General features: G+C 34.8%; 4 protein-coding genes and 2 pseudogenes across 4 annotated transcripts; 2 read left to right on the top strand and 4 right to left on the bottom strand.

Annotated features, from left to right (window-relative positions):
• The first annotated feature begins 11,097 nt into the window (after positions 1-11,097).
• On the top strand, positions 11,098-15,123 carry LOC113741732 (galactinol--sucrose galactosyltransferase-like; annotated as a pseudogene).
• Positions 15,124-18,646: 3,523 nt separating this feature from the next.
• Positions 18,647-21,453, bottom strand: LOC113740750 (F-box/kelch-repeat protein At3g06240-like). The gene is made up of 2 exons (XM_072047623.1): positions 20,079-21,453; positions 18,647-18,944 (listed from the first exon to the last, which is right to left on the bottom strand). Exon 1 carries the CDS (start codon positions 21,319-21,321, stop codon positions 20,101-20,103), a length of 1,221 nt encoding a protein of 406 aa, XP_071903724.1. The 5' UTR covers positions 21,322-21,453; the 3' UTR covers positions 18,647-18,944; positions 20,079-20,100.
• Positions 21,454-21,916: 463 nt separating this feature from the next.
• On the bottom strand, positions 21,917-25,474 carry LOC113740749 (1,4-dihydroxy-2-naphthoyl-CoA thioesterase 1-like). Its single transcript, XM_027268275.2, has 4 exons — positions 25,193-25,474; positions 24,781-24,993; positions 24,366-24,557; positions 21,917-22,291 (listed from the first exon to the last, which is right to left on the bottom strand). The coding sequence occupies exons 2-4, from the start codon at positions 24,952-24,954 to the stop codon at positions 22,148-22,150; spliced, it is 510 nt and encodes a 169-aa protein (XP_027124076.2). The 5' UTR covers positions 24,955-24,993; positions 25,193-25,474; the 3' UTR covers positions 21,917-22,147.
• A 2,632-nt stretch (positions 25,475-28,106) lies between these two features.
• On the bottom strand, positions 28,107-34,299 carry LOC113740748 (1,4-dihydroxy-2-naphthoyl-CoA thioesterase 1-like). Its single transcript, XM_027268274.2, has 4 exons — positions 34,225-34,299; positions 31,425-31,445; positions 31,065-31,256; positions 28,107-28,250 (listed from the first exon to the last, which is right to left on the bottom strand). Exons 1-4 carry the CDS (start codon positions 34,297-34,299, stop codon positions 28,107-28,109), a joined length of 432 nt encoding a protein of 143 aa, XP_027124075.2.
• Positions 34,300-35,298: 999 nt separating this feature from the next.
• Positions 35,299-37,965, top strand: LOC113740751 (disease resistance protein RPP8-like). The gene has a single exon (XM_027268278.2). The coding sequence runs from the start codon at positions 35,299-35,301 to the stop codon at positions 37,963-37,965; it is 2,667 nt and encodes an 888-aa protein (XP_027124079.2).
• A 12,288-nt stretch (positions 37,966-50,253) lies between these two features.
• On the bottom strand, positions 50,254-54,783 carry LOC113740746 (1,4-dihydroxy-2-naphthoyl-CoA thioesterase 1-like; annotated as a pseudogene).
• Between the last annotated feature and the right edge of the window lie 17,306 nt (positions 54,784-72,089).

Raw genomic sequence — 72,089 nt, 5'->3', positions numbered from 1 at the left:
TATTAACACCGATATATCATAATTATCAAAGACATATTGAAAAAACAAAATTTTTTGGCAAAAAAAGAAAAAGAGAAATCAACTTTTAGTAATAATTTAGATAGAGAGAGATAAAAATTTAAAGAAAAAGTTATGGAGTGTAAAGGAGATGTTTGGATTATTTTAATTTATTCCATCTTCCGTAAAGGCGTAACCAGAGGAAAATAAAAAAGAGACTATAAAATGGACATAGAAATTAAAAGGAGTGATTAGAAACATATGATTTCACTTCTCAAGCACCAATTACAGATATCTTGGAAAGAAATTGAAATCAACATCTTCTAAATCAATCACTTTGAAGTATAATTGGAGCGTTCCAATTTGAAGGTTTCCTATATATCTCCCAATTGCGTGGCCACTTACATCTCTAATCAAATCTCTTTGTACTCATAGACATCAAAATAGTATCAGTTGGGACTAGAGGTGTAAACAAATACAATTAAACTAAACACTCTTGCGTTCAAACTTGTTTGATTACTTTAATAAGTTTGAAATTGAGGCTCAGTTGGGCTTGTTTATTTATCAAGACAAACTAAAACAAACTTTTATCGACCTAAATTCGAGTTTGAATAGCTTAAAGTTCGAAAGTTTACCAATATAAAATATTGTTCCAATTTGATTTGGCGAGTTAGTGAAATAAACTCGAACACTAGTTACCTAACTGAACTTAATTCGAGTATCTGGCAACTAGGTTGTCTTTCAGCCATATTTGGGATCGAGATTGCACTGCATAGGACGGAAAACAATGTTGTGCCCCAAAGTTGGATTTAGATTTCCACTTATATGCATAACTAATCTCAAAAGTGTGGTAGCCAAGGTCATCATCCTTAAAATTTCCTTGACAGTCACATGAACTTTGGTATAAGTGCACAATGTTTCCAAAACACAATAGTAGCAGAAGAATCCAATAAAAAGATGCACTAATAGATTTCATCTCTGCGTATAACAATTTATTTTAAGCTGGGGCGAAGGCTTTTTTTTTTAAGTTGGGGAGAAGCCTGTTTACATAGTAGTGCTTAACAAAGAAAAAATATATCCCTTTTTTTTTTGGTTCTCTGATATATGCCAAACGAGTTAATATTCTTGTGACAAGAAAATTTTAATTTTCCTATCTCTTGTTAGGTTGGATTCTTGAAATTCAATAATTTGTAATTTATTAAATTCTCATACTGGTAAACTTAGGGTCATGAACTCCTTACTCTTTTTCTTTTGTGTCTTTCATATATGCCAAAACGGTTAATGCTCATATGACGAAGTAATTAGCATTTGTCAGTTGTCTATTAGTACTTAGTGTGGATTTTTCAAGTTCACATTTTGTATTCAGTATTTGAAATTTTAATGACGGTTAATGAACTCCTTATCGTCAATCTTTTGTGCCTTAATTTCATATGCACTAACACAAAGCAACATCTGAATCCATCTGATCCGATGTGGAAGCCAAGTGTCAATGAACTGGCACACAATATCAGAATAATGTAAAAGAAAAAGGGGTCTGGCCCTCTCCAGTTGAGATTCGTCTAGTTATATCCAGTTGTGTAAATTGATAAAATTTCGGTGTAAATTAATATATTTTTAGTATAATCATGAGTTCTACATTAATTCTTTTTTTTTTAATTTTTTTATAGTATACGTGAGAGGGTTCAAATCTAAAACTTCTCACTTACACTCCTTTCTATCAAACTATCTAATCCATTCGAACCCCCAGTGCTACATCAATTCAGTAAATTGTACAAGTTTAAATTTTTATTAGTTCACATAACTATATAATTGGGAGGCCCTTCTTCCAAAATGAAAAACTAAATTTCGTGGTGTCCCTGCTGAATTAATGAAAAACTAAAAAGGCGTAAATTTTTCTTTTCTCATTTTCCTCCTCAATATCTCAAATAATTAAAGACACCATCCACATCCCTGCAATCATTTTTATGTTCTTATTATTATGCAAATTATAGCAGATGAATTACTTAGAAACATTATAGTTTATTTCTCATGACATGCAAATCAAACTGGCATTGATTACAAGTGTTTTCACACTATAATCGATGAAATCAATTATTTCCTTTATAATAAAGTAGTGCAGTACATGCTAATCTATCAGAATTAGTAATACCATTTGTTGTTAATTATGATTAGGGACATTTAAAAATAATATCTTAGTGTGGTAAGAATCTCATCATCATAACTCTTTGCTAGTTTTCTCTACACGATTAATTATTCTAAGGACTTTTTTATTTAGATTATACAGAACAATATACGTAATCGAAAATGATAAAGATGCCATGATTAAAGTTACATGAATATAGAAGTGTAAATAAAACTCCAAATTCGATTAGATTTAGGACATTCAAAACTAACACCTTTTTGTACCCTACTTAATTACTTTCGTAGTGGCACCATTTCCATGTTTCTTTTTTATTTTTGATGTTCCTATATAGTTCAAAGTGAAAAAATGAACTGATTAGAAGCATATCATTTTTTATTCCCCAAGCACCAATAAAAGATGCCTTGAAATTACATTTTCTACAAAATGTTCTTGAAAGCAATCATTTTGAAGTTAAATTGTAGCATATCAATCCGCCAGTTTGCTCATTTACTTGACGTGGCTGGTGATCTTCAATTACCTGCCACCAACAATAGGCATTACATATATAACGATCTCTTTTCTCGACTATAGGCAACAAAATAGTACCGTTTGGGATCGGAATCAAACAGTATTCTGCAAAAGAACAACATTGTCCCCCAAATATTGGGTCTAAACTCCCAATTGTAGGAAGATCCATTTATAAGATTGTGGTAGCCAAGATCATCCTCCGTTTGAATTAACTGTTTTTTGGGGTGTTTTTGAAAAATTTTGTTGTAGCAAAGTTTTTAGATTATATTTTGGAATATTTTCAGAAAATATTTTGAGATATTTAAGAGTAGAAGAGTTTCTAGAATATATTTTGAGATATTTTTTAAAATTTTAAAAAAATTTAAACAAATTTTTAGATTACCTTTTACAGTATTTTTTAAAAATTTTTATTGTATTTGAAAAACTAGTTTTTGAAAAACACTCCCATCCGTTAGAAGATGTACTAATGTACTTCATCTCTGCAGATAAGGATGTGCTTTATGTTGGGAACAAGAGACTATATACTAATATAGTGAGTGATGAAGGAAAAGATTGTGGCTAGTTGCCTCTCATTAAATGTTTGAGTTAATGTTCATGTGATAAAGAAGTTGGGATTCTTGAAATTTACATTTGTATTTAATGTGCGATGTTGTCAATGTGATAACTATGAACTCCCTTCTTTCATTATTTTGTGTCTTTTATATATCCCAAAAGGTTAATGATCTTATGAGAAAAAAATTAGCATCTGATTTTTTGTTCGCAATTAGTTTGGATTCTTGAAATCCACATATTTTACTTGATATCTAATATTGCATAGTGACAATTATGAGTTTCTTACTTTTATTGATGAGACCTTAGTCTAATAGTTAAAACTGAGACATTTGGGATATTTGAGATTATGGTTCAGGTCTCATTATGTGTAAATTTCTTCTCATACTATTCGTAGATTGCTGTGTGTTCTTGTAGATTTGTAATGTCCACCAAAAAACTTGGGTTAGTTTGAGTGACAATCTGTTCATAGTACTCACACTTTTATAGTTTCTTGTAATCTTATTTAAAAAAAAAAAAAAGCTAAAACAACGTAAAGCTTACTATCAATCTTTCTGTGACTTTCATAGATACCAAAAGGGTTAATGCTCTTATGAGAAAGAAATCTATTATTTCCCGATTGTTCGCTACGTAGTTCGGATTCTTGAATTGACATTTTATAGATAACAATGATAATTATGAGCTCCAAACCACAAGAAATATGCTTAATAGTTGACAAATTTCATGTTGTCCTGGCTGCATTAATGAAAGCTAAAAGGGTATAAATTATTTCTTTTCTTCCCTTTTTTTTTTTTTTTGCTTCCTTACTAGCTCAAATAAAGACCCCATCCATGTTGTTTACAATCCTTATAATTATAATCCTAATTATAATAATCCTAGTTATAATAGAGGAATTAATCAGAGACATTATAATTTCATTTCTTTTATGCAAATCAAGGCTGTCTGGAATACAAATTCATCATACAAACCAAATAGTCTCTAAAGCAATCGATCTGAACGAAAAAAGAAACGCTCCCAATTGCCAGTTTTCTGATTATATCCGATCAAGGAGTGATGTTTGAGTATCGCCCATAAGCACTGTGACTCACATCTATAGCTGTCTCTGCTTTGACGATAGGCGTCAAAATGGTACCATACAGGATCAGGATCCATCAGCACAGCACAATAGAACAATGTTGTGTACCAAATATTGGGATGAAATGACCAACTATATTCAGTTCCATTTTCTATATTGTGGTAGCCAAGATCATCATCCTTGGATCTGCAATGAAGGTTGATGTTTTTTCCTTGCCTGTTCTGGATATGCACATGTACCTTTGCACTGCTTCGTAATATCGCGAATGTTGATAGTAGGAAAACAATGCAATAAAACGATGCGCTGATATACTTCATCACTGCAAGTAACGATGTACTTCAAGTAGGAAAGAAGAGAAAATTTGTGTTCTTCAACAAAAGATATGGATATATATGAGTTCTTTGTGGTCTCATTTTATAGACAAGTTTTTTGGCTTTTATGGAAGGACAGTAATTGCGAAGAACCATGTATGATCCATTGGGAGTAAAACCTATTCGAAAGAGGAAATGCATACAAATTTTGCAATTAATACGAGACTTAATTTTCTTTTGATAGGTGGTGTAGCTAGGAGTTTAGATGAAGATAACATGTGTGCAATACATTGATTGTGAAATATTGTGGCTGGCTGCCTCTGTTTCAATCTTTTTGTCTTCCACACACACACATATAGAGGCCTAATACTTATCACAAATATTAACATTTTCTGATAATTTCTAAGTTTGGATTCTTGAAATCCAGATCTGATTTAACATCTCATATTGTCATGTTGACAGTTTTCTTACGTACTTTCAATCCTTTTGTATTTTGCATATGTGCCAAAAGAGTTAATGTTCTCATGACCAGAAAATTATTCATCTTCTGATTCTTTGTTACGTTGGTTTGGATTCTTGAAATTCACATTTCCTATTAAGAAAATTTCTTATCGGTACCAACTCGTTATTACATCTAAATTATACCCAATTCAATATTTAAATCTGCAGTCACTTTTGTTAACTTTCTTGTACTTAGGACTTGTTTTGAATGCTCTCTGATTTCTAAAAGCTGATTTAATGGAGTTGATTAATGAAATTAGATTTTTCAAAATAACTCATATGTTCTGATTTGCTGTTAAACAAGCTATTTGATCGCGTGCACAGGTGTTCTCAAAAGATTAAGAATTCAAAAATCAATGCTCTTTAAATTTGACGTTTAGGGAATAAAGGAAAATTTGAAGAATTCTAAAATCAATGCTCTTTAAGTTTGATGTTCTGCGTAGATAAGCAAAAATGACGATTTGCATAGTAAAATGTGACAGATGAAGTAATACTTATTAGTCAACTACATCACATGGTTTGATGTTACGAATTCCACAAAATTAATAATTATAAATCTACTAGAGTCTTCATAATTATAAATTTCTGTCACATTAATAGATTCTTACTCTCCACTTTAAACGGTGCATTATCTTTAGCTGAATAGGGTATGTACGTAATCACTTAATAATACATGGAGCTAGCTAGAAACTTGTAGATTAGCATAAAGAAGAAATTTTGTATAATTAAGGAATTAGGCACTAAATAATTACACATGAGAAAAAAAAAATCTAATCTATAGTATATTCATAGTGCCTGATCCTTGTATCAAAAGAAAAACTTGAAATACATTTGTAGTCGGAAACAATATGGACTAAAAATATTATTTTCATATAAAATATGCTAGGAGATAATACTCCTTTTTTAGTTGCTTCCCACTTGTGGGAGGTAGGGTATGTCCGCCTTCATCAAAAAAATTTATATTATTCAGTTAAATTTCTAGAGTGACGTCCCTCCTTCATGTACGGAAATTGTCCATTAAAAAAATAATCCGCAATTACAAGTTTTTTAAACATGTTTAGTTATCTTCTTTGGAGCTCCGAAAAATAGCAAAAATAGGTGGTCACAAGTTGAGATGTAATCGAATTGAGTTACTTGCAAGTAGTTTGGTAAAGAACTGGACTCGCACTTGAAGCCGAGTGTGAGTCTCGAGTGCAAGTCGTGCTCAGGTGTCTCAATAGTATTTCGATTCCAGTCCGAGTATTATCTTTTGGGGTCGAAAGCTCATCGACCCTTGTCAAGCACCAAATAATTAATTAAAAATTATATATTTAATTATTAAAATTTTACTCTTTTAAGCTTGGGAGTTGTATAAATTACCAGAATATTGGCTATGACTTTAAAATATTTATAAGTCATATAATCATTTCACATGGAAAAAAATAATTTGATAAGTAAAAATTAAAATTGTGCATTTCTGGAATTGGACAAGGATCTCAGGTTCAAGTACTTGACTTGAGTTTGAACATACTCGCATGAAAATCAAACATAATCGAGTCGATCTTGGGTTTTCAAACAATTCTTTGAGCTCGAACCCGATTTCCATTTCTACTGCTCACTCGAGTTCAAGCAATGCCTCCTTATCGTCAAGTTGAGCTCGAGTACCATGATACTCAATTTAGTCTCGATTTGATTACATCTCTAGTCACAAGAATGGGGTGGCAGCACTTGATTACATTTCTGGAATTGGACAAAGATTTCGGGTTCGAGTACTTGACTTGAGTTTGATCATACTCGCAAGAAAATCGAGCATAATCGAGTCGATATCAAGTTTTCGAACAATTCTTTGAGCTCGAACTCAATTTCCATTTCTGTTGCAAACTCGAGTTCGAGCAATGCCTCCTTATTATCGAGCTGAGCTCGAGGACCACGATACTCGATTTAGACTCGATTTGATTACATCTCTAATCACAACAATGGAGTGGCAGCACTTGATTACATTTCTGGAATTGGACAAGGATCTCGGGTTCGAGTACTTGACTTGAGTTTGAACATACTCGCAAAAAATCAAAGCATAATCGAGTTGATCTTGAGTTTTTGAACAATTCTTTGAGCTCGAACTCGATTTTCATTTCTGCTGCTCGCTCGAGTTCGAACAGTGCCTCCTTATTATCGAGTTGAGTTCAAGCACCACGATACTTGATTTAGACTCGATTTGTCTCTAGTCACAAGAGTGGATGGCAGCACTTGAGGCAGGAGAATGGGGAAAATTTTGACATTAAATGTCAAATTGTCAATATCACTATTTGACTATTTCAACTTCTCTTCATACGAACCCAAGGAGATGAAATATTGCAATCAAAGAGTTCTTGAACGTGGCATCTTTCCATCAGCTGTGTGTGATTTTGTTCTTGACACCTATATATGAAGTAGGATCCTTGAATCTAAGGGCAAATTAACTGACTAAAGGCCCCAAAGGTAGGGAAAATATATAATGGAAAGCAACTGATGGTGGGATGAGAGCCACTATTGTCTCCCCATATATGCATGTTGTCCTCCTACCAACGTTATTAATCTAAAGGAAAAAAAAATGGAGAAAACCTGTTTCACGTGTAAATGGGGTCAACAATCTTTGAGACCGGCATTAGATACAAACTTTGAGAGTTGCGAGGGTGAAATTTGCCTGTGCTGACTCTTAGGGGGTGAGTTGTAATAAAAAATTACTTTTTATGTGGTAAATTATAATTCTTGTAAGATCCAAATTTAAATTTGTATTCCTTTACATTCACTATTGTGACAGAAAGAATAGGGAAGGGACTCCTGTAATTGCAGTTGGTCCATACAATTAATGGTTTAAATATGGCGAATTTGAAATTGAATGGATGAAGTAATGATGAGGCATATTTTTGAACGAGTGAAAAGATTATTACAATTTCATATGTTGTTGCTTTAGTGTCTAAATGATAGGATATAATTGGTATCTGTAATTGCGAAAACTCGAATTCATAGAAGCGGGGCATAAGGTAAAATTTTTCTACCATGCATGTTTGAATTCCATCTTGCCATGAACCAAATTACTCCGACACCATTTTTTGTTTTGAAGGAATTACTTCTACACTTTTGATTCACAATCTGTCCCATAATTCAAGGAGAACTTTAGTTAAACATAGACCTTTACTCAAGCCTCGAATGTGCCTCTACTTTATATCCTTTTAGGAATTAGTGAGAAGCAAGATTTTCTTGAATGTACCAAGCTTTGTACGGTTGACCATCTCTTGGACGCACTTTTTTCTTTGTTTGGATGATTCCTCATGCCAGGGCCGACAAACAAATCATGAAAGAGGTTGAAAAATACAGTGCTACAAGATAAAGCGATTGTATCTACAGAAAGATTTTCTCTGATGCCACAAAGAGGGCTCCAATAGGGATGAATTTGTAAGAATTGTTTGGCTGATTTTGGTCATGTCGACTTAAAAAAAAAAATTTGTACATTGCATGTGAAGTTAAGGTTTGTGATTTGTTGTGCCATTCGAATTTTTAGAGATCAAAGTGTCTTCTATAACGCACAAAATGAGGTATTAATTGTGAAATTGAATTGTTAAAAAAGCACGACTAAGAGGCACTTGAAATTAGTATTTTGTGAAAAGTGCAATTTTCTAATTTGAAAGGAAAGTAAAATTATGTTAGAGTAGGTACTAGATTAATTTTTCCTTCAATTTTTATTTATTTTTTTATTATTAATAAATTCGGGGTCGACGTCCCTCTCCCCAAAAAAAAAAGCTACTCATTATCTGCATAACCTATTAATTCTATTTATTTTTCGCTTGAAAAACTTTCCCCTATGTTCATTTCCTTGTTTGTGTACTCGTTTTATTTTTATTTTATACTTGTTTGTTTTTTGTTCTTTTAGCTCTATACCATGTTGCTGTTTTAGCTCCTTTTCACTGTCTTCATAGTAGTAAACAGAGAAATATATTGCCAACTTTGAGTCTTTAATCAGGTTGGTGAAGTAGCACGAAACGTCCAGAAGAGGAATGCAAGCTCGAGAAAGAACCACAACGTATGGTTGGAGAAAAAAAAGTAAAGTGTTAGGAGACGTCTGGAGAGGTCCCATTGATAATGAGTTCACTGGTCAAGATAGTCAGCAATTTCTTTTGGAGCCAAGCAATTTTGGCATGGCCAAGAAGTGATAAGACAGAAAGCATTAGGCATTGTTTTTTTGGGAAAATCTTCAATTTGGTCCCTTAACTTTTTCACTTAAACCAATTTCACTCTTTATGATTTTTTTTTACCAATTTAGTTCTCAAACAATTTTATCGGGTTCAATGTAGGACTTATTGGGGGGCGTCACTACATTTTATGTATTTCGCATGGCGGTCCAGGGGTATAATTGGAATGACAAGTTCGATTGTCTAATTATAAGGATTATAACAGAGGCTTTTAAACGATTAAGGAAAAATCCTCTGAAAATTGAAGAGGACAAAAACCTTTGATTTTTGAAGAGGGTCAGCAATAGATAGCACCACAGCCCCCATCTCTGCTAAAGAAGAGCAACTGTCCCAATCAATTGAACATGAAATTGAACCATTCTCGCCGGTTTCTCTAGAATTTGAGAATGATTGTTGTATCGGGGTGTTTGTGGGCTATTGGGTTCCCAAAAACGGTTGTGATTAAGAGGGCTACTTCTCCAGTTGTCAAGGCTGGACCAGTGTACTATTTGTGCTGGCTTTTGTGCAGGGGTTTCTTCTTGTTTGGGATATTTTACAGCAGAAGAAGAAAAAGGCTTTCTTGGATTAAAAGGGTTATGTGTTGGGAAAGTGTTTGACCAAAATGTGCATTTTAATGTAATGGAGAGCATGGTTCTAAGTTTTAGTGGATGCATTTCCTTCAAATAAGGCAGTGAGGACTGAGGAGGATATTGGGATGGAATAATGGGCAATGCTGTTATAGGATGCAATTTGCGGACCATGACGAAGATCAATCGGGCAAGGTGCGTGCAGAATAAGAGGAACAACAATTCAAAGAATTGCGAACAGAATAAGAGGACATTGCAAAAGTGCTATCTACTGCTGATCCCCTTCAATTTTCAGAGGTTTTTGTTCTTAATCGTCTAAAAGTCTTTGTTATAATCCCTATAATTAGACAATCGAACTAATCATTCCAATTATACCCCTAGCCTGTCGAGCAAAATACATAAAATGTGGTGGCGTCGCCCAATAAATCCTACATTGAACCCGATAAAATTGTTTGAGGACTAAATTGGTGAAAAAAATCATGAAGGATGAAATTGATTTAAATGAAAAAATTAAGGGACCAAATTGGAGATTTTCCCTTTTTTTTTTCCTTCCGTTTTTGAGATATTTCCATATTCCAAGAAAGTTAAGATAAAAGTAACCGGAAGCCTCAAGATTATGGCTAGAAAGATAGTAAAATAAAAGTAGCCAGAAGCCTCAAGAAAGTAACCAGCAACCAGTTGAGCCCTCCCAAAATAGGCTAGAGCAGGAATTGGATTACGTGTAGGATAGATAAATAAGTAAAATTTTTCAATAACCAAGAGCATTTTGGTCTTGTATGGTTGAGATTTATTTTCCTTTTCTAGGCCAAACTATCCTCTGAGATCAACTATAGATGTTCTTCTGAAAAGAGGATTAGCCTCAGTGACTTGGTTTATTCAAAAGCATATTAACATATTGTAGTCACATGCTCTCCACTATTTAAATATCTTCTTCTTGTTTTGTTGGTAAAAAAGTAAAAAGAAAAATTAATATACCGTTTGGATTACTATTTTTTAGAGAATTTTTTTTAAAACAAATATACTGTAGTGATTTGATGTATGTAATATAAAAGGTAATTGAAATGGTGTTCAAGGAAAATGTAAAAATGTTTTGAGGAAAAAATGGCAATCCAAAAATGTATTTTCTTGGGTACATAGTATTATACTAATTCAATTGGTCCTACTAACTTTATTCTAACCGCCAAAATGACCGTCAATCTCACACTACGGTGTTGGCTTAGCAACTGGAAGGCCCTATGGCCATGAAAGCAAATCTCACTGTAGCCAACTTGTCGGTTATTCCCACAAATCAATGTACCACAACCATGCCTTCAGAAATTATTTTCTCATACTTGATCACATACCTCTAGATTCGATTTTCCCCCTCAAATGTCTATATAAACCCCTCTCCAGTCCTGCATTGATCACAACATTTCATTTCAAAGAATTTAAATAGCTCCTTTCTTTTCTACTTTCCTACTAGTATACTCAAAACCAGTTCCTTGACTCCTTAACAGTTATGGCTCCTAGCTTGAGCAAAAGTGCCTCTGAAGTAATGGGGGTTGAAGATGATCAAAAACCCTTGTCAATCGCTCTTGAAGGGACACAGTTTCTAGCCAATGGTCATCCAATTCTAACTGAAGTCCCTGCCAACATTGTTGCCACACCATCTCCATTTTTCTCCAAAGACTTAACCAGAAAAATGGTCGGCAGTTTTATTGGCTTTGATGCTATAGAACCAAAAAGCCGCCATGTAGTCCCTCTTGGTAAGCTCAAGAACATAAGATTCATGAGCATATTTAGATTTAAAGTCTGGTGGACCACTCAATGGGTTGGAAATTCTGGTAAGGATGTCGAACATGAGACACTAATGATGATTATTGATAAATCAGACAATGGCCGCCCCTATGTTCTTCTCCTTCCAATTCTTGAAGGACCCTTTAGAGCTTCATTGCAGCCTGGCACGGAGGATTACTTGGATATTTGCTTGGAGAGTGGATCAAGCACAGTTTGCAGATCGCGTTTTTGCAGTTGTCTGTACATGCACGTTGGAGATGATCCATTTCAGCTAGTGAAGGAGGCAATGAAGGTGATCAAGGTCCATCTAGGGACCTTTAAGCTTCTTGAGGAGAAGCGTCCACCAGGTATAGTTGATAAATTTGGTTGGTGCACTTGGGATGCCTTTTATCTTAAGGTAAGCCCAAAAGGGGTTTGGGAAGGGGTAAAAACCCTAGTGGAGGGTGGGTGCCCTCCAGGAATGGTCCTGATAGATGATGGATGGCAATCTATTTGTCATGATGATGATGATGTTAATGACCAAAAAGGCATGAATAGAACCTCAGCTGGTGAGCAAATGCCTTGTAGGTTAGTAAAATTTGAAGAAAATTACAAATTTAGAGACTATACAAGTTCTAGGGTACCCTATGATAAGGGCATGGGTGCATTTATTAGTGATCTTAAGGAGGAGTTTAGGAGTGTAGAGCATGTTTACGTTTGGCATGCATTGTGTGGATACTGGGGTGGGATTAGACCTAATGTCCCAAACATGCCTGAGTCTAGGGTCATTAGTCCTAAACTGTCACAGGGATTGCGGATGACTATGGAAGATTTGGCCGTGGACAAAATTGTCAACAATGGAGTTGGACTGGTCCCACCAGAAAAAGTTCAGGAGATGTATGAAGGCTTGCATTCACATCTTGAATCTGCTGGCATTGATGGGGTCAAGGTGGATGTGATACATGTAAGTTATGAACCCTTTAAGATAATGCCTTTATTCCATTTTTATCCTTTTGGATCATAGTGGTCTACATATATTTGCAGGGATGTTTACAACTAGCTGGCTCATAATCTTCTTGCATGGATTACTATCTTTAGGTCTTCTAATATGACATGTTGTTGATAATGTAGAGGGCACCGACTGTAATTGATAATAAATATTATTAGCTCACCCTGTTATATAGAGTAAACGATTGCTCTTTTCCGGATCAGATTTAATAGGAAAATATGTAAAGACAAAATGGAAGTAGTAGAAAGATCTAGTGAAAAATGGAAGGAGAATACTTCAAAGGAGAAAATTAATTTATTCAATAATGGAAAAAAAAATTGAGTTTTGCTATATATAGACATTGAGTTTTGCTATATATAGACAAATTAAGTGCTAGAATTGTTAGGAGCTTGGAGGACATAGATCCTTTGTATATGTCAACATGGCTTTTAAAACAACGGGCTTAATAGCAAATTAAGATTAATATAGTATTAAAACTGCAGAAACATTCTATTGGTTTTGCAGTTGCTAGAGATGTTATGTGAGGAATTTGGAGGTCGAGTTGAGCTTGCTAAAGCTTACTATAAAGCCTTAACAGCTTCAGTGAGAAAGCATTTTAAAGGCAATGGTGTGATCGCTAGCATGGAGCACTGCAATGATTTCTTTTATCTTGGAACAGAGGCTATAGCTCTTGGACGTGTTGGTAAGCTAGCTAACCTGAATAATATATTATTCTCACATTTATTTATGTTCTTCTATTTAGCCAAATTAATAAATTAGAGAATGTCAATTAAGGACTTTTTTTTTATACTTCATTGCCTAAGTAAGTAGATTTTAACATTTTCGAAGCTAAAGGTTGCTTTTAACTACTATTCTATTTTCTTTTTACCTTTTATTTAGACCATTTTGAAACTTAGGAACTTTTGTTTCTCAAAAATTTTCACGACAACCCTTCTAATGTATCATATTCAAAGAATTGTGGGAATGCTAAATCATACAAGGGAAAAAAGACCTTTATAATAAATTCTTCGTTCAAAATATTAGATGACAGAATTTTTTTGCTGTTCTCCTTCTTGATGGCTAATCTTGCCTTCTATAATTGAGTTCATGACCTTGCTGTCTATTTACCACTAATGCTATATGTAGATTAATTTTGTGCCATTCCTACATTCAGGGGATGACTTCTGGTGTACTGATCCATCTGGAGATCCTAATGGTGCATTTTGGCTTCAAGGGTGTCACATGGTGCATTGTGCTTACAATAGCCTATGGATGGGAAATTTCATACAACCTGATTGGGACATGTTCAATCTACTCATCCATGTGCTGAATTTCATGCTGCCTCCAGAGCCATCTCTGGAGGACCAATCTATGTTAGTGATTCTGTCGGAAAACACAACTTTCAGCTGCTCAAAAGCCTAGTTTTGCCCGATGGCTCCATCCTAAGGTGTCAACACTATGCTCTACCCACCAGAGACTGCCTCTTTGAAGACCCTCTACATGATGGAAAAACTATGCTCAAAATTTGGAATCTTAACAAGGTAAGAATTTTGGATTAATTCTTTCATCCTCCCTTTGAATTATGAACATTTTTGTGCTGTCAATGAGGGTTAACCTTGTCTAAATATACAGTAACAATAATGCTTATCAACTGTGCTTATCAATTATTAACGTTTAGACATGCAGATTCCACATATACGATATATCATTACCCTCTGATTAGGAGTTCAATTCCTGTCATTTTACTGTGGCTCTTGGATGCATTTTTGCAGTTTACAGGAGTTCTTGGAGCATTTAACTGTCAAGGAGGGGGATGGTGCCCTGTAACTAGGAGAAACAAAAGTGCGAGCGAATTTTCAGTTCCTGTTAACTGTTTGGCAAGTCCTGAAGATATTGAATGGAGCAATGGAAGGAATCCAATTTCTCTAAAAGGGGTGGAACTGTTTGCAATCTATATGCAACGGGAGAAAAGGTTGAAGTTATTGAAGTTGTCAGATAATATGGGAATCTCTCTGAAGCCATTTGAATATGAGCTCATGATTGTTTCTCCTGTGACTGTCTTGACCAAAAAATTGGTCCAATTTGCTCCCATTGGACTGGTAAATATGCTCAATTCTGGTGGTGCTGTGGAGTCTCTGATATATGATGATGATGATGACAAAAGTTCAGTGAGTATAGGAGTCAGGGGAAGTGGAGAAATGAGAGTTTTTGCATCAGAGAAACCTATATCTTGCATGATTGATGGAATTGATGTGGAGTTCAGCTATAATGATCAAATGGTCATCATTCAAGTTCCATGGCCTAACTCATCAAAATTATCCATAGTTAAATACATATTCTGAAAACTAGTATGTGAAGTTTCTTGACCGAGATTCTTTTCTTTATATTGTGAATTTTTTAGAAGTCAAGATCTTCAGATCGTGTTTGTCTAAAAAGTCAGCCTGGTGGATTTGTACTGTTTTGAGCTGATCCAGGATGTAAAAAAAGATTTGTGTTAATGCATGGTCAAAAACTTATCTATAATCATGTGTGCATCTACATTTTACTATATAACTCTGGATTGGATTGACCCAAGCTCGAACTGTTGTGCCCAAGAAATAATGGGTTCAACAAGCAACATAAATGAGTTGACATGGATGAAGGCCTAATATGTACGCCTGAAATTATAATGCTGCGAACTTGTAGATAATACAAAGCCATGCCCAATAAAAGCCCAGCCCACATCTCTTCATTTAGTTTTAAAAATTGTACAGTTTTTTTTTTTTTTTTTTATGTTTAGCAAAAATGCCAAACAAGTGACCCATAATAATCACAGTAGTTGGAGCATCATTCCTTGATAGATATTAATATCAAAAGATGCATCAATCATCCATAGATATCTTATTTGTAGTTAGATTTCTTGATTGTTATTTGAACTTCTGATACTTTTTGTACTCCCCCCCCCCCCTGTTTTCTGTTTACTGCAAAGGAAAAATTTAAGTATCATGGTTTCTTTACATGGTTGTGATGTTACTCAATGTTGGCATGTCTTTTGACACTCGACTCAAAATTTGGAGAATCTTGAATTTTGTAAGATTAGTCCTTTCAAGAAATTTGTTGTATCAAAATCATGGCTTATGAGGTGAACAAGGCAGGCTATGTACATGGATTGGATGGTAGAAAATGAAGTTGGAGAGGCAGTGAAAAATGGATGGTAGACTTGTACAGTGTTGTAGATATTTTAGGGATAGGGATAGGTACGATTGATTTTAGTATGGTTGTGTACAATTATTGTACTTCTTCGAAAATTTGGTGTACATTTACAGACAAAAAAGGTTGTATTTATATATTTTAGTATTGTACGGATAGAATTTAGAGGTGCAATAAAATTATGTAAGAAATACAACAGTACCAAAATTCTGAAGAGTTTTTTTTTTCTCAAAATTCTATTTAAGTAATTTTTCCTTCTTTTTATTTTTCTCGTTGATTGTTATGGTTAAGATCTATAATTCTATATGTATGCATGTGCATAAAATTTGAATTATTCAACACCAACTCAACTTCTTAAGTTTAGGTAAACGACAATACACACTTCCACCATTAAATAAACTCTCTCGGCTTGAGTACATGTAGAAACCTCAGGAGAGGTAACTGTGAAACCTCAGCATGAATTCTATACCATAATTACATTTGATATTATTGTTGATTAAAGAGGAAATAGATACCACAATGGCTCATAACTTTGCTTGCTTGAAATTTTCTTCACCATCTTTGGCATTTTATGACATGCTGCATGGAAGTGTAACTCTTGATGATGCTATAGGTGATCTGTTCTGAGAGTTTGAGGAATCAATCTTCCAAAACTGCACTTTCCAAACCTGCAAAAATATAGGGATTTTTTTTCATAGGAAGTACATAATTTTTGTTGGTTTTTTCCCACCTATCATATTTGGTTCATATATGTTGTGATTAATTAAGGTAAATATATAGAAGTAGCCTTGTCCTTTATTGACAAATTTACAGAGATGCACACTGTCTTTATTTTTTTAACAATTTAGCACCCAAAAAAATTGCAAATTTATAAATTACTTTTTTCTGTCAAATTTAATTAAACATAAACTTAGTCCTCAAAGGCAAGATGGGTCTAAATTAAGTGATCTGATCTTCATTAGAACTTTTAATTTCAGGTTGAAAAAGGCATACATAGTACCTGAACAGTAGTTTTGCCTGCATTCACCGGAGTAGGCTCAGCGAGCCGAGTAGCCTCGGCGAGCCCAATACCACCAACTTGGGCATTCTTGAGACGGCTAATGCTGAGTTTTATTGTAGCGATTTCATATATGCGAGATAAAAAGGTGATTGGAAAATGTATTAAGAAAAATTGTTTTCCAAACAAGGCCTTAGTTGTTCAATCATTAATTAAGTACTAAAGTACACACTAATTAATTTTTTTTGCGTGTTTTACTATCCTTAAAAAAGTGTTGTATACCAGGAGTACTGAACTTAACCCTTTTTTTTTAGTAAGAAAAATTTTGAATGGATTCTGCTTCTATCACCATCAGGGATCACGATATTGGTCTGGGACAGATTGCCCACCAACATAACGCTTATATCAATAATAAAATTCAAACATACAACTTTTTATGAAAAAAATGATCTATTTTTGTCAATTGAACCAATTTGTAACTGAACTTAGCTACTATCAATAAAAGTCAACTAGTGTTAATTATTCGAACGATGGCTGCTAAAGTGTTTTTGCTCATTGCTTGTTTTACTATGCTAATTAGAAAAACTTGTATCCGAGGAGATGTATTAGAATCTGTTTATGATGCCAATATTTTATTAAAACCTTGGGCCTGATATATTTGCTGCTTTTTTTTTTTTTGGGCAGAACACGCATAATTCTTTTATGTTGAAGACGCTAATTTCTTTTCGAGAACGGTAAAAAACCGGTTCAGTCCTAATAGTAGTTCCTCCATTAGGACTTCTTTCACTTGTGTTTTTTCTACAATTTTGACAAGAATCAATATGACAGATTTTGGCAAACTCGATGGATTCGCATATTTTCAGTTGTCGAAAATTATGTCCACCGACTCCTTTGACTTGTAGCTATATCATAAAAATCCCCATACTTAAAATATACAATTATACCCAAATGAATATATTCAACTTGTGTGTCGTTCAAATAGTACGTCATTCCAAGGAGGGATGAATCAGGTGATTTGGGAGGCGAGAGTGTAAATAAGAGATTTCAAATTTGAACCCTTCTACTTACACTAAAAAGAAAAGTAGTACATCATTCTAAATTTTAAAAAGAAAAAACATAAAATAGAAGATGACAACATCAAAGAAGACTATGATTTTCTTGTATGATTGTGCATATATGATTTGGACAAGTAGACAATTAGATATTTCATCTTCATCTTTTTCTTTTAGAGTTAATATCACTTCAAAGCCTGAAAAATGGAAATTGTTCCGCTGAAAACTCAAAAAAAAAAAAGCACTTTATAGCCTCAGACCAACAATAATGTTAGTACCTTGTCATATATGGTAAGACAGCCTCACAAATTTTAAGACATAAATGCCCCTGTCAAACACTGCCTTTCAAGCTGGTAGTGGTACTCCAAACCACTTACATTGGTAACTGTTAAATGTAAATAACTACTAAAATTTCAAGCCCAAAAGGGTAAAGTGGCCTTTTCACACCTTTTGCCAACTCACTTATTGAAAATGAGCAGATTATTAGTCTCAGGGTACTTATATGTGTTTTAGGTGGGCAAAGTGGAAAAACCCCCAGAGTTCAGGGAATAAATTGCTATTGACCCTTTCTTTTATTTCTTTTGTCAAATGTTCTCTTATCTAAAATGTTTAACCAAAATGTGTTAAACCAACAACTGAATCCATTCCATGATATGTTAAACCAAAAAGCCGGAATCCAAATAACCAAATGGTATAGACCAAAAACATAAATGAGATGAATAAATATAAATTATGTCAGCAAAGCAAGTTGATATTTTGAATTTCAAGAGCCATCAAAAAATTAAGAAATCCATCATTGTAAGTGTCGTCACTAATAGTTTGTAACTTTTTTATTATTCAAGAAGAGAATCGAAGACTCGTAGTGAGGAAGAGGGAATAGTGAGGGCTTGAAGTCGAATCTGAAACTTCATGATCACCTAGTCAATGTCCCTACTAATTAATGCTCGGTTTAGCAAAAGAAAGTGAAATCAACCTGCCAAACTAGTGAATGACATCTTATTGGTTTGCCCTCCGTTTATTAGGTACTGATTGACTAGTCTCCAACCTAAGTACCAAAATAGTTTGAAGCATATCCTGCAGCATCTTCACCTTGCAAATACTCCAATCTGAAAAGACAAATATTGAAATAAAGGGAAAGGAAATCACCACAAGAACAAGAAGAAAATCGAACAAGAATAACAAATATAAAAGATATCAACACTGATGTGATCAAGTCACTATCTCATTAAAGGCCAAAATCTATTCAGCCAGATGCAAATTTGGGCCGAACGTCATCACCTAAACAAATTCATAGTTCCAAAATTAGAATTAAAACATGCGTCTTGCATGCTGAATCGAAGGATTTTATACCTCACAGTGATTCAACTAAAACACCAAGAGACACTAAGAATAATACTAAATTGTAGAAGTAAATGCAATATTGTAGCAAAAGTTTGGGAAGCTCAAGTATTTTGTGTTCTTTAGAAGTCAAAATAGAAGAAGATCAATCTTGGGACTGCATGCATGAGCAGAAAATATTCAATCAATCTTGAACAGCTTGGTACTTGGTTTAAGCATGCACGCAGTTGCACGTCCTAAAAGACTTATTTAAACTAGTGGCTTAGGTCCACCAAATCCATCAGCTGATCAAGAAAGAAGATTGAAATATATAAAACAGATCCTTTCTGTAATTATAGCAGCAAAAAAAAAAATGATAATGGAGACCAAAAAGAATGCAGAAATACCAAATAAAATGATTGATCCAGAAACTGGAATGGTGAAAGTTAAAATTCAAGACAGAGCTCAAATTATTCAACACTCTCTCTTTGTTTCCCAGCTTTCTTTTTCCATTTTTCTGCAAAGCAGCAAGTGTGAGCATTCGGCGTTACTTACTTGACACTGGCCCAAAAAAAGAAACCAATAACCCCTATTTATGCACCATGCAATTGGCAATAATTGTTTCCCCATTTAGGATACATAATTTCACTTCCTCATCTTTTGACTTCAATCAGGTAATGAGCTTCTTTTGGATTTTTAATTCAATGTTCCCTTTTTCAGAATTCTTTTGTTCAATAAAACCAGAAAGGAGTGCATAAGTTCCAGTACACATACATGTCAATAATTGAAATTTGCACAAAAGCCTACTCCACCAGGAAATCTAATAACCAAATAGCCACCCAGGTAATCACCAAGTTTTATGACAATCTAAATGAAATGTAATTCACATAATTAATAAATTTGTAAGCTTTTAACTTCATTACCATCAATTTTCAACTGAAACCCTCAAAATGATGTTGCTCTCCATTTCTGACTGTAGAAAGTAGGCGAGACAAGGCTCTCGAGAAAGCAGCCAACATCTCTGGAAGTATCTCTATTAATGCCAGCAACCAATATTTCCCTTGTAGTTCCATCTCTCAAATTATGAACAACAAGGTTCTGACCATTCTTGTCCAAAACAACATCATCCTCCCCCAATAGACAAATAGGTTTATAATAATGTTCAACAACTTTTGGTATAATAACTCCAAATTTGGTCCAAGATTCTCCAACACCATAATCCTTCATCATCCAAATATCCATCTGCTGACTAGATTGCTCCACAACCATTGCTAGACATCCACCAAGAACAACAAGCTGCTTAGAAGACGCCAATGAACCCCAATTGCGAGTGCTACAACCAGCACTAGGCCATGGCACTTGCTTAAATTCCTCGGTACTCAAATCCAAAGCGGCTATAACCTGCGATTCATCAACTCTAGACTGAGCAAGCCAATGCACAGAACCGTTCAGAAACACCCCAGAATGAGTAGTAGGAGCGTAAGAACAATTATAAAGTCTCCTGCAAGTCCCATTCCTCAAACTGAAAACAATTACAAAATTTTCAGAACGCCTAATAGTTGTACCCCCATAAGGCCAGATGATTTTATAGTCATCATTAAAACTATCATAACCGAAAGCAACCCCGGCATTCCCAACCACCAAATTAAAAGGGCCCTTTGGTAATCTTAAACGCTCCTTGGTTGTGGGGTTTACCAAATACATGGTATCAAGTGCTAGTAAATGTTTGCTGCTAAACTCACGCCTTCTCAATCCATCATTTGCTACCAACACCAACCCATTGCAAGAACCCACAATTCTGGCGCTGCTCAATGTGTTCTCTAAAAGACGGTTGAGCTTTTGTGAAATCCTGACGTAATTGTTAGGGGAGGGGAAAGTTGTGGTGGAAAAATTGATCGTGAAGTACTGGAAAGCGGGAGTACTGGAGGAGGAAACGATGATGAGTTTTTCCTGGTCATCGAGGTGGAAGGCAAGGTGGGCTTTGATGAATAGTGGGTCGTAGAGTAGAGAGTGCCATGGCTTCGAAACGAGCCTCAATTTGCCGATGGATTTTGTAGGGAGTCGTAACAGGATGTCAATAATGAGTTCTTGGGGAAGGGGAAATGTCGGGGATAGGTCAGCCGTGGCCACCGGCATCTGGGTTTGATCGAACTTTTCTAGGGACATAGATTAACAGCTAGGGCGGGCGGTGGCGGTGGTGGCGGCGGAGTGGCGCTGCTGGCGGTTGTGGCGTTGTTTTGAGAGTTGGCGAACGTGTGGGCTGACAGGCACTAAAATAGGTGCAAAGTGCAAATCCGGTCAACTTCGGAAAAAAAAAAATCCATATTACATTTCTCCAATTGCTTAAAGTATATATAAAAATTAAAATTAAATTCATTAAATTTTACAGCTTTCATTATAGTTTTGATCAATTTTGCACTACCAAAATATTCTATGCAAGTTAAGTGACAAAACATTCATAGATGAGTCCGATTTGAAACGAAATTCTCTTCAATTAACGGGGAGGAGCCTTACAACGTGAGCAATTTAAAATGACTGTGTGATTTTCAAACCATCATGATAGTTTTATGGTCAAATTCGAGTGTCTCTTTTTATGTTGCTCATGACATAGATGAATAATTTTTGTTGGTTACAGGAATATTAATATGTCCTATCTGTCAAGAAAAAAAATAAAAAAAGAACAAGTAAGAATTTCTAATACTGTTTTTACCCCCCACCGAATTTATTTTCCATTTATATTATATACATTATCAGCGTTGAATGAATGACAAAAATATAAAATTTGAATTTAAAATCAAACTTTTACACATATGTCAAGAACCTAACGATAATAGTATATATACTATCAGTATATATAAGATTTACTCTATTATTTATTACAAAACTGAAAAGAAAAAGCTCTTAAGCTTGCAGGAAGACAAGGGATAAGCGTATGTAAAATGTTTGTGCATGAATTATTGATGAAAGGGAAATTTAACAACAAAAGATCTACTCATAACTTTGCATGTTTCAGGTTGTTTCCACCATCTACGGCATTTGCTGACATATTGCATCGAACTGTAACCTTTGATGTTGCTAATAAAGATTTGTTCACAGAATTTGAGGAATCAATCTTCCAGAACCGCACTTCCCATACCTGCCAAACAGTACCAGAATACATTTGAAAAAAAAAAAAAAAAAAGCCTTTTAAGATTTTTCCATGATTATGATTGCTCCCCCTAAATATAATCAATGAGAATGGATGTGTGATTGTAATTAGGATGAATTTGTAGTTATTCTTAGTGGGATATAGTAAAATTCTGGTATTTGTATACTTAGGAAAATAAAAGAACCATGTTCATGTCATTGGCCGGCTCTAATACACTACTAAGAGGTATTGCTAAGTTCTTTGAGAATATAAACAAATAAATGGATAATCGCACCCAAAATAAATAAATAAATGGACAATCACGAGCAGCAATTTGACTATGTGTTGGGAAAATGACAAACAAATAAATTCAAGGCACAATAATAATGAAGGCAAAAATGAGCTAAAAATGATGGCCAATGGTCTTTTTACTAGAAGATTTATTTCAGTTTTATTCCCCGAAAACCTCACACTACAAATAGCATTAGTATCACGTACATGTGCGCGGGCATGTGTGTATATATATATATAGGATTAATCTTTTCTACACTGACAGTGTATACACTATCAGCGTTGGATGATTGACAATTATGCAAAATTTGAATTTGAAATTCAACTTTTGTACACATGTCATGAATCCAATGATGATAGTGTATACACCGTCAGTGTAGGAAAGATTTACCCATATATATATCTATATTATATATATATATATATCTATATTATATATATATATATATATATATATATATATAGAGAGAGAGAGAGAGAGAGAGAGAGAGAGAGAGAGAGGTGATCTATCTCTTAAGTCGGCTACGAGTCTATTTGTATTGCAATTTTTTTGGAGTTTTTATAGATAATTATACTGGAATAATGTAGTGTATGTGAAATAAAAAGATGATTAAAAAATGTGTCAAGAAAATTCACAATCCAAAGAAGGTTAAGTACAAGAAAAAACATGCACCAACTTGCTAGCTAGCTTAATTAGTATTAAAGAAAGCTTACAACCGAGTCACTATTAATCAAGCATGAGTCTCGACGTCTGATGACCAAAAAAAAAACCCAACCAATTACATAATCACAACTAATAGCCAACATTTAACACTACTTGTAAATCGCAAGCTATCATTAAGAAAATAAAACTTGCAACCGACTTCAATTAATCAAATGGCTTGGTTGAATATTTTGCCAACACATTAATTAATGCAAACAAGTTTTACCAAGTATTGTTGTAGTTTACCCCACAAACTCCTAATGCTAACTTTAGTTTCACGCCTCAATTTTCCGGAGTGGCCAAGTATAGATAATGCGTAAAAAAATGTGAAAATGGATTGTCATTTGTTTCTTGGGAAAACATTTTCAGCTAAAAAAAAAAAATCAAATTCTAAAAATTTTAGCTTTAAAAATTTGTCTTATTTTTTTTTTTATAATTTGGAATTTTATATCATATAATATTGCTAGGATTCATGATATGAGCTGGAAGATACTGTAACACTAAATATGTACCTCGAATCATATGTAACGTTAAATTATAATTCCTCATTTTATGACATGAAACTTTTGAATATGTCACGAGACTTTTCGAGTTTTAATTAAAAAATCAAACCACAGAAATGGGAAGAAAAAGAAATGAATTTTTAGTAAAAGATATCCACTTTCTCTACACTGTGAAATGGAGATAAAACAGAGGAAGGTTAAATACCTGGGGAAAAAGTAAAATTAAGTAAAGCCAAAATGAGCCATAGAAAAGCTAAAATCAAACAAAATTATAATCTATTTTTCTGATCTCAAAAGAAAAGAGCAAATTTTCTTTCCTCTAGTTTTCTTCTATTTTTCTTCTATTTTTCTCTCATATCTTATGTTTAACTTATCTATTCTTTTTCAACATAGACAACAAATTTCAAATTGTTAGAGTAAATTTATCCTATATTTAGTTAATTTATCAAATTTTAAGAGTTGACTTTTCAGCAAATAATCTATAACAGGACAAAATGATCAATTATTATCATTGTTAAAATGATTGTTGTGTTTTTAGTTTAAAAAAGAAAAATGCATTTCAAAGGAAAAATAGTATATGCAGCACCTGAATAGTGGTGCCAGCATTGAGAGGAGTGGCCTCAGCATGCACGATATCACCAACTTGTGCACTCTTGAGATGGTTAATGCTGAGTTGTATTCCGGCGGCTCTCCGCCTCCCGGAGGCCAAGTAGGCTCCTCTGCTCCCCAGATCCTCAGCTATGAGTGCTGAAACTCCACCATGCAACACCATGAATGGCTGTTCAATACAATTATTAAATACCATTAGTTGCACAAAATTTTCTTTCGTTTTTTTGTGAACCCATTTATTTAAAAAAAAAAAGAAACTTATTGAATCAAGTGTAGATCACCTATGTTCAATTTTGACTTAAAAAGAAAAAAAACCTAAGTCATATACGTTAAAGATTAATGGTAATGACAATTGTTAGAGCTAATTTATCTACTTTTTAAGAATTAATTACCTGACAACACTTGGGTGTCACTTGAAACCAACCGCTAACTTTTTCCGGCGAGACATGTTCATCTTTAAATCCAAATACTCCAAGTGGACCACCTGAGTTATCATTTTCCGATGCTTTTGATGCCGACGATGGTGGTGGCGGTGGCGGTGGCGGCTGAGGCTTTGGCAAAACCATCGGTGTCTTCCTCCTCTTGTCAGACTAGTAAGATCAACTCTAATGATGCGGGCTTAAGTATTAATATCATACATCAAATGAAGTATTAATAGATGAAGACAAGTAGAATTAATTATTCAAAGTTGAATATTAAACTAAGGTATTATCAATGAAAGTTCAACTGATGTCGATTACTCAAGCGTTAACCGCTAAAGTACTATTGTTTTATGAGAATTACGTTTCAAGTTCAAGTTTCAACCTCTTTTGCCTTGTAGTTATCTCAAGGAAATCCCCCAACCACAAAAATATTGGAACTGAATTTTTTTTCACAAGGGAACCACAGCCGCTACTTGAGAATGTGCATTGAATAAATTCCACTCTGTGCAATAACCAGCCAAACCACACAAAGAAATAAAACGCACTAGGCAAGTCCTTTCTAAGAGAAATTTGAAACTTGAACTCGGATTAACAGGAAGACCAGATACTAACACTACAATTTCGGCCAACTCAAGGGACTTGGAACGAGTTAATATCTAAAACAAACTATTATGCACTCATAAATAAATTAACCCTTCGAATAAGTTCCAATGGTACTTCATTATATTAATGTATACATATACACACCGTAACACACGTACACGCATACAGATAAAAAGACAACATGAAAAATAGCCGATGTTTCCATGTGTGCTTGTGTGTGTGCATGCTTTGCGCCACTAGACAACTAGACATTTTTTTTTGTTTGGTCAAAAGTTCCCTCTTCCATTACGTTTGACCAAAGTGTTTTTTAAGGAACAACTGAATTTATTTACTAATATGGACGAACAAAGGGTCTGAATCTAAAATGTATAGTTGTCTATTGGCACAAAGCATGCACACACACAAAAACATGGACTATTGTTCATATTGTCTTCTTATAGGTATGTGTGTATATATATGTATATGTGTGTATGTGTGTCTATATATATATGTTTGTATGCATATATACAGACATACATACACATAAGAAGACAACGTGAAAAATAGTGGATGCTTTAGTTTGTGCTTGTGGATGTATGCTTTGTGCCAGTAGACAACTAGACAATTTATTATTATTTTTTTTGGCCAAAAGTTCTCTCTTCTTTTACGTTTAACCAAAATGTATTTAAGGAACAGCTAAATTTATTTACTAATATGGACGAGCAGAGGGCGTGAATCTAAAATATCAAATGGTGTTGACCAAAGCATAAATGTGATGAATATATTTCGGCCTTTAAATTGAAGCAATAAAAAAAAAGAGATTATTTTACCAAATTCATTAGTTTATTGGTGGCCCAGTTGGTTTGTCAAAGTTTTTGAAGAGGAATTCGATCATCGTAATTCGTAAGCGTCATAGCCTGTATAGATCTAACTACTATCCTAGAGTTACTTTATTTCGAAGATCAGTTGGAGAAATATCTTCCTGGATCTATGAGAATCTCAAGAAACTTTTGCTTTTTTTGCAGGCATTGGGAGTGAGAATATTTGGATTGCAGTACATGTTATTGAAAATGGGTCTGTCATGACGAGTATTCACTGAGTAATACTCGTTAAGATAGTATTAAGGAGTTGATTTTTAAAAATAAAATAAAATTAAATTAAATGGTGAAACTGTGTAAATATAAGATAAAAAAATAATTATTAGTATATATATATATATATATTCACATGATAGGTTGAGTATAATTTAAGCGTGCTAATGAATGTTGACTAGACATATCAACCAGAAAAAATTCTAGGAAAATTAGGGGCAAATTGTTGTATCATTCCCACGAACATTCAGAAAGATAATGAATGTCAATGGGAAAAAGTGCTAGGATTACCTTCTTCCAAAAAAAACAAAAGCCTTCCAGTAGTTCAGGATAAATCACCAATAATTTCCTTCTGGTTTAGGCGTCGTAATTATAAATCACTTATGGTTTTATAACCTACATTTTATTCCCTTGTGCTTTGGAATTAAAACTTAAGCTCAATAGAAAAACATAATTTTGAGTTTATGGGTGCCAAATTAATGTTGTAATGCATCTTGAAAACCAGTAAAATGGTACTGAAAACATAAATGTGATTTTTCGGCGTTGTTAAATTGATTTCAAGGAGAAAAAATTTTTAATCTCGATCATTAGAAATATTTTTCTTTTTAATAACATGTTTCACATTGCTGACAAGCAGTAATGACCATCTCTGTATTGTGATTTCACAAAAATTCATTTATTTTACCCTTTATCAGTAGTTAGGGAAGGGCCATTAGAGTTTTCCTACTGTCAGGTTTAGGATTTGAATCTTGTGTCTGCCAATTGGGGGTGGGAAAGATGCAGGGAAGTGGAAGGGCAAAAAGGAAAAAAAAAATAAGCCCTTTGATTTACCTTTAGTTTATCTTTTAATCCATAGCGCAAGGAGGTTAGTACTAAGTAGGCATTACAACCATGGTGCAAGTGGTACTCTTTTTCTATCCAAATTGAATTCCAAAATATATACTACTCCCTCTGTCTCATAAAATTTGTCATGTTTGTCACTATTTATTGTTCCAAATTAATTGTCATCTTAGAGAAACCAACATACTTTTTTCAATGAAATTTTATTTTTACCTTTTATATGGCCCGCCACTTATTCTTCACAATTATCAATATATCAAATAAAAGATGGTCCACCACAACAGATATAAAAGGAAAGTAAAAATTCTTTTTTCTACTAAGATCACTATACATAAATTGCACGTCTTACCAAAAATGATAAATTTTGTGGGATGGAGGGAGTAGTAAGTTGGTCTATATTAATTGCTGAAAGAGCTAACTCTGTTTTCACGGCAACTTTGGCTACCAATTTGATCCATGCAACTAAGAATATGGGCTAAAATTATATGTTTTCTCTTCTATGTTATATTTGTTTAAATATCGAGTGTCATATATTGGAAGGATTTTCAAGTAGTTCCTTTGTTGTTTTACCTGCAGTAAATCCGACAAGTGGAAAACTGGTCTAATTGACCAATTAATATTCGAAAATTATGTTCACAATCCAAAACAGGTAGAATGAAACAGAAAGACGTTATTAAATAGCCAAAAAAAAAAAAAAGACAAGAAAGGGATAAGCATTAAAACTGAAATTCTTCTGCATGGGTTGTTGATAAAAGGGAACTATAACCAAAAAAAAAAAAAGCCTTATAGCTTTGCCTGCTTTACATTGTTCTGACCATCTTTGGCATTTCCTGACAGATTGCATAGAACTGTAACATTTGATGATGCTAATAAAGATTTGTTCACAGAATTTGTGGAGTCAATCTTCCAGATCCGCACTTCCCATACCTGCCAAGGAATTAACCTAAAATCTTTCCATAAGTTTGATTGACCCAAAGTATAATTGATGAGAATAGATATGTGATTGTAACTAGGATGAATTTCTGGCTATTCTTAGTGAAAAAAAGTGGAATTTTGCTAATTGCCTTCTTGGAAGTATAAAAGACGTAAATTCGATGTTAAGTTCTTTGCGCAAATAAGGATTTATAGAAAGTGAGTTTGCTCAAAGCATGAAATGAGTAAGGGCAAACGATCCAAACAGTCGTTCAACTTTTTTGCACTGAACTACTTTAATTAAACATAATGTTAGGATTAATCTTTCCTACACTGACAGTGTGTACACTATCAGCGTTGGATGAATGATAATTATGCAAAATTTGAATTTGAAATTCAACTTTTGCACACATGTCATGAATCCAACAATGATAGTGTATACACCGTCAGTATAAGAAAGATTTACTCATGATGTTATCCCTTGAATATTGTCATAAAGCCAATTTCGTCTGTCCACTTAAAATTGGGACAATTATATCCCTTAATTTTTGTCAATTTGGTTTGTTAATTCATTCCATATAAAAAGATAGATAAAAATTTACATAAATTCACATAAATTCACATTAAGAAGGGAAAAATGCATGCAAAAAATTTTGCCCAACTAAATTGCTTACAATACATCTGACTCCTTCGAATTCTCAAGACTAATTCGGGCCCTTTTCTACTGTAGGATAGTATACGATTAAGGTATGAAATGTATGAAAGGTCATTAATTTCTAATGTACCATTCGAAATGTATGAAATGGGCCCTCTTGCTCGATCTGTATTTTTTGCATGTTTTTATGCTCTTTTTTTTTTTTTTTTTTTTGCTTTTTTGCCTATTTAAAGACTTGGATTAGCCTACATGAATTAATGACCTTACTCATGTTTAAAAAGTCGGAGAACAAATTGAGTCAATAATAGAAGTTGATGGTTGACATTATGCCAAACTAAAATGGAGGGACTAAATTGGCTCAATAATAAAAATTAAGCAACAACACTCTTCCAAAATAAAGTCGAAGGACCAACAACAGTGATAATGGATTGCTCATTTGTAATACTTCTAAAAGATTTTCAGCAAAAGGAATCAAATTTAAAAGAATTTGGTTTAAAAAGTCCTCGTTTGTCTTAATTTTTTTTTCTTTTAAAGATTGAAATGTTACGTTATATGACATCATTGCCCTGTATCTACAAGGGAGGGTAAGTATATAAATGTAAGGAAAAATAATTATAATTGTTCGTATATGTATATACATGATAAATTAGGTAAATATTAGGTGTGTTAACCAATATTGTTAAACTCGGATCGGATAGCAACCCGTCTAAATTACTGGGTTGGGCGTCAACTGGTCGAATCGGTAGGATCGTTCTAAAAAACCCTCTGACGTCAACATGATATTATAATTATTTTATATTTTTATAAGTTTCAGAAATATTAAAATAAGTTATTGGTTATATTTGGCCAATCATGAAAAATGTTCCAAAAATATTATACATACAATCAAATATACACTTAATAATTATATATAAAAATGTAAATTCATAGTTAAAATATACCCGTTTTCCAAAACTACTTAAGAAACTAAATTAAAACAAATTAATGCAAGTTGGAATCACCGACGCTAAATTAATGAGGTCATAGACATGAAAACATCTTGATTTAGAGATCATTTAGGAAATCGAGTAATTTTAATATTTATACTAAATGGATGACGTTTTCTTATTCCTATTAATAAATGAAAGTGTTACAATTTAGATAATTCAAATTATATTTGGAGAAAAGAAAAAAGAAAAGTTTGAGAACCGGATCAACCAGTCAAATCGGGTTACTGGTTTAGCTGATCTTTTATGGTTTGATTGGTTTTTTACCAAAGCTTCAAAAAAACAGATCGATTCACGGTCGGACCGATCATACCGGCTGATCCGATCTGAATCTAACAACACTAATGTTAACAAGTGTTCAACAGACACTCGCTAGAAAAACCTTATATATAATTGGGAAACTCTTGTACACCCTCGGGCAATCTCCTCCATGTATCATACTTGTGATTTAAATTGATTGCCTCTACTCGTCGATGTCTAAGATTCACGTATATCCACTTTGTCTCCATTGTGAAATGGAAAGAAAACAAGGGAAGGTTATAGAGAATTTGATATACATGAGGAGAAAAAAGTAAAATTTTAAGCAGTGCCAAATTTTAGCTGACAAAAAGCAAAATAAAGAAAATTGTAATTTGAGGCTGTTCTTGCTTATCTCAAAACCGAAGTGCAAATTTTATTTTCATTACTTTAAATTTTATATTATTTAACTTTCTCATTGCTTATGTTTCCTTATCTTTTCTTTTCTCACATTGACAACTAATTTCATGTCCTTTAAACCTGAATATACTAAGACATTGGCTCCCACATTCAGTTAATTTGTCAAATCGTAAGAGCTAAACTTTTTACTAGTTTTTCAACAATTAAATATTAATTAATATTGGTTTGAGGCAGAAAAATGCATTTCAGAGCAAAGTTTTTTTTTTTTATCTAGAAAAAGTTTCTAGAATAGTACTGTAGTACTCTTTTGAAATTTGATGTATATAACATAAAGGTTATGGATTTTAATACCTCTGTCCCCTCTCTACTTCGTAAATCTCACCTCTTCCTTACTAGAATTTTTTAAAAAATTTTTTTTGATGCATATGAATGAAAATGGTAATTATAAAAAATTAAAAAATGTGTTTATCATACAACCAAAAAAGTTAATTTTTTTTAAAAAATTTTTACTATCCAAACAAACCGACGTACTTGAATGGTGGTGCCAGGATTGAGAGGAGTGGCCTCAGCTTGCACAATGTCACCAACTTGTGCTCTCTTGAGATGGCTAATGCAGACTTCTATTCCGGTTACCTTTCGCCTCCCGGAGGCTAAGTAGGCTCCCATGCTGCCTAAATCCTCAGCTATGAGTGCTGACACCACACCATGCAATGTCCCAAATGGCTGTTCAATCCAATGATCAACCATCATTAATTTCACAATGATTTCCTTTTTCATTTTTTTGATGAATTTATTTGGGAAAAAAAAGAAGAAAACTAAGTCATGTACCTCGATGATTAATGGCAACGATGATTATTAGAATTAATTTATTTAGAGTTAATAACTAATTACCTGACAACACTTAGGTGTCACCTGTAATCAGCCACGCTTAAATCCAAATGGTCCAAGCGGATTACTTGGACCAAGAATGTTTGATGTTCCTGATCCTGGTGCCAGTGAGGTGGCGCGGTCGCGGTTGTGGTCGCGGTGGTGGGGATTTCGGCATAACCATCGGTGTCTTCCTCCTCTTATCAGACTAATAAAACTAACTCTAATCATTTGGGTTTAAGTAGTAATGTATGAGACACTAAACCTAGGAACTATTAGACGAAAGTCAATTGGTATGAATTAGTTAAACATTAACTGCTAATTGGACTACAAATGCTGCCTCCTTTTTAATATAGCCTAAAGAAAATGTCGTAGATGCCCAGATGGATTAAACTCTCGGGTGTTATTAATGAAAGTGAACTAGAATTAATTAGTTATTCAAACGTACTTGACTGCTATTTTTCTGTTTTATCATCCAAAAAAAAAGGGTTGTATCTTGTATATGCATAGATTGATTATTATCTATTTATATGAAATCTTTGAGCATGCAATCAATTGGTGCTTTTTTTGCAGAATATTCTTGATTGTTCTTTTGGGAAATGGAATCAGGAAAACAGATTCATCCTCACATAACTATAAGACATTCTGTTACCATATTATATATTGAGGGTTCCTATGTAGAGTTCAACATTTTGTTACCATATTATATTCTTGATGGTTCATCGATTTGGACTGCTTCTTTCCTAATGATTTTGTACAGGTCCAAAGTTCCAGTCAATGGTCAAGAATCAGTTTGTAGAGTTGATAAACAAGACAGAATTAGGTTTTCTGTTGCCAATTAGATGACTATATTAATCTAATTTGCATTTGTCTCCCACGGAATCTTGCTAAAGCAGCTAGTACTGTTAGATGATGTGAGTTTTTGAGAATTACATTGCATCCTGTTCTAATCGAAATCCTTCTACCATAGTTGAAAAACTTATACTCCCTCCGTCCCACTTTGATAGTCCTGTTTCTTTTTTCACACAGTTTAAGAAAAAATAGTTAATTTTGTTGGAAAAAGTAAATTTAGATTGCTATGTTCCTAAAATACCCTCACCTTAAATATGGTACAACTTTATAGGAACTTGAATTGATGGTAAAAAAAGAATCAACCTCATTAAATGGGGTAGGTTTATAGTAACAACTACTTACATTGAATAAGGGTATTTGAGGAAAATTAAAATACAACTACATTCTTCAATTGAAAAGTGGACTATAATTTGGGACAGATGAAAAAGGAACACAGGGCTGCACTTGAGCTTTAGTTGTTAAGATGTTCCCAATATAGCATTCTTCGAGACTGCACTTGCAGAGATGCATTCTATGGTTTCTCTTACTATTAGAATCAATTTGTTTATTGATTTTCATTTTAAATTTATCTTTAAAGGATTATGATCCTAAAATTTTAAATTTTTATTAATAAAAAATTCAAAAAAATAATTAAGTTAATCATAATGAAGAACTTATTCAAGAAGACTTCCAAATTTTAGTCTTTAAGAAGACGGGATTTGTGAAGTGGTGACTTCTTATTAGAGATATACAATACAATTATTTAGGTAACAAAATAAAAATCGATTAAAGATGTTTATAAATTTATAATATATATTACACCGATCAATATTATAAATTTATTTTTCTTAATGTGTAAAACACAGAAGAATTGAAGGGACAAGTATGAAAATGAAAACAAATAGACAGTTCGACTGAAAGAATCACAAAAAATAATAATAAGATAATAGGATAACATGCACAATGATAAATCATAAAAGCAAGGATAACAAAACCATTTAAAAAAAAAAAAACAATTCTCCACTGCACTTGCTAAGCTAAGAAAAAAAAAAACGAGGTAAACAGGTAAAAGGCTCAATTTGCGCGTGGTGGACCAAATAAAAAATCCTTGAAGTAATATTGCAAACCCATTCTGTGCCGAAGGATCCATAAGCCGACAGCCTGATTTTTTTGGGCTCAATAAAGAAAAGGGTTGGACTTGGTTTCAAAACATTCAATCAAGAGTTAGGTATGTCAACTTTTTAGGGTACAATTATTTGTTAAATGAATAGGATTTAAAACTCGAAACCCAAGTATATAAAGTTCTGTGGTTAAAGTATAACAACTTATTAATTGGGGTATTGTTTAAATAATTTTAAACAATAGGTGATCAAAATGCAAATCATTCAATATGTTTTTTGTTCTCTAAGAGATTGCCCCCTTATAACTTGATTTACACTTTGGTTCCAAAATTTCAAAGTGGAATTCTTTAATCACTTAAGAAAAATTCATCTCACTTTAGTCTCAAGAGTATAAAGTCTATCCCAATTAAGTATAAAATCTATTACACTTTAACGATCAAAATATAGAAGAAGTAAAGAAGAGTTTATGCTTAAGGTTAGGGACTAAAATAGGACAAGTTTTACTTAAAGGGGAATAGATTTTATACTTTAGCTACTAAAATGTTCAGGAATCAAAACGAGAACTTAGGTATATTTTAGTTTATACTTTAGTTTAAGTCTAGCACTTTCTTCAATATATTAGCATTGAAGATTTAGTCATGGACATGCACAAGAAATTGGATGGATTTCAAAGTATTAACGCCAAGAAAACTTTGAATTTCGACCAAATCCGAGCTAAGAGTTAGCTTTGCGCAACCTTGGATAATTTGATAATAAATTGGCGTAGAGAAATCAAAATTGAGTGTGATTAACAGCACTTGACACTAGAAAATATATGCTTCCTATCAATACTTGAAAATCGAAGTTGACTGAAGATCCAACTCACTCTGTACAGCAGTATTGGGAATATCCTGAATGCTGACTTTTTGAGCCAATATGGGCGTACTTATGGTTCGAAATAACAACATTGTGTTCTACAGATTATTATTGTTATTATTATTTTCAGTCTAATTTCGAGCGGCACCATTTTTATAGTTTTTTGACATGTATAACTTTAGTTTATTCAGGCGCTGCTAATGCTGGAAATCATAAACAGGCAGCCCTGTTTTTGAGTTGGCAACTCAATGAGATTGTTATGTTCTGAATCGATTCTTAGTCTGAAAGCGGTATCTCACAAATTGATTTGATTGTTTTAGGTGAAGATTAATTAAAGAAAGTTCTAAGTAACTCCTTTATATCTCCATGGTTTTAACTTTTACGAATGAATTTCTAAAATATTTGTCTACTGAAATGTTAATAACTGGTTCATTAGCTTTACCCTCTACTCCGCTCAGCTTATTATTGGGTATGTTGATTGGCTAAACAAACTTCTTTCAAAATCTGCAAACTTTTAGTACGAATAGCCAAGTTGTTAAGCCAAATATTGACAATATTGTAGGTAGCATGCTAAACATCTTAGTAAGTATAGTAGTAGTGATACCAAAATGCACATCTTTCATTTAATTAGGTTCTATTTATTTTCGTCCGTTCTCAATGAAAGCAGGAAATCAAGTTTAAGAAAGAAAAAGAAATTGACAATCAAGAAAAAGGCAGAGGTAAATGATGGAAAATCAAGTTGAAGACTGAGATAGGAATCTTACACCATCGTTTTTCCCCCCTTCTATAGAGGTAACTTGGTTATGTTCTGTTGAAAATATGCTAAAGGTAACTTGTTATCGTGAAATCCCCTACCCAGTGCTTGAAAAGCAGAGTTAAAGAACATATGCTTGGAATCACCTTTTACGTACAAACTGAATATAGATTTCTTGTAAAGTCATTGATCCCTTACCTACTGACAAGATATACGGTCTTTGCATTAGCCACTTCTGCTTTATAAAAATGTGTAGAAAAACAGATGCAGATAAAAAGCCTCTCCTCCGTTTCTGGTTCTTGCTCTTTTATTGAGAAGCAAAGCTCTCTTAGATTAGATGGCTGACCCTGTTATCTCTTTTGTAATTGAGAGAACTGGCGATCTGCTTATTGAAAAAATTGTTTTCCTGAAAGGTGTTCGACGACAAGTTGAGAGACTCAAAAATGATCTGGTCCGGATGCGGTGTTTCCTGAAAGATGCAGATCAAAGGCAAGATGAAGAAGAGAGGATCCGAAACTGGGTTTCTGAAATCAGAGCTGCGGCCTACGATGCGGAGGATATCATAGAGATCTTTGCCAGCAAAGTTGAGTTCTTCACAAAGGACGAGGGACTTGTCACCAAATTGACGTATTATCCCTTGAAAATTGTGAAACTCTGCAAGATTGGTAAAGAGATTGAGTCCTTACAGATGAGGCTCAATGACATAGCTGCTAGCCGCGAAAAGTTTGGTATCAAAAATCTTGGAGAGGGAACGACTACGCATGGGGAAGAGCTTCAATGGATCCGGCGATCCTCTCCTTTCAGCGAGGAAAAGGATGTAGTGGGCCTCGGGGAGATAACAAAATCGCTGGTGGCAGAACTTTTGAAAGAGGACAGAAACCGCCGCGTCGTTTCAATCATTGGCATGGGAGGTGCTGGTAAGACAACTCTAGCCAAAAAAGTTTATAACCATGCTGATGTTAGGGAGAGATTCAACTGTCGTGCTTGGGTATGTGTCTCTTCAAGCTACGATTACAGAAAGATGCTGAGGGCAATCATAAAGCAACTGAATCCAATAACTAATGAGCTACTTGACATGTTGGAAAAGATGGAAGAGGAAGACTTGGAACGAAGGCTCTATCAAGATCTACAAGACAAATGTTATCTTGTGGTGCTTGATGATGTATGGGAGGAAGCATCGTGGGATTGTCTTGCCAGGAGGGCCTTTCCTGATGTTGGCACAGCAAGTAGAGTGCTACTTACAAGTCGCAATCGGGATGTTGCCCAACACGCTGATGCTTATAGACACCCGTATGAGTTGAAAACTTTGGGGCAGGAAGACAGCTGGCAGTTGTTTCTCAAAAAGGCCTTAGGCCATGGAGCTAATGCTGGGTGTCCTTCGGATTTGGAAGAAGTAGGCAGAGAGATTGCAAGGAGATGTGCCGGTCAACCACTGGCCATAACGGTTATAGGTGGCCTGCTACTAGGCAAGAATAAGTCGAAGACTGAATGGGAGAACGTTCTCAACAACTTTGGCGCATACCTATCAAGGAGCCAGAGTGAAGCAGGGAAAATTAGTGAAGCAGGGGCAATTCTGGAATTAAGTTATGCAGACCTCCCTGCCAATCTGAAATTTTGCTTTTTGTATTTGGGTTTGTTTCCCGAAGACTCCGTGATTTCTGTGCGCAAGTTGATCGGTCTGTGGGTTGCTGAGGGAATAATGCAGAAAAGAGATGCAAAAAATCTGGAGGAAACTGCAGCATATGAAGATGTGGAGCGACTTTGTAGCAGAAATATGGTCCAGGTGGCGGAAATGACGGTTGATAAGAGGATTAAAAGCTGCAGAGTCCATGATTTACTGCGAGAGCTTGCAATCAGAAAGGCAGAGGATGAAAATTTTTTTCAGATCAATGACACCAGAGATGATGAAATATCAGCCAAATCCAGGTACCTTGCTGTTCATAGTCTCCCTCAGGATAAAAATTATTTTGGGTCTTCGACCCCTCCTCTCCGGTCTCTGCTTTTTTTCAATATCCGGGAAAACATTAGTCTTATCTTCAAAAGTTTCAGAAAGCTTAGGATACTAGACTTTGAGAATGTTAGGATGTACTCTAATTTGCCAAAAGAAATTGGTGAGGTCAGGCTTCTAAGATACCTCAATTTAAGAGGCACATACATTCCAAGGCTCCCTCTTTCCGTCGGTTGCTTGCGAAACCTACAAACTCTTGACATACGGAGCTTTGATTGGGAAGTGAAAGTTTCAAATTTCATTTGGAAGCTTGAAAGTTTACGGCATCTATATGCGGATGAGATGGAATGTGATGTGCCTCTTAAGATTGAAGGATTGAGGAATCTCCAGACTCTGTCAGGCATACGCTTTGGGGACGTTATGCACAATAACATGATAACTTTGACAAGTCTTCAGAAACTGGGGATTGTAGTGACTGAAAGGTCAGAGACAGACAAACTCTGCATGCATTTATCAGAGGTTGGAAGCCTAAAGGCGCTACATCTTTGTTTTTATTGGGGAGGGCGGTGGCCACAATCTCTAGGTGGACTTTCTAAGCTCCATCATGTAACAGAGCTTAAGCTAGTCGGGCTGGATTTGAGAATGCTGCCTCCTGATTTCCCTCCAAATCTCTCTCGCTTGTCTTTGAAAGACACATGTCTCGAGGATGACCCAATGCCAGTACTGGAGAAGTTGGGAGAGCTGTCGTTCCTCAAAATGAACTTTGCATTTGAGGGACCACAGCATATGGTCATTTCTAGGCATGGGTTTCACCAATTGAAATTCCTTGAGCTCAATAGCCTATTTGATTTGGAGGAAATAAAGGTGGAGAAAGGAGCATTGCCACAGCTCCAGTGCCTGAGAATCAGGCGCTGCCGCAGATTAGCAAAGTTGCCGGAAGAGCTGAAGCACATATCTACTCTTGATACGCTTGAGCTTGTGGGGATGCCAAAAGATTTCATCAGTGGGCTTGATGCGGACCTGGTATCCAGTGTCCCTAACCTCAGAATATTTTGACTCGCAGAAGGGAAAGAAGTATTTGTATTTCGCGCATAGAATGGAAGGTATGTCGTGTAGTGATTAATAAAATTATTTCAAGTTTTTATCAAAATAGATAAATAAAAAGAATGTTTCCGTATTTGTTTTCCCCAATTCACAAGCTTTTTAAGTCCTTTGTTTTTTTTTTTTTAATTATTTGAAATCTCACACTTCAATGCTTGCTTTGTTAATTGTCCCACTATTATTAAACAAGGAATGACTCTTTTGTTATTAATGATATTTTGGGCAACTAACAGTGCCTACACCTACATCTTATAGGATTTGTCTTTCTATAAATTTACATTGCATATATCATATTAATAAAAGTAGTAATTTAAAAAAAAAAACAGTTAAATGTCGAAATCAATAAAAATATCTAGAGTTATTTGGTTGATTCTAATTTTTCCAATGCTGTCCAAACCGAAAAAGAGAATAAGGAAATAAAAGGCATAGTGTAGATATACAATTTAAGCAAAGAGTAGATATTACCATAAAAAAAATATGCATCATCAAAGCAACAAACATGTATTTTATTATTTACACAGTTTTATTTATTTACATCATAAACATATTTTTTAATCACCTTTTTCTATCTCACATTATCACATTATAAAAGTGCTATAGTATTTTTTTTAAAAAAATTATCCTAAAAGTGCTATCCAAACACACTCAAATTGTTCAATTGAAATTCATCACACCAACCTATTCTACAAGGGCTGAAGTGCTGTCACATGTTAACACTTGGTATCTATGCATAGTGTATTTCCATAAGACATTAAGACTTTGCTTAACTAAATCAACAGCAGAAAAGCAACTTTGCTTAACTATGCAAAGTTGAAGTCAACAAATGCTCCCAAATTATTCACAGCTGAAATTATATCAAGGAACCTTTTAAGCAGTAGAAAGAAGTTAAAAAAAAAAAAACAGTTTTAAAGTATAAATTCTTGAAGGTAATGCCCTAAAAGATAGCAACATGCCATGAACAACACCAAAAAACCGGGGCTAAGGCATTTAAATTTAAATTTCTCTATCTTTGAAGTATTTAGGGAAAATCGTTCAAAACGTTCCTTATATTTTACAATATGACTTTAAAACCGGGGCTAAGGCATTTAAATTTATATTTCTCCATCTTTGAAGTATTTAACGTGAGAAATGCCATTATGCAACCAGGCCAATTCAGTACACAACCAAGCTAATTGTAAGGAATGCCATTACAAATTCCAATATGAGAAATGCCATTATCTAAGAATTGGCAGCGCAAGATTCTAAGCTTCAGTACACAACCAAGCTAATTCAAATCATGCATCAGTAGCATGCATAGCAGCTGATCGGCACAAAAACTCAGTTCAATTCTTCGGAAAAAAAAAAAAAGAAGAGTCAAACTTTTCTATTATGCAAGGCAAAAACATTCCTCTTGCTCAGATCTCATCGTCGGGTAGAGCAGTTTGGAACTTGGTTCAAAGTATGCACCTTCAGAATACAATCGCATGGTACATGGCACTAAAGGACTTAATATAAACCAGTAGCTTTTATTTACCAGATCTCATAAGTACAAACAAAAAAATTTCATCTCAATTGTACCTACCAAAATTCATATATTTAGGAATCAGATATTGTGAGTTTAAACTTTAAACCATGTATTTAGGAATTAAATATTGCAACTTTGTTAAAACAAAAAAAAAAAAAAAGAGAAACTTGGAATCTGGATGAAGTCAAGAAACTAGAAAGTAGATATGAAAACTTGATAAGAAGTAAAAGATGAGAAGAAAGTGAGTGAGGGAGACACTTAGTAACTAGTCTTTGGAATTAATAAGAACCTATTCTTTTTTTTTTTTCAATTTAATAGATAAAAACAAAAAAAATACTGATTCCACAGCTCATTTCGATTCGAACGGTTCACATGGTTCTCATCGATTTTTAAATTCAATCAATCCAAAGTATGAATCAGATTGGAGTCCTGATCCGTTCGTAGTTCGACCGTTTGAATCGGCCGGTTCAACATGAATTTCAAAAGACTGCCAAAAGCCTTAATTCAAACCAGTAGCTTTTATCTACCAAATCTCGTAATGGCACTAAAACACTTAATTTAAACCATTAGCTTTTATCTACCAAATCTCGTAAACGACACAGCAGAGGGCAAACTATTAAAACAGATCCTGTCTGCAACTACAGTCGGGAAAAAATTCCGGGAAAACAAAATGGAGGGAGACCAAAAAGCATGCAGAAATACGAGTAGCAGGACAGTTTAGGACAATGGATTCGAGAACATTCATGATCAAAGTTACTATACAAGAAACAGCAACAGTTTCTCCATGCTAAGTCTTTTTAGTTACCACTTTGTCTGCAAAGCAGCAAGTGTTAGCATCAGCTTTGCTTACTTGACACTAGCCACAAAATGAATGCAGCAACCTCACTTCGTACACCATCCAATGAAACTACATGTTATCCCATTCAAGGAGCGCAATTTCATTTCCAATTCTTTCGACTTCAGTCAATACACGAACTTGTTTGGGCTCTTCTAATACCAGCTATCTGGTTTGGTAGACAAGCACCATCAACATTTAAAGTTAACCTGCCCATGAGAGGACACAAGTGAAAATTTTGATGTGCAGGGAAAGTGAGATATAATGAGGCATGTGATGAGTTACAATTGTTGTATCACCACCTTGCGATTCTCAGAATGTTCGTGGAATCAAATTGCTGGCTTCTGAAGATAAAATTATTCCTGGCAAGCTGAATGCTACTCCACAGGGTATAGACATGAAAGGTATTAGTTAAAGAAACCTTTACTCATCCTTAATATAGGAAAATCCCTTTGACGTGTTCTATGTTAAGCAACGTTTCCCCAAACTAGTTTTGAGCCCGGTTATTCCTATATGATATGCTCCGAAGTTTCAGTCTGAACGAGTGCGCATAGTGATTCTCATGTAGTTCAGGCATCCAAAACGCCCCTTTCATAGTGATTCTCATTGCCATTCCTTAGCAGCAACCAAACAGGTGGTAAGTCGTAGCATTATAAGGGTGAGCAAAAGAAATACGCGAAAACTCCACAGTAGCAGGGTCCTGTCCATAAATAGTCAAAAGGAATGCCAAAATTTCAAGAGTGGCTTGCTGGCAGGATCAGACGTAGGGGCGGGGAGAAGTTGTGGATAGTGCTGGTTACGATAGACAGATGAAGACTAGACATTACGCAGGCAGGGTGTTTTCTTTATAATGGAAAACATATAGAGGGGAAAGCAAAATTTCCCCAAAACCAGTTGTTTGCAAGAGAGAGAGTAGAATTCCAGAGTGAAATGTTGGTCTCCGGTGCTTTGGTATGATACAATCAGCTAGTATTACACAACACATCTAGTACAAACTTGTCAAACCATTGTAACTTCGACAAAAGTATGAAAAAATCAATTCTGAAACATTTTCAAAAGGGAAACTGGGTATCCATATGGGCAACCATCTAGCCACTAAGATTTAATGACTATCTAAATAAGATTAACACATAATTGAATATAGGCTTTTATCATAGATATAACCACGCATAGATTTCCAACCGTCAAACCCCCAGTTTATGTTGGTTCCATTTCTGACTGTAGAAAATAGGCGATACAAGACTTTCACAAAAGCCCTTTATATCCCTAAACGCATTTCCAATGCCAGTCACCAACATGTCCCTCTTAGTTTCTCCTGTCAGACTGTGCACAACAAGTTTGTGCAAACTCTGATGCACATGCAGAACAAGATCATCATCCCCCAATAGGCAAACAGGTAAAGAAAGACACGTATCGGAGTATTTGATAAACCCCACAACCATGGAGTGTGACGGTCTTAGTTTTAAAGAAAGACACGTATCGGAGTATTTATGAAGGGGAGTGTGACGGGCTCAGGAAAATTGCATATATTTATGTTTGAAGGGAATAAAGTTGACTAATAAAATTTGCTGTAATGCATGTGAAATAAAAAAATAATTATAAAAAAATAAAAAATGATGAGAAAATGTGTTTATAATATAAATAAAAAAAATTAATTATTTTTTTAAAATGTCGTAGATGCCCAAGTGGATTGAACTCGGGTGTTATTAATGAAAGTGAACTAGAATTAATTATTCAAACGTACCTTGATTGCTATTTGTCTATTCAATTTTTCTAACGAGTACTCGTTAACTGTAATGACCCTAGATATTCTCGTTAGATATTTCTGAGCAGAAATGCATCTGACATGCTTTCCTTTTCAGGTAGTTAGTTAGCATTTCCGTTAGTTAGTTAGTCAGCTAGCTGTCAAAGGCATGCAGGTATGCATGCTCATTCTGTTAAGAGGTTGGCTAGTTGCAGAAGGATCTAGAGGGAGCATATTGTATAAATATAGCCTAAAGGGGACGACAAGGGTATGTTATCAGATATAACAAATCAAGCTTCCTTCCTGATTGCACTATCCTTCCCTCTCTTCTCTCTCGCATTTCTCCTCCTCCCCTGCATTCTCTCTGTTTCACCCTTCTACCTTCTTAGCCTATTCAGATCATAACTAGTAGTATCATTACAAGTGGTATCAGAGCTTCCGGTCCTTGGACTAGGAAGCTTAGATTGACATATCACAATGGCGGATGGAACAAGGATGAAGACGATGGAGGAACAGCTCCGCAGGCAAGAAAGCAAGATTCAAGGAATTCTGGAATCCTTGGCAGCAGACAAGCAAAGCATGGAGGATAGGTTGGATGCAGTGAGTGTTGAGCTGGGCAATAAGCTAGATGCTTTCATGACAGCCATCTCGCAGCAGCTCTCCAGCCTGAACCGTGGAAATCAAGAGAAAGGCATATTAGGATCTCCAGAAGGAAGTCACTCCAGAAGTTCAGACCTGGGGAGTAGAGAACAAGGAGAAAGGAATGCTAGGAGTGCCTTCTTCGCTAGCACGCCTAAATTGGAAATTCCAGCATTTAGGGGAGACAATCCTAGGGAATGGATCAGGAAACTGCAGAAATATTGCCAGCTTCTGCACATTCCCAAGGAGCAATGGATGGAGTTGGCAGAGTTCCACTTGGAGGAGAAAGCAGCAGTGTGGTATCAAGGATTCAGATCTACTAGGGGTAACAAGGTGGATTGGATGGAGTTTTCTGGAGAGCTGTGTAAGAGGTTTGGAACCTTAGGACAGATGGATCCGGTGGAGGAATTCAACAAGTTGCAACTCTCTTCCACAGTCCTAGCATATCAAGAAAAATTTGAGGAGCTATTATCAGAGGTAATGATTCGAGCCCCACACCTTCCAGAAAACTACTATATTTCCTGTTTTTTGAGTGGACTGCCAGATGAATTGAGATCAATGGTGAAAGCTCACGACCCTAGGACATTGTCCAAAGCCTTTGAGTTGGCCAGACTACAGGAGAATGCCTTTGAAGCCTACCACCGGAAGCACAAACCTCAGCAGAGGGCCATGGCTTGGGGAAACTCCACGCAGGCTGCTGCTCAGCAAACTGTGGCACCTACCAAACCTATCATTGCCAATGCTGTCAAAAAAACACCTCAACACTTCAAGAAAATCACACCAGAAGAACTGCAGTACAGAAGGGAACATCATCTTTGCTACAAGTGTGGAGAAAAGTTTGGTCCAGGTCACCAGTGCAGGCAGAAGGAGATTCATCTGCTTGTCGCAATAGAAGATAGACCTGAGGATCTGGAGGAAGGGGAGGTAATTGAGTACCAAGGGGCACAGTCGGCCAAAGGAGTGGAAATGGCAATACATGCACTGACGGGGAAGATGACTTACAATACCATCAAACTGCAGGGGCTGTTCAAAGGAACCCCCCTGTCAATCTTGGTGGATGGGGGAAGTACTCACAGCTTTGTCAAAAATACCGTGGCTCAACTCTTTCCAGAGATGGTTAAGTCTATCAAGCCTTTCAAGGTCAAGGTGGCTAATGGGGAGTATTTGACCTGTAGTAGGATGATTCCAAACATGAACTGGGAAATGCAAGGTAAACCATTCACTCATGACATGTTTATCATTAACTTAGAACCTTATGATATGATCATAGGTGTGGATTGGATGGCTGCACACAGCCCCATCACCTTTGACTTCAGGGAGTTGAACATGACATTTGATAAGGAAGGGGAAAGGATCTTGCTACAAGGAGGGTCTAAGGAGGCCGTCCTTAAGTTACCTAGAGACAATGCTGAGAAGGAAGGACTAAGCACCAGAATTTGGAAGCATGCCTGCGGGCTGAGGATGAATGGAACTCAGGTACACTCTGTAACTCAGTTGGATATTACTTTTCAACAGTCCCTAAATGCTCTAATTGCAGACTACAAGGATGTATTTGGGGAGCCAAAATCCCTTCCCCCTTCCAGAGACTGTGACCACCAAATTCCTTTAGTACCAAATGCCAAACCATTCAAGTTAGCACCTTATAGGTATCCCCACAACCAGAAAAATGAAATAGAGAAACAGGTAAAAGACATGCTTAGTAGTGGCATTATTCAGCTCAGCCATAGTCCATTTGCATCTCCAGTTCTGTTAGTTAAAAAGAAAGATGGAACTAGGCGATTCTGTGTTGATTACAGACAACTAAATGACCTGACTATCAAAGATAAATTTCCAATACCAATCATTGATGATTTACTCGATGAGCTATATGGTGCTAAACTCTTCACTAAGATCGACCTAAGAGCTGGTTACCATCAAATCAGAATGTACCTGGATGACATTCCAAAAACAGCCTTCAAAACTCACCTTGGACTTTATGAATTCACAGTCATGCCATTTGGCCTTACTAACGCCCCAGCAACCTTTCAAAGCCTGATGAACCATGTATTCGAACCTTACTTGAGAAAATTTGTGCTAGTATTTTTTGATGACATCCTTGTGTATAGTCCGGACCCAAACACTCACCTTTCACACCTCAAAACTGTCCTAGAAACACTCAGATCCTGCTCCCTATTTGCCAAGCTTTCCAAATGCATCTTTGGACAGTCTCAAGTGGAGTATTTGGGACACATTATCAGTGGTGATGGAGTACAGGCAGACCCCTCAAAAGTCAAAAGCATGATGGACTGGCCTGCACCTACATCAGTGAAGGCTTTGAGAGGATTTTTGGGACTCACAGGCTATTACAGGAGGTTCGTGAGAGGTTATGGAATCATTGCCAAGCCACTTACGGAGTTGCTGAAGAAAGAAAATTTCCACTGGAGTGAACATACTGAGCTAGCCTTCCAAAAACTCAAACAACTGATGAGTAGCACACCTGTCCTCGCACTTCCTAATTTTTCCTTACCCTTTGTTCTAGAAACAGATGCGAGTCATAAGGCTATAGGAGCTGTACTCATGCAGCAAGGAAGGCCTATTGCTTATCTCAGTCAAGCCTTGGGGCCTAAGAACTTAGGGTTGTCCATATATGAGAAGGAGTTGTTATCCCTTATCACAGCTGTATCAAAGTGGAGGCATTATTTGTTGGGGAATCATTTCATTATCAAGACAGATCACCAGAGCTTAAAATATCTATTGGAGCAGAAGATAACTACCCCCCTTCAGCAGAAGTGGCTTACTAAATTGTTAGGATTGGATTATGAAATACAGTACAAAAAAGGGAAAGAAAATCTTGTGGCCGACGCACTGTCCAGAAGAGACTATGAAGAGGACAGTTCTACACACAGTCTCTCAGTCATGAAACCTGCGTGGCTGTCTGAAGTCGTGGAAAGCTACCAAGGGGATAATGCAGTGACTAAATTAATGGAAACCCTGACTATTACACCAGATTCTCTCCCAAATTACTCTTTTGTTGGGGGATTGCTCAGGTATAAGGGCAGGGTGTACATTGGAGCATCAGGGAACTTGCGACAGAAGTTGATAGCCTGTTTCCATGACTCGCACTTTGGGGGTCATTCAGGATATCTGGGAACCTATCAGAGGTTGAAGGGACCATTCTTCTGGCCTGGGATGAGAAGGAAGGTAGAAGAATGGGTGCAGCAATGTGATATCTGTAAAAGGAGCAAAGTAGAAAACTGTAAGGCACCAGGCCTACTGCAACCCCTTCCTATCCCTGAGCAAGCATGGCAACATATTTCAATGGACTTCATAGAAGGATTACCCAAATCTCATGGATATGAAGGGATACTGGTGGTCATCGACAGGTTCACCAAGTATTGTCATCTCATAGCACTATCCTCTAAGTATACAGCACAGTCAATAGCTAACATATATTTTGATAACATCTACAAATTGCACGGATTACCTCTAAGCATTGTTTCAGACAGAGACAGGTTGTTCACTAGCATGTTCTGGCAGGAGTTGTTTGGGAAGCTAAGTACTGAGCTGCATTACTCCACTGCCTACCACCCCCAGACAGACGGGCAGACAGAAAGGCTGAACAGATGTATTGAGACATACTTGAGGTGTCTATGTTTCCAACAGCCTCACAAATGGAAGTCCTTACTAGCAGCTGCTGAATGGTGGTACAACACCAACCATCACACAGCCTTAAAGATGACTCCTTTTCAGGCTCTGTATGGTTATCCACCCTCGCAATTAGGACTCAATGGTTTAGAGACTCCAGTAGCTGCTGTGGAACAATGGCTAGGAGATAGAAGGAAATGGAACGAACTGCTGCGGGGTAATCTAATCAAGGCTCAGAATCGAATGAAGCAGTTTGCTGACAAAAACAGAATTGAAAGGAGTTTTCAGGTAGGAGACTGGGTCTATTTGAAATTGCAGCCTTACAGACAAACTTCAGTAGCAGTCCGAAGAAATCTGAAGTTATCTTCCAAATATTATGGCCCTTACAAGGTCCTTCAGAAGGTGGGGAATGCGGCCTACCGACTGGAATTACCTGCTGGTTCTTTGATACATCCTACCTTCCATGTCTCCCTGCTGAAACCATCTGCAAAGAATCAGGTTGTGACTCAGGAGTTACCCTTGACGACTACGGAGGGACAGATTAAAATTGCCCCTGAAGAGGTGATTGCTACTCGTGAAATCATAAGGAAAAGACAGAAGGTGACTCAAGTGTTGATCAAATGGGTGAACCTAAGCACTGAAGACTCAACTTGGGAGGATGTCACGGTGATACAATCACAGTTTCCAGATTTCCAGCTCCAATCCTAGTGACTAGGATTCTCAAGGGGAGGGTATTGTAATGACCCTAGATATTCTCGTTAGATATTTCTGAGCAGAAATGCATCTGACATGCTTTCCTTTTCAGGTAGTTAGTTAGCATTTCCGTTAGTTAGTTAGTCAGCTAGCTGTCAAAGGCATGCAGGTATGCATGCTCATTCTGTTAAGAGGTTGGCTAGTTGCAGAAGGATCTAGAGGGAGCATATTGTATAAATATAGCCTAAAGGGGACGACAAGGGTATGTTATCAGATATAACAAATCAAGCTTCCTTCCTGATTGCACTATCCTTCCCTCTCTTCTCTCTCGCATTTCTCCTCCTCCCCTGCATTCTCTCTGTTTCACCCTTCTACCTTCTTAGCCTATTCAGATCATAACTAGTAGTATCATTACATTAACACATTTAAATTTCATTGGACCTATCATATATATACAGATATTAATAATTATTATATTTTCTTACATTTATACATTCTCCATAATTAATCTTATCTTTTCAAAAATCTAGTACCTCAACTATGTTTTAAACAGATCCTTTTCTGTTTTACAATCCAAAAAAAAAGTGGTGTATATGCATAGATTGATTAGTATCTGTTTATATGAATTCTTTGGGCATGCAATCAATTGCTGCTTTTGTTGCAGAATATTTCTTGTTTATTCTTTTGGAAACGGAATCAGTGAAACAGATTCATCCTCACATAACTATAAGAAATTCTGCTATAAACTGTCCATATTATATATTGAGGGTTCCTATGTGGTGTTCAACATTTTTGTGTGAGAGATGATGGTTCACCGATTTGGACTTCTTTTTTCCTAGTGATTTTGTACAGTTCCAAAATTCTAGTCAATGGTCAAGAATCAGTTTGTACTTTTGTAGAGTTGATAAATTAGATGAGTATTAATATAATATGTAGTATCAACGAAATCCTTGTACCATGGCACAAAGCATGCACACACACAAAAACATATATATATGTGTGTATGTGTGTCTATATATATATATGTTTGTATGCATATATACAGACATACATACATACACATAAGAAGACAACGTGAAAAATAGTGGAGGCTTAGTTTGTGCTTGTGGATGTATGCTTTGTGCCAGCAGACAACTAGGCAATTTACGTTTAACCAAAATGTATTTAAGGAACAGCTGAATTTATTTACTAATATGGACGACCAGAGGGCGTGAATCTAAAATATCAAATGGTGTTGACCAAAGCATAAATGTGATGAATATATTTCAGCATTTAAATTGAAGCAATAAAAAAAAAGAGATTATTTTACCAAATTCATTAGTTTATTGGTGGCCCAGTTGGTTTGTCAAAGTTTTTGAAGAGGAATTCGATCATCGTAATTCGTAAGCGTCATAGCCTGTATAGATCTAACTACTATCCTAGAGTTACTTTATTTCGAAGATCAGTTGGAGAAATATATATTCCTGGATCCTAGTTCCTTGTCTATGAGAATCTCAAGAAACTTTTGCATTTTATGCAGGCATTGGGAGTGAGAATATTTGGATTGCAGTACATGTTATTGAAAATGGGTCTGTCTGACGAGTATTCACTGAGTAATACTCGTTAAGATAGTATTAAGGAGTTGATTTTTAAAAATAAAATAAAATTAAATTAAATGGCGAAACTGTATAAATATAAGATAAAAAAATAATTGTTAGTATATATATATATATATTCACATGATAGGTTGAGTATAATTTAAGCGTGCTAATGAATGTTGACTAGACATATCAACCAGAAAAAATTCTTGGAAAATTAGGGGCAAATTGTTGTATCATTCCCACGAACATTCAGAAAGATAATGTATGTCAATGGGAAAAAGTGCTAGGATTACCTTCTTCCAAAAAAAACAAAAGCCTTCCAGTAGTTCAGGATAAATCACCAATAATTTCCTTCTGGTTTAGGCGTCGTAATTATAAATCACTTATGGTTTTATAACCTACATTTTATTCCCTTGTGCTTTGGAATTAAAACTTAAGCTCAATAGAAAAACATAATTTTGAGTTTATGGGTGCCAAATTAATGTTGTAATGCATCTTGAAAACCAGTAAAATAGTACTGAAAACATAAATGTGATTTTTCGGCGTTGTTGAATTGATTTCAGGGAGAAAAAATTTTTAATCTTGATCATTAGAAATATTTTGCTTTACCCTTTCTATATTGTGATTTCACAAAAATTCATTTATTTTACCCCTTATCAGTAGTTAGGGAAGGGTTATTAGAGTTTTCCTACTGTCAAATTTAAGATTTGAATTCTGTGCCTGCCAATTGGGGGTGGGAAACATGCGGGGGAAGTGGAAGGGCAAAAAGGGAAAAAGATAAACCCTTTGATTTACCTTTAGTTTATCTTTTAATCCATAGCGCAAGGAGGTTAGTACTAAGTAGGCATTACAACCATGGTGCAAGTGGTATTCTTTTTCTATCCAAATTGAATTCCAAAATATATACTACTCCCTCTATCTCATAAAATTTGTCATGTTTGTCACTATTTATTGTTCCAAATTAATTGTCATCTTAGAGAAACCAACATACTTTTTTCAATGAAATTTTTATTTTTACCTTTTATATGGCCCGCCACTTATTCTTCACAATTATCAATATATCAAATAAAAGATGGTCCACCACAAAGGATATAAAAGGAAAGTAAAAAATTCTTTTTCCTACTAAGATCACTATACATAAATTGCACGTCTTACCAAAAATGATAAATTTTGTGGGATGGAGGGAGTACTAAGTTGGTCTATATTAATTGTTGAAAGAGCTAACTCTGTTTTCACGGCAACTTTGGCTACCAATTTGATCCATGCAACTAAGAACATGGGCTAAAATTATATGTTTTCTCTTCTATGTTATATTTGTTTAAATATCGAGTGTCATATATTGGAAGGATTTTCAAGTAGTTCCTTTGTTGTTTTACCTGCAGTAAATCCGACAAGTGGAAAACTGGTCTAATTGACCAATTACTATTCGAAAATTATGTTCACAATCCAAAACAGGAAGAATGAAACAGAAAGACATTATTAAATAGGCAAAAGAAAAAAATTCTTCATAACAAAGCTAAAAAAAAAAAAAAAAGACAAGAAAGGGATAAGCATTAAAACTGAAATTCTTCTGCATGGGTTGTTGATAAAAGGGAACTATAACCAAAAAAAAAAAAAAAAAGCCTTATAGCTTTGCCTGCTTTACATTGTTCTGACCATCTTTGGCATTTCCTGACATATTGCATAGAACTGTAACACTTGATGATGCTTATAAAGATTTGTTCCCAGAACTTGTGGAGTCAATCTTCCAGAACCGCACTTCCCATACCTGCCAAGGAATTAACCAATTCATACAATCTTTCCATAAGCTTGATTGACCCAAAGTATAATTGATGAGAATAGATATGTGATTGCAACTAGGATGTATTTCTGGCTATTCTTAGTGAAATAAAGTGGAATTATGCTAATTGCCTTCCTGGAAGTATAAAAGAAGCAAATTCCATGTTATTGGAGAACCATCACCTTACCAAAACTTGTACAGCTTGTTAAGTTATTTGCGCATATAAGGATTCATAGAATGTGAGTTTGCTCAAAGCATGAAATGAGTAAGGGCAAACGATCCAAACGGTCGTTCAACCTTTTTTGTTTTTTTTTTTTGTTTTTGTAGTAAACTACTTTAATTAAGGATAATGTCATCCCTTGAATATGGTTATACGATCAATTTCGTCTGTCCACTTAAAATTGGGACAATTATAGCCCTTATTTTTTGTCAATTTGGTCTGTTAATTCATTGCATATAAAAAGATAGATAAAAATTCACATACATTCAGATTAAGAAGGGAAAAATGCTTGCAAAAAATTTTGCCCAACTAAATTGCTTACAATACATCTGACTCCTTCGAATTCTCAAGACTAATTGGGGCCCTTTTCTACTGTGGGATAGTATAGGATTGATGTATGAAATGTACCATTTGGAAAAAAAAAGAAAAGAAAAGAAAAAGGTTGAGAAGGACTATTTTTTTTATTGTAAGTATTTTCCCTCTTCCTCGATCTGTATTTTTTGCATGTTTTTATGCTCTCTTTTTTTTTTTTTTGCTTTTTTGCCTATTTAAAGACTTGGATTAGCCTACATGAATTAATGACCTTACTCATGTTTAAAAAGTCGGAGAACAAATTGAGTCAATAATAGAAGTTGATGGTTGACATTATGCCAAACTAAAATGGAGGGACTAAATTGGCTCAATAATAAAAATTAAGCAACAACACTCTTCCAAAATAAAGTCGAAGGACCAACAACAGTGATAATGGATTGCTCATTTGTAATACTTCTAAAAGATTTTCAGCAAAAGGAATCAAATTTAAAAGAATAATTGGTTTAAAAAGTCCTCGTTTGTCTTAATTTTTTTTCTTTTAAAGACTAAAATGTTACGTTATATGACATCATTGCCCTGTATCCACAAGGGAGGGTAAGTATACAAATGTAAGGAAAAATAATTATAATTGTTTGTATATGTATATACATGATAAATTAGGTAAATATTAGGTGTGTTAACCAATATTGTTAAACTCGGATCGGATAGCAACCCGTCGAAATTACTAGATCGGGGGTCAACTGGTCAGATCGGTAGGATCGTTCTAAAAAACCCTCTGATGTCAACATGATATCATAATTATTTTATATTTTTATAAGTTTCAGAAATATTCAAATAAGTTATTGGTTATATTTGGCCAATCATGAAAAATGTTCCAAAAATATTATACTTGCAATCAAATATACACTTAATAATTATATAGAAAAATGTAAATTCGTAGTTAAAATATATCCGTTTTCCAAAACTACTTAAGAAACTAAATTAAAACAAATTAATGCAAGTTGGAATCACCGATGCTAAATTAATGAGATCATAGAGATGAAAACATCTTGATTTAGAGATCATTTAAGAAAGCGAGTAATTTTAATATTGGATGATGTTTTCTTATTCCTATTAATAAATGAAAGTGTTACAATTTAGATAATTCAAATTATATTTGGAGAAAAGAAAAAAGAAAAGTTTGAGAATCGGATCAACCAGTCAAATCGGGTTACTGGTTTAGCTGATCTTTTATGGTTTGATTGATTTTTTACCAAAGCTTCAAAAAAAAAGATCGATTCACGGTCGGACCGATCATACCGGCTGGTCCGATCTGAATCTAACAACACTAATGTTAACAAGTGTTCAACGAACACTCGTTAGAAAAACCTTATATATAATTGGGAAACTCTTGTACACCCTCGGGCAATCTCCTCCATGTATCATACTTGTGATTTAAATTGATTGCCTCTACTCGTCGATGTCTAAGATTCACGTATATCCACTTTGTCTCCATTGTGAAATGGAAAGAAAGCAAGGGAAGGTTATAGAGAATTTGATATACATGGGGAGAAAAAAGTAAAATTTTAAACAGTGCCAAATTTAGCTGACGAAAAGCAAAACAAAGAAAATTGTAATTTGAGGCTGTTCTTGCTTATCTCAAAACCGAAGTGCAAATTTTATTTTCATTACTTTAAATTTTATATTATTTAACTTTCTCATTGCTTATGTTTCCTTATCTTTTCTTTTCTCACATTGACAACTAATTTCATGTCCTTTAAACCTGAATATTCTAAGACATTGGCTCCCATATTCAGTTAATTTGTCAAATCGTAAGAGCTAAACGTTTTACTAGTTTTTCAACAATTAAATATTAATTAATATTGGTTTGAGGCAGAAAAGTGCATTTCAGAGCAAAGTTTTTTTTTTTTATCTAGAAAAAGTTTCTAGAATAGTACTGTAGTACTTTTTGAAATTTGATGTATATAACATAAAGGTTATGGATTTTAATACCTCTGTCCCCTCTCTACTTCGTAAATCTCGCCTCTTCCTTACCAGAATTTTTTTTAAAAAATTTTTTTGATGCATATGAATGAAAATGGTAATTATAAAAATAAAAAAATGTGTTTATCATACAACCAAAAAAGTTAATTTTTTTTAAAAAATTTTTACTATCCAAACAAACCGACGTACTTGAATGGTGGTGCCAGGATTGAGAGGAGTGGCCTCAGCTTGCACAATGTCACCAACTTGTGCTCTCTTGAGATGGCTAATGCAGACTTCTATTCCCGTTACCTTTCGCCTCCCGGAGGCTAAGTCGGCTCCCATGCTGCCTAAATCCTCAGCTATGAGTGCTGACACCCCACCATGATGTGTCCCAATTGGCTGTTCAATCCAATGATCAACCATCATTAATTTCACAATGATTTCCTTTTTCATTTTTTTGATGAATTTATTTGGAAAAAAAAATGAAGAAAACTAAGTCATGTACCTCGATGATTAATGGCAACGATGATTATTAGAATTAATTTATTTAGAGTTAATAACTAATTACCTGACAACACTTAGGTGTCACCTGAAATCTGCGACTAACTTTATCTGCCGAAGCATGTTCAAGCTTAAATCCAAATGGTCCAAGCGGATTACTTGGACCAAGAATATTTGATGTTCCTGATCCTGGTGCCAGTGAGGGTGGCGGTGGCAGTCACGGTCGTGATTGTGGTTGCAGTGGTGGGGATTTTGGCATAACCATTGGTGTCTTCCTCCAACCACCAGTCTTTGGGTTGGTGACCATCACCAATACATTAAAGTTTAGTGGGGTGGAAAGCAAGAGTTCACATTAAAAAATGACTCTGCTTAAAAAATTTAGACGGTCTAGTAGTGATTCAGTTCCCTTCGAGTTACCTTTGGACCTATTCAGGTTCTCCCCCTCTCCTAATGTAGAATAATCTATCGTATCGACCAAAAAAAAAAATTGATGTCTTCCTCCTCTTATCAGACTGATAAAATTAACTCTAATCATTTGGGCTTAAGTAGTAATCTGTGAGACACTAAACCTAGGAACTATTAGACGAAAGTCAATTGGTATAAATTATTCAAACATTAACTGCTAATTGGACTTCAAATGCTGCCTCCTTTTTAATATAGCCTAAAGAAAATGTCGTAGATGCCCAGATGGATTAAACTCTCGGGTGTTATTAATGAAAGTGAACTAGAATTAATTAATTATTCAAACGTACCTGACTGCTATTTTTCTGTTTTATCATCCAAAAAAAAGGGTTGTATCTTGTATATGCATAGATTGATTATTATCTATTTGTATGAAATCTTTGAGCATGCAATCAATTGGTGCTTTTTTTGCAGAATATTCTTGATTGTTGTTTTGGGAAATGGAATCAGTAAAACAGATTCATCCTCACATAACTATAAGACATTCTGTTACCATATTATATATTGAGGGTTCCTATGTAGAGTTCAACATTTTGTTACCATATTATATTCTTGATGGTTCATCGATTTGGACTTCTTCTTTCCTAATGATTTTGTACAGGTCCAAAGTTCCAGTCAATGGTCAAGAATCAGTTTGTAGAGTTGATAAACAAGACAGAATTAGGTTTTCTGTTGCCAATTAGATGAGTATATTAATCTAATTTGCATTTGTCTCCCACGGAATCTTGCTAAACCAGCTAGTACTGTTAGATGATGTGAGTTTTTGAGAATTACATTGCAACCTGTTCTAACCGAAATCCTTCTACCATAGTTGAAAAACTTATATAAGATTGAAGAAGAGAAAATTCTAAACAATCAAATATACACCTATGGATATAAGTGGCAAACCAACCCACTTAACTAAATTTACCCATACCCGCCCAGGAATAGACGGGTATAGGTATCTTAAATTTTTGTAAATGGATAAAAATGGGTTACCCAGTAAATGGGTATTACTGAGTAACCCATCAAATCCAATTAACCCATTTAGAATTCTCTTCCCCCACCCATATTTTTTTTTCAAATTTTTCATTTTGTCATGATATTAACTACTTTTGTTTCATTATTATTATTATTTGTTGATTTTATTTTATTTGTTTTATTTTCTCTTAGTTTGTTAACTTGCTCATTTTTTAGCATTACCAATTTATGATAAGTTTTAACCTCTTTTCTTATTTTTCTAAAATGAAATTTTAAATTTATATATGAAAAAAATGTTTGGGGTTCAAAATTTTTGGATTAAGTTTTTATATTAACTTTTATAGTACTTAGTTCAAATTTTTTTTATTCTTATTATTCAATTATTAAATAATATGTAATTTTGCGACATAGAGTATAAATGGAAAAAAATTGATAATTAAGCTTATTGAACATTATAAGTAAATGTTTAAAATTAATAATGGGTACAAAGAGCGGTATAAATTGATAACTTAGTTTGCAAAAATAAATTTAAATGAGTTTACAAAAAATTAAAATAAATGGTTTATAAATGGTTAATTGAGTTACCCAATTCATTTTTTGACTTGCCCATTTATACCCATCTAATCAAATGGGTATAAATGGGTTGACTCACTTATACCTATTAGATGGGTATAAATGGGTTGACTCACTTATACCTATTACCCATTTTATCCAATCCAAACCCGTCCAAGTCACCCATTTTGACACCTCTACCTATGGATATATTCCAATGGTACTAAATTCTGAAAATACATAAGAAGACCAACAAAAAAAAAAATCCACCCATTGGTGTGTGACTTGTATACGCATTTTTTTTCATGCCGGTAGACATTTAGATAGTTTATCTTTTTTTTTTTGGTCAAGTGCTCTCTATTCTAGTATGTTTAGTCAAAATATGTTTTTTATTCCCCCAAGTCGGATTAGGGGCAGGAGCGGTCTCCTCACAAGACCCAAATGTGAGGCGAGAAATGTTCCACGTCAGGAAGCCTTCAACAGGCCCCAAAAAAGACGGCGTTCCAAAAAAAAATGTTTAGCCAAAACGGGAACATGACGGACCAAACGGAAGAGTTTGAATTTTGAAAATCAAGTTGAAAATTTGAATCAGCCGCACAAAACAAAACTGAGAGAAGAGATGAGGTATCCTACTGAAGGTAGCAATTAAAAGAAAAGTGGGTGGAGAGAGCTGGGGTATGGTGTTGAGTGAATAAGGAAGAAAGCAAACAAAAAAGTGGAGAGCCGCACAAAACAAAACTGAGGGAAGAGAGGAGGCGTCCTGCTGAAGGTAGCAATTGACAGAAAAGTGGGTGGAGAGAATTGGGGTATGGTGTTGAGTGCATAAGGAAGAAAGCAAACAGTGCAGTGAGAGTGTTGTATGCATTTTGAAGCTGGGTATGAGAGTGTTGTATCCATTTTGAATGCGTGCAAGGCAGGCGGCAAGGTAGAAGCAAACAGAGAAAATTAATCATCCCACGAAGCCAGATTTTGTCGTGCAACTTAATAGCAGAAGCAACTGCGCTCTCCGAGTTCGGTGAAACATAAAGCGTATGGTGAAGACCAAGGTAATGTTACTGAATACAATGTGTTAAATGAGTAATATGTAGTTGGTCTATGCTCATCATGCAATCTTAGTTTGTTCCTCTCCTGACCATGCAGTGTGTATAAAATGAAGGCGTAGAGTTCATTGAGGTGAAGCAGATGAAAAGACATATATGTGAATAATAAAAGGGTGTACCTGGTGTTGTAAGTTAATTACATAATGTAAGAAATATATTACAATGAGTAGAAAATGCTTGTTTGACTCTCAAAATGTAGAAATAGTAGAAAATGCGCAATTGGCTTAGGCGCTTGTCATTAACGAATAATATAAGATCCAGTAAGCTAAAGAATCTAGAACCTAAATATAATTAGCAGAGTGGATATACATACAGTTAAAATAGACTTACATCGTGTGACCAATACATTACAGTCCATATAACTTAATGTACATGGAGTTCTATTAGTACATAAATAATGCCGTTATCTTAGAATAAAAGTAAGGTGATGTGATTCATTAATCGTATTGATAAGCGTAATAATAGGATTTGGTATGCAAGTAATGTGTTATTCATAACACATTATAAATGGTAATATACATTTATCTTGTCGTTTATGTACATACAATTCATGAAGTGTTACAAATTATGGTGTTTGATGTATAATTGGTAGGAGCAGAAATAATGAATTGCAGCAAATTGACAGAAGATAGGATCCCTGAATTAAGAATGGAGTTTAACAGTGAAGAGGATGCGTACAAGTTTTACAACAAATATGCCTTTAAAATGAGTTTTAGTATACACAAAGACTATCTGAATAAAGACAAAGATGGCGTGACCACGTTTAGGAGATATAGTTGCTCCAAGGAAGGTGTGAAGCGCAAGTATGAAGGTAATGTGATGCCAAAGAGGATACGAGCGCTGACGAAGATGATCTGAATGTAGAGGAACATGATAATATTCAATTTGTAAATGAAATAGGAGAGGCAATAATCGCAAGAGGATTTAAAAAACGTACCAGTGGGAAGAGAAGTAAAGTGATGCGAAGTTAGGTCGATAAATTTGACAGATTAAAAAGAAAATCTAGATTGTCAAGAACTACACAGACTACGGTAAGGATCCAATAACTATGATAGTAAACATTTATGCTACAACAATGTTATCGTAATTCCCTATCTACAATCCATAAGTACCATTCACTATAAAATAACATTATTGTCGTGTCAATAATACAGGTCTCAGAATCGGAGCCGACATCGGTTTCATTTGATGAACACATGTTTATGGGATGGCGTTCATCAACTGACTCAGTTTCGGTTAGTATAAAATAAGCATGGCTTTAACTTTTATTTGGATGTTTCTTACAGCACAATTAGTTATGATGATGTTACATTGTGTGATGATTTTGTTACGGCTGACATCCCTCCTGATATACACTTTTTGTCTGTTTTATATAATTATTTGGCCCATACAAAACTCGTAGATGCATTCAATGAGTTAGTCAGTGAATGGCCTTCCAAACAGTATTGCTCCCGAAATCGAGGAAAGTCCAACGGTATGCATATATTTAGTAAATAAAATAAGATCCTTTTTTCGTATTGTAGAGCTTCTTTTTCTTTAATTGTAATGGTGGGCACCCGAACGCTGTCGAAACATGCATATTTTGTAGTTAACATATAATGTTTTAATGATATATTATTTTGTATTATCTGAAAGTCCACCGATTGGCTAATCAGGGGCCTCATAGAAGTGTCCCTATAGAATGGATGCACCCCAAATTTTTTATATTTTTCAAGCATAACTCCGTCAGAAATATTTTAATTGTTTGAAATATCATTTTTTTATAGTGTCTAGTCCAATTTAGCTTTGAAACTGAGCAATATAGGCATTGCTAATGAGTTGTTGACAATTGAATAATTATATTGTACAACGTAGGCGGAGCGTGCAACAATTTCAACACACTGTAATAAGGATGCATATCATGTATTTTCACCATCACCTCAGGTGACAAGCTTTTATCATAACCCCATATATATATGGTGTCTTGTTAATTGGATACTTCGACAGCGTATATCATTAACCGTATGTATCATTAACTGTATTGACTGATTTGTCATCGTTACGTATTTCAGGAAAGAAATAACACCTTGGGATTGCGACTAACTATTGACATCAACTCCCCTCAGTTGCAGGTTGATGAATGATGTGTACCTACAATTTTTATGAATACAAAACAATTGGTTATTCCAAACAATTGAGTTTGTTGCTCTCCATCCCCAAGTTCACTTCATTTACTGATGTTCGTACTTGTCCAGAAAAGATATTGCTCAATTTTGATCAGTTCCGTATTGTAAGCTTGTTTTAATGTACAATCTCTCAATGAATTATGCTTGTTGATTGTAATTCTAAAATTACTTCAAACATTAGGTGTCTAGCACCAGATTTGCGGTGTCTAGCACCAGATTTTTCAAACATGAAGGTGTCTAGCACCAGATTTGTGGTGTTCGTGGACGAACATTTACTAAATGCAGCCATGTCGTCCCTACCAGGGAATGCCGCATATGTACGTTACAAGAAGTTAATAAACTGTTACAACTTATTGATGTGCTTGTACAGGCACCTTGTCATGTTTGTCTATGTTAAAACTTAGACATATGGCTTATAATTGTGTTAATGATGAGTATTACAGATAGTATTACAGGCACTTCAATAGATATTACTACTTTAGTACGGAAATGAAATTACAATTGGCGTCTCAGATTGGTTCCACACGACCACATGCCAAGTAACAGTTTCGCAAAAGAACATGATATTTCGTTGGGACAACTAATTTGAAAGTGGGGTAACTAATATTTAAAATGTAACAAATTGTCATAACAAGATGTACAGATTGAGTTACAACGAGTTAGGTGTATGTTACAATTCATTACAACTAATGAATTGGCAATCGGCAGCTTTTCGTCTTCTCTAGTTAAAACTAGTGACTAATGATATTTCCCGACGTTACAACTAGTGATACTATAGTTAGTTAACGTCCGATGAACCTTTCCTCTTCTCTTGTTTGTGCAATTGCCCTTGGCACCAACAATAATTCCTCCCCTCGATACATTAAATTTTTTAGACACTTTATTAAGTGTCTAATGAGAATATAGAGATGATCGTTTCGAACCCTACAACATTGCATGTAGCGAGACCTTCTCGAACATCTCATTAAAATAGCGAGATCTTCCCAAACATCAAGCAAACCTGGATGCATTTAATTGGCTCCCAAGACTTGGTTTAAAACTGAACACTGTATTGATGAGACTGTAATCCCTGTTGTAGGGAGGTTGAAGATAACAAAAAATGAATCGAGTACACAGATCCATTGCCACTTTAATATGAAGAGAAATTGAAAGTGTGAAATTGAATAATAATACGAGCGAAAATGAAAGGGGGACGAACAAACTGGAGTCTTGTCTGTGTAAGGGATATACACCTGCAATGGGATCCTTTTATAGTCCGCAATACCTTCTAATATGGTAAAATATCATACCCCAACATACATGAGACCAACTAGTACATCACAGGAATGGAATCTGTTTACTCACATGCAGCGCATGCACCATACAATCTTGTTAAGCTCAATAAACATAATATTTGGAAGTAGCAAGGTGATTATGTTACAAGGCTCCGATGTTACAATCTCGAATGCAGTTACATTTTTATCATACAGGCTTACTGTCACATGTGCTGGTAGAATATACTCGACTGACTGCAGAACGGTGCTCTTCTTTGTTGCACGTGTAGACTTGTGCTTTATCTCAATGTCAAGGCCTCCTAAAAAGCGAAGAACATGTATTTCATATGATTTCATATCTATTGTTGTGTAACAAATTGTAAACCAATTTGTAACAGTTTTCAAACACACTGTAATTAACAGTCTTCAAACACCACTGTATTAATTTTGGAACACACTTTAACATTCTATTAACTATTTTTTAACAGTTTTCAAATACACTGTAACTTACCAATAATTATTTTGTAACACTCTTCAAACACACTGTAACTAACAGTAACAATAACAGTTTTGCATTAATTTTTAAACACTGTAACACTACAATAACTATTTTGTAACACTCTTCAAACACACTGTTGCTTCCTTGCTCAATTGTTGTCATGGTGGCCCCTTATTGCAATCTCTGACTGATGTTATCAGACACAACTGATGAGGTATAAATTGGATTCTCCATGTCCATTACATCTTCATTTAGCTCTGGATGTTCTCTGGTTTCAATATTTGTCCTCGTAATTGCATCGTTTTCTTCATATTGCGCTGCATTATGCTCATCTTCTTCAGACCCTTTCGCATCAATTTCATCAGCATCATCATCTTCATCGTTGCCCCCTTTTTCAGCAGATTGAAATTCTAGCTCTTCTTCGGTATCAGGACTCATGTGCATTGTATAGTCCTCCTGTATAGATTTTTTTCCTTTGTCCAATGTTTCAGGCCCAGAAGTGGAAGCTTTTGCTCTCAGATGAGAACACAACATTTCTGCAATCTTTAATATCCTTCATTGGTTATTAACAGCAATGTTATACAGCTCGTTTAGCTCAGCCTGCAGTTACATCACGACATACCAATCCATAAATGAGCCACTTGCTCTCAAGAATGGAAAACAATACATCTATATACAGTAAAACTACATTTTAATGACAGTTCTTAATTTAACGTTTGTACTACTGGCATAGGTTCTATAACGGTAAGTTCTATGGCAATAAATAAAACGGTCACAGCGAAGATTGAATTTTCATTGGCAACTATCAAACATGATGTCCAACCACAATAATTACTGTATTAGTAATCTTCTTTTCACAATTTGTTTGCCACCGTGCAAAGTTTCTTGTTAATTATGTCTAATTTAGTCATATCATAATCTATTCTCCTACCTGTCAAGATCGATGCAATCAATTTCTCCTTTATTTATCACGGTATTCAACAATACGAATGAAGTAACAAATCCGTAGAACAATTTCAATGTATGTTCAGCCAATTTTACACAACACTTTTAATACTGTCATTACTGAATCACTGCGTGTAACAATTATCCAACATGATGTGCATCCACAATAACTAACAAGATTCATAACCGTTTTCCCACACTGAGTATGTCAAACTTCACAATTTGTTATTTCTTCTGCCACACATTGTCAAATTATAACCTACTCTCCTACTTATTTAGTTCCATGCAATAAACTTGTCTATCCAAGCACTGTGCTAGTATACAATTCCAGTGGAGTGACAATCACATTCTTGCAATTTCCTCATTTGTTGGGGCAATTTTACACACCATTCTAAAGGTGTCACTAGTAACTCATTGCATAAATAATTTGTCCAATATGATGTGCAAACACAATATTTATCAAGACTTATAAACTTGTTTCCACATTGAGTATACCAAATTGTGCAATTTGGCATACTTTCTACCTGCTACTGTCAAATTATAATATTCTCTCCTACTTAGCACATTATAATCTTCTCTCCTACGACGCCCTTAAATGAAATATCTTGTAACCATTTCACTTCACTTTGTATGTCTCTATCAACAGTATGTACCATCTTAGAAGCCCATATCATGTTTAATCTCCACTCAACCACTGTTATGTAACAAAACCTACACCAACCTCATGCATAATAACCATAACAATCCCCAACCCATGCACGCAATTTTGCAAGCACTTGATATGCAAAATTCTCAGTACCTTTCTTTCCCCGTGTTGGTAATTATAATATCTATTATGTGCAGCCGAAGGTTCCAGTGTATTATCCATTTTTCACTGTATTAAACAATTACTTCAACCAAAACTGCAGCAAGTATAATCAGCCCATTTGTTCACAATAATGTATACAGCAAAAGATAACTACAAGTCAAATCGATCCACAATTTATCTGATACCATTGATGTTTCTTACCTGTGTTTCTTCTGCTTTATCTCTTCTCCGGATCTCCCAACCTTGTACTCCACAATTCCGGTTCACCTTCTCAAGCTTTTTGATATTTGAGTACCAATCCCAAACTCTATCCTTCTGCCACTACTTATTGCTTCTTCTCGCCGTGATTTTCCTTCGCAGCCACTCTATTTCTACTACTTCTTGCTATCCCTTGTTTACTACCTGGCAATTTCCAATTCTGCAATGTTATTTTGCCTTTGCTTTTCTTTCTTACTCTGTTTTGTAGAATTTTGCATTAATGAATATGGGCAATTATTTTGGAGGGAGCGCGACTTAGCTTTTCATTTGGAGGATTCATTTGGGCGGTAACGGACCAACACTTCATGAAACGGTCCGTCAACTCTTTTTCTTTTTGTTTTTCCCGTTTCTCCTCAACACGGCGTCGTTCTAGCCCTACTGAAGCCTTCCTGGCGTGGCTTATTATGATCCATTTGTTGGGCCTTGTGAGGAAACCGTTCAGGAGCGGTCGGCCTGATGACCGCTCCTGCCCCGTATCCCCCCCAGTCCTAAGAGGATCAATAGTTGTCCCCAAATTATCCCTTTAATTACTCAAATTTAAAATCTATCAGCTACAAATGAAATGTCTTATCAACAAAATTGGACTCAATTCTGAGTCAAAATATGTTTAACCAACAATTAATTTAGTTCTTAAGATTGTCACGCCCCATTTTTTTGAAAAATAATAAAACAAATCTAATGTATTTAGGTATTAGAAAAATGAATTTTTTGATTTGATAAATGAGTTCTTTATTTTATAGAATAAACAAAAGAAAAAAGGCCTAAAATGGGGCTTAAAAAAATGTGACGATTTTGGCCCAAAATAAAAGTCTAAAAAGGGTTTTTTAGGAAAAAAAGGAGTCGTCACTTGGTATCGAATTTAGGTGTACCAAGTCACTTAAAATTGAATTTTAAATAAAAAAATAGATAAAACCCTTTTAGATGACTCCAGGTCTTTGGAAACAAAAAAAAGGGTTCGAGAGTCATGGTTGAAGAAAGGGAAGGTAAGAATAAAATCCAAGATACCCTTTCGATCTAACTAAGGCTAGTTGCGAGATTTAGTCGAAAAGTTTTCCTAATCTAACTTATAGACTTATCACATTGGTATGTTTCTACATGGATGCAAAACCTAAACCTAGGAGGATATTGGGGGGGGGGGGTCGAAATATCTTTTCGAAGTTTAATTGATGTCAATCGCATTAATTGTGACGCCCAAGAATGATTCTTTGAAAAGGTAGAAACCCATAAAACAAATAACCAAAACCCAATCAAAAATAAACAAACCCACCATCAAAACCCAATTAAATTAAACCTGATCCAATTCTCATCTAAATTTTTTTATTAAAACCTAACAAGATAATAAAATAACTAAAAATTATTAAAACCTAATTATATCATAAAATCCAGAATTAATCTACCCAACAACTCACTGAAAATATAAAAGGAGGATTAAAAAGGGCAAAATTGGTTCAAATATTCAGATTTTGGGCCATAGTGAAATTAGTTAGAAATTCGGGGGGCAAAAATGTAAATTGCTTAAGATTTTTCATGCAAGCTTCGCATGCTTCCTTTCTTCTGCAACTTTTCTGGGTCTTCATGTCAAAACAGAGGGAACCAAAATCCAAACAAGCCTCGAACTTTCAAACCAAGACAATGATATCACATAATCCTAACATCAACATCCGACCTTATTACATAAATATCATATCTTTAATCAAAATCAAAGCAAGCCTGAGCTAAATGATGCACAACAGGAAGAACAATATCAAAGGCAAGCAACAGTACAGGAAAGCCTTGATGGATTGGGTCAAGATTTAAGCTTATATGGAGATGAAGCAAGCAAAAAGAAGCTACCTTTTGATGAGTGGATGCAATAAACTTCGAAGGATTAGCTGTCCATGATGACATTAGGAAAGATTAGCTGTCAATGTAGTTGCTCAAACGTGTCGAACAACGAAAATGGGAGCCAAAAATAAATTTGAACAGGAAATTAATTTAAGTTTTGCAAGTTTAAAATTAATTAGTGCTTGATTTGGAGGATATAAATATCCCGTATTTACCTGAAGAAATTGGTGAAGTTAATCTTCTAAGGTATCTTGGTTTAAGACGGACAGAAATCATAAGGCTTCCAATTGCTTTAGGTTGCTTGCAAACTCTTGACATTCAGTAGTGGAGGTACCAAATGTGTTATGGAAGCTTAAAAAGTTTGCAGTAAGTTTTATGTCCATGACACTAGTCGAGGTGTACCACTAAAGTTTGAAACATTGAAGAGTCTCTGAACTCTATGCAATGTGCATCTTGATAGATTGATAGCAAATTAATGTTGCTAAATTTTCTGGATAGATGGAAGGTCAAGAAGTAATGAACTTTTTGATTCAATTGAAAGTTCAATGTATCTGTGGAGTTTGTTATGCCATGAAAGACGGGAAAATCCATCTTTGATTGAACTTTCAAATCTGAGTAATGTTACAAAGCTTAAGTTATCAGTGCGGTTACATGAGCTACCTAGCCTAATAGTTTTCCCCCTAAACTCTCTCATTCGTGGTTTTGTGGTACAAGACTTGCAGAAAGTCCCTTGCCAATACTGGAGAAGATGGAACATCTTTCAATTCTCATATTGGATAATGCTTATGTAGAAGAAGAATTAGTAATTTCTGGAAACGGATTTAAGAATTTGAAGTTTCTTGAGCTCACTGACCTGCTTAATCTGGTACAGATAGATGTTGGGAGTGGCGCAATGCCAGAACTCAGGTGCTTACGCATCAGCTACTGCTGCGTTTTAGAAATGCAAAATCTCAATACTTAGCACAGTAAGTAGTCAAAATTAGGACAAAATAACAATGCAAAATGTGCCAAAATAACAATATTATAAATTTATTTTTCTTAATGTGTAAAACATAGAAGAATTGAAGGGACAAGTATGAAAATGAAAACAAATAGACAGTTCAACTGAAAAAATCACAAAAAATAATAATAAGATAATAGGATAACATGCACAATGATAAATCAAAAAAGCGAGGATAACAAAACCATTTAAAAAAAAAAAAAACAATTCTCCACTGCACTTGCTAAGCTAAGGGGAAAAAAACGAGGTAAACAGGTAAAAGGCCCAACTTGCTCGTGGTGGACCAAATAAAAAAATCCTTGAAGTAGTATTGCAAACCCATTATGGGCCGAAGGATGCATAAGCCGACAGCCTGATTTTTTTGGGTTCAATGAAGATAGAGGTTTTTCATGTAAAAGGGTTTTTTAGCTCTTTACGAGAAAAGGGCTCGAACAACTGGTTTTCTAGTTGAATTGCGTGGGTTGGATTTGGTTTCAAAACATTCAATTCAAGAGACAGGTATGTCAACTTTTTAGTGTACAATTATGTGTTAAATGAATAGGATTTAAAACTCGAAACCCAAAATATATATAAAGTTCTGTGGTTAAAGTATAACAACTTATTAATTGGGGTATTGTTTAAATAATTTTAAACAATAGGTGATCAAAATGCAAATCATTCAATATGTTTTTTGTTCTCTAAGAGATTGCCCCCTTATAACTTGATTTACGCTTTGGTTCCAAAATTTCAAAGTGGAATTCTTTAATCACTTAAGAAAAATTCATCTCACTTTAGTCTCTAAAGTGTAAAGTCTATCCCAATTAAGTATAAAATCTATTACACTTTAACGATCAAAATATAGAAGAAGTAAAGAAGAGTTTATGCTTAAGGTTAGGGACTAAAATAGGACAAGTTGTACTTAAAGTGGAATAGATTTTATACTTTAGGTACTAAAATGTTTAGGAATCAAAACGAGAATTTAGGTATATTTTAGTTTATACTTTAGTTTAGGCCTAGCACTTTCTTCGATATAGTAGTATTGAAGATTTAGTCATGGACATGCACAAGAATTTGAATGGATTTCAAAGTATTAATGCCAAGAAAACTTTGGAATTTGACCAAATCCGAGCTAAGAGTTAGCTTTGCGCAACCTTGGATAATTTGATAATAAATTGGCATAGAGAAATCAAAATTGACTGTTATTAACAGCATTTGACGCTAGAAAATTTATGCTTCCTATCAATACTAGAAAATCGAAGTTGACTGAAGATCCAGCTCTGTACAGCGGGGTATTGGGAATATTGAAGTATTGTTATAGGTGACTCTTACAAATTGATTTGATTGTTATAGGTGAAGATTAAAGAAAGTTGAAGTGACTCCTTTAATATCTCTATGGTTTTAACTTTGGCGAATGAACTATATGGAGAGAGAGAGAGTTACTTGCAGGATTCTTTGATATACAAGATTGAAGATCCCTTTCTACCAACAATTCGTCCCATTTTTTCAGCTGGGACGGTGAGCACTGACAATGTCTCCTGCTCTGGAGCATTTCCCTCACTGAAGAAGTCTGGTAGAGGAAAACACATAATCCTGTCCATCAAATCCATGATTCACACAGCGCCTAACCTCTAGCAATTAAGCACATGAAACAAGTCTCTCAACGCAGCTAGAAAATGAACTACACGACAGAGGAATGAGATATACATACCCATTCCTACATCTGAATGTCCTAAATGTAGTCCAAAGTTCTACATATGCTTGTCCCTCAGGTATTACTGCAAAGAGGTCTCGGGCTATTTTGTCATGAATGCAGGAATTGGGTTCCACACAAGCTTCAATATTTTCTTTTACAGTGCCTTTAATTTGTGATGAGAGAGAGTCAAGCCTTAAGTCGACAGTATACAAACAGGCTCTGTCTCATATCTTGCAATCAACTAGGCAGCTCTATTACGTGGTTGTTCTGAGCTACCAGATATTACATTTTTCAATTTAACATGGTTAACAGGTACATTGAGATTTAATTATCTTGCAACCCTTATGTCAATGTACTGCAAAGGATTTCTATGAAATCTTTCAAGGCATTGTGATTGGTGACACCGCAATAGATTTCATCACCAATAATGTGGAGTGTTGATGAGGCCAGGCTTCCACTCTGACCCACAAAAGGAAAAGCAGAGGTAAATGTTGAGGTAGGAATTCTTTGCTCATGTTCTTTTTTCCACTATAAAGATAACTTGTTCATGTTCTGTTGAAGATTCTTATCTTCACAAACTATTAGGAGAAAGCTGAAAGTTTAACAGAAAGACAAAGAAACGAATTTGATATATGGTATTAAAGAAGCTGGCACTCCAGGTTAAGAGAGGATTGAATTCTGGGCTGCTTTACGATTCTTAAAAGAGCAGGGTAAAAAATTTGGACTAAAGAAACTGTATAAGCTATTGTTGTTTGGACCTGGAAACATGGCATAAAGTTGATTGTAGCCTTTTGCGTACCAAATAATTTTTTACATGGCACTCTCCTAAAACAAGCAATCTGCCCTTCCTTTTTCTGTTTTTTGAGAATTTCAATCATCTTTTTATCTTTCTGTACACTTTTTTAGCTCACATTCATAATGTCAAAAAAACCACTATGATACTGCCACATCAAACAAGAGATGCCTAAGATGAACAATGACATGGAGTTTTCATCTAGGAGAAAAAGGAAAAAAATGGAATTCGCTTCTAGAAAAACTGAATAAATGTTCTTTTGTAACAAATGGAATTTCGCTTCTGCCAAAACTGAATAAATGTTCTTTTAGTTTCAACCAAGCAATAAATATTCTTTTGTCACTTATGCGAAGGTTGAATGTAAGTCTCAAAATGATTCACATTTTGTACTATATTTAGCAAAGATAGAATTAGTATAAAACTAAGAAAAAAGAGCTGTGCTTGTATAGCTGATCACAAAGCAAAAGTGTCACGCTCTGAGCCCGCACGCGCCCGTCACATGACATCTGCCGTACTCCCAAGTCCCGCTCAAGAATTCAAGGCTACATTAACTAGTCTAACTTTAAAAGTACTAAATAATATAACTAACTAAAGTGCGGTACAAATCCCATATAAAAGGTAGTCTACTAATATCCAAGACGTTCGTACATTTATTCTCTGATTGAAACAGCGGAAACGAAAGTAAATAAGACTAACAACTAGAAGTAGCCAGCCTGCCAACTTCTATTCATCTAAAACTAATACAAGTCATCCTCAGGATCTTCTACGTAAACCAATTCATACTCTTCAGAATCTGCAAAAATGGTAAAAAGTGGGTGAGCGACAAGTCGCTCAGTAGATAATATCTACCCCTCTATTGGACCATGTACTCGTAACTTTATAAATACATATATATAAGTACAAATCAAATCATTGGCGCATATCACCTCCATAATTTTGAAAGTAACGTCATTTATAAAACAATCAGTAGTAACGAGTGGCAAGCAATTTAAAAGTATCTTATTGATAAATAAACATGGAAAATCATAAAGTCTTAAATCATTTCGTCACAATTCATAAATCAGTTCATATCAGTTCATGAGTCTCATCTCAGATCAGTTCATAAATCGTTCCATATCAACTCATAACAAGTACATGCAATGACCGGCTACTGAGTACTCAGCCTAGAGATTAAACCCCTTCTAGGTGAGCGACCAATAGGTTTCATGACTACCTATTGGTCTCATTCGATAGATGGGTCAATCGACCGGATTTTATACCAAGTTACCATAACCTTGCCAATCGACCGGACTTTATATCAGGCTACCATGGCGATTAGACAGAACTATAACCGCTATCATCTATTCCATGACTGTTTTGAGTTTTACTTGTCAAAAATTCATTCCACATGTCGCATACATAGATCATTGATTTCATAAAAGATTCAACTCGTTTGGTATATACTAATGTATCAAAACATTTCAAATAAGTCACATGATCCATTTTTGTATAGAAAAAATATAACTTTCATAAATATCCAAGTAAAGCATTTCATCAAATACATTTCGAGTCAACACAACAAAATAGGATTGAAAACAAAAATTTCACTTTTGCACCTTTGAAATCTCAGAAGGGTAAGTACCACTTACCTTTGTTTGGCTGCTCGAGTGGAACTACCATAGGTCCTTGTATCGTACCTATCAAATGTATAGGTTCCCTAATTAGTTGTTACTTCTTATAGATGCATAAATATACAAACTCTGAGTAAGCTGAAGATTCGTGTCTATACCATTATACGAACCCTAATAGCATTTTCCTTAAATTGGACGATTCCTATTTTTGGAAAATTTCCTAATTTGGAAAGTTTCTATTTTTAAAAAGTTTCTTACTTTGGAAAGTGTTCATTTTGTAAAGTTTCCTAATTTAAAAGAAAATAATTATTCGTAATCATGTTTATTATCCTGACTACTATCTCACTATGTTTATTTATAATTTATAATTATTCATTATTATTATTATCGTCCTCGTCGTCGCTAATTTATTTTATTACCACTTATATATATATTAAATAGTTACTATTACCTTTCCCTTTATTTCCACTTTTATGTGTGTGTAGGTGTTATTATTATTTATGTATACATGTACATATATATATATATATATCTACAGACATATTGACTTATTATCATTATTATTGTCTTAGTTTATTCCACTCGTATTATATTTTTATCTTCGTTTATATCCTTAATTTATTTTCTCTATGTCCATATTGTTATTATCCTTACTATTATTGTTTATTAATCATTATTTACTATTATTATTATGATTATGATTATTATTAATATTAGTGTTATCGTCAGCATTATTATTTACTATTATTATTATTATTATTATTGTTATTATTATTATTTTAAACGTTTCGTTTAACAACTTAGAATTTATCTCACCTGTCTACATTAACCTCATAAGGCTAAATTAAGATATCCTAGATTTTTCTTTAAATATCTTAGACGTAATTAATTAAATATAAGTTTTACATGACCAATACTTCAATTCTAACAATTACTTTAAATTGGGTCCTGAATTTTAATACCCATGATAACCTATAAAAATGGACTAGTTATATTCAAAATTTATTTATTAAATATTTATTTATTTTATCTTGTATTTGGTTAACATCTAAATTATCCCTTTTTCCTCTTCGGGTTAGAGCCATGGTTGCCCAGAAGGCCAACCATTTCTTTTTTTACCATGGTCCTTTGTTTTCATTGGTTGGCCAAAAAGGCCAACCATCTTTCTCCCATTTTTTTTTAAAAAAATTTCCTTTGGGTTGGACCCCTTGGCCAACCATCCTTGACTTGGTTGAGTGATGGCCAATTCTTTCATTGGGGTCATTTGTGACCCCAAGGCTTTTTGCCGTCGCTGGCCTATTGTCAGCAACACATGCTGGCACGTTTTTTTTTCTGTCTTGGGTTGGCCGAAGACCAACCTTTGCCAATTCTTTTCTTTGCCGCCAGTGATGGCGGCCCCCAATTTTTTTTTCTTTCTGTGTGGCGTTGCAGAGCCAAAACAGAGCAGCGGCGGCCACAGCTCTTCTCATTTTTTTTTTTTTTTCTGTTTTCCTCCAACAGATTTGGGCAACCTTATTTAACCAAAGATTAAAATCGAACACCCTATTTCTACAAATCCACGTATGAATCTTTCTAAAAACATATATATATATATATATATCTACATATATATAGCAACCATACATATCCGTAAAATTTCTAAGACAATTAATGCAACTACTAAAACTTAAAAGAGAAGTTTTTTGCTTGAACTCGGGACTTACAGGTTTAGGTACCTAGTCGTCTGATCGATTGACGGTGTTGCCTGTTTCTCCTTCTCTACTCTCTGACGGCTCTTGCTCTAGGGAGGCAGACGAAAGAACGGTAAGGATGGTGTTATTTTTCTTTCTAGGGTTTCAATAAAATCTTAAACCTAGCACTACCCACTAGTAGGTGGTTTGGATAAGAGTTTTAGTTTATTAGGAACCTTTATCCCATCCTACAGTTATTCTATTTTTATTTTTTTCTTTTACCTAGTAATTTTATCTTTTTAATTAATTGGAAAAATAAAATAATAAAACCGGTGCCAAAAATCGTGGATTTTACATTCTACCCCCCTTACAAAAAGTTCCGTCCTCGAAACTTACGTACTTTGATAAAAAAGATATGGGTATCTATTCCGCATATCCTCCTCTAACTCCCACGTTGCCTCTCGTGGTGTATGATTCGTCCATTGCACCTTCACGTAGGGTATGGTCCTTCTCTTTAAATCCGTCCAACTCTTGTTTTGGTCTTGAACTACTTTTAGTGTTTCTCGAATAACTTAATTCTCTCCAAGGTTCTTTCCACCAAATCCGAGCCAGTGATCAGTTTCTTATCTACTTCATCCCAATATAAGAGAGATCCATACTTTCGCCCATACAACGCTTCAAATGGTGCCATACCTATCCCGTTATGATGGCTGTTATGATCCGTGTTGTATATAACGTTAAAATAAGTGCTCCAGTATTTGGATTTTGGAATAATTTGTGTCCAAACTCCCCGTGAGAAAATTGAGCTTTTCCTCCCACTTAGAGTCTTAGATAGGGCTGCAAACGAATCGAGCCGCTCGCGAGCGGATAGGGTTGCAAACGAATCGCGAGCGGCTCGAGTCAAGCTCGAGTCGACCTCGATATTAATCGAGCTCAAGCCGGCTCGAGTCAAACTCGAGCTCGAACTCGATCTCAGAATATTAAGCTCGTTAGCTCGCGAGGTTGAGTATATATATATTTTTTTTATTTTTACTTTTATTTAATAATAAAATTACGTATATTATATATATATATTTTTTTATTTTTTATTTTTATAGTGAAATTACGTATA

The sequence above is a fragment of the Coffea arabica genome, chromosome 4e (assembly GCF_036785885.1).
Source record: "Coffea arabica cultivar ET-39 chromosome 4e, Coffea Arabica ET-39 HiFi, whole genome shotgun sequence".
Classification (NCBI taxonomy): domain Eukaryota; kingdom Viridiplantae; phylum Streptophyta; class Magnoliopsida; order Gentianales; family Rubiaceae; genus Coffea; species Coffea arabica.
Note: the sequence above shows the minus strand (reverse complement) of the source record. Positions and strands in the feature narration are given on the sequence as shown.

Bases quoted from the DNA above. Each gene is read 5' to 3' on its own strand.
- LOC113740750 (XM_072047623.1), bottom strand. From the start codon at position 21,321: ATGTCCCTAGAAAAGTTCGATCAAACCCAGATGCCGGTGGCCACGGCT.
- LOC113740749 (XM_027268275.2), bottom strand. From the start codon at position 24,954: ATGGTTTTGCCAAAGCCTCAGCCGCCACCGCCACCGCCACCACCATCG. The intron at 24,558-24,780 runs GTAATTAATTCT...TGTATTGAACAG, and splicing joins TGACACCCAAGTGTTGTCAG to CCATTCATGGTGTTGCATGG. The intron at 22,292-24,365 runs GTGCTGCATATA...ACTGTTTGGCAG, and splicing joins ATGCTGGCACCACTATTCAG to GTATGGGAAGTGCGGTTCTG.
- LOC113740751 (XM_027268278.2), top strand. From the start codon at position 35,299: ATGGCTGACCCTGTTATCTCTTTTGTAATTGAGAGAACTGGCGATCTG.
- LOC113740748 (XM_027268274.2), bottom strand. From the start codon at position 34,299: ATGTTGTTATTTCGAACCATAAGTACGCCCATATTGGCTCAAAAAGTC. The intron at 31,446-34,224 runs GTACAGAGTGAG...GGCTGATTACAG, and splicing joins AGGATATTCCCAATACTGCT to GTGACACCTAAGTGTTGTCA. The intron at 31,257-31,424 runs GTAATTAGTTAT...TGGATTGAACAG, and splicing joins TGACACCTAAGTGTTGTCAG to CCATTTGGGACATTGCATGG.